Source organism: Lepisosteus oculatus, chromosome 17, assembly GCF_040954835.1.
Source record: "Lepisosteus oculatus isolate fLepOcu1 chromosome 17, fLepOcu1.hap2, whole genome shotgun sequence".
Classification (NCBI taxonomy): domain Eukaryota; kingdom Metazoa; phylum Chordata; class Actinopteri; order Semionotiformes; family Lepisosteidae; genus Lepisosteus; species Lepisosteus oculatus.
Window position 1 is genome coordinate 1,206,682 of NC_090712.1, and position 64,504 is coordinate 1,271,185.

A 64,504-nucleotide genomic window follows, 5' to 3' on the forward strand; every position below is an offset into this window, starting at 1 on the left:
TTGTCGAAGCTCCGTTTTTCTTTCATGACTAGAATAAATTTAGTGCAAGCCAGAAAGATGCTCTGCGTGCAAGTGGATTGTTTGTCTGATGTGCTATAAAGTAAAGGAATGGGACAGACAAGCAGGCACGACAGGCTGATGCCAAGTGACAGGACAAAAAGGCATTGAAAATTAGACGCCATGCATCTGCTACAGGGATACTAGAGACAACAGAAATTGTGTACAGTACAAGACTTCTGGTCTTCTGTCCCGTATTGACAAAACGCATCGTCAATTGCATTAAGTGTATTGGGGCAACCTTGTTGTGAAAGGCGCTATATAAAAATAAATTGAATTGAAAACAATACATGCCTGAAACTACACTGTCTCAACAGAACTCGAAAACAGAATGCATAGCCTACTGTATATATCCTTTCAAGGAAGAATTACTTTTTAGCCAAATGCACAACATTCCTGGTTAAGCTGGCAAAAAAGAATGCTGCTTACCATGAAAACCATTCAAGGAAAATAGAATAAGCATTTACAGAGGGTCAGTAGTCCATTAGTATCACACACTTAAGAAGCACTACATGACTTCCGATGCAGAGCCTGACCTATTCACTTGGAACAGGTCTTTGTAAAGTCATGTCACAAACCCAGTAAAGCTCAGCTCACATTCTCTCGCAAAGAGTTGATAAATGGGTAGGTTTGTGGATTTTGATTTTGTTGTAGAAGATTTAGGAAATAATTTATTAAGTACACATTTCTCAGCAAAACCAAAAGCCCCTTCAGTCACAGTGTCCATTATCCGCCTATGCACCTCAAGAGATGGGCAAAACTATTGCATGGGGACCAGTTGCTACAATCAGTTCACATCAGTAATATACTATAACTGTATATCATCCAGACCTGCTACCTTCTGTGCTTCCCTTTGACTTCCGAGAAATGGTTTACAAATGCCAGGTGATGGCGGTAGCACTGATGTGTGCCAGCAGCAGAGAAAGTCAAGAGGATTCAAGGCCAAAGGTATTTGCGAACAAAAGAAGTGAATCTGACAAGCACAGATTTTGGTATAAAGACAATGACCAAAACCATAAGCCAGAATATGTTTGCGCTCCTAGCAAAGCTTCCAACTGCAAACAGAGCAAACAGCACACACTCGCTCCCCCTGTTCAATAACGTGTAGACTGATGACTCAAATGTAGCCTAAAGTTAACCATAATGCATGTCTACGAGCTGGCGCCCACTCAGTGTTTCCAGAGCTTAAGAGAGTTTGTCGAATATAGCTAATCCCACCATCCTGCCTGCAGGGGAGGTGCTCATTCCGTAGGTGACATCTGGGCAGTGCACTGCTTGGCTCCTTTAGCAAGGGGACTGGACAGAGCATCACCACAGGCCTTAGTGTCGCAGTTGTGTAAGGTGAATAGGTCACAGGTTGTCTGCCCAGCTGGTGACTAGCTTCTTGACTGTACATCGCATCACAAGAGTTTTTGTCCCAGCTGCAGTCAGTTAATGGCTTAGACCACATTGAAACCAGTGACCTCTAATCTTCTTAGCTACAGTCCCATGATCTAATGGTCCGTCTTAAACCATCAGATCTACAGGGCCCAACCTGCACTCCAGGCACAGGTGTCCACTAGCTGGGGAATTCGGGAAGCCTGCTAACACACAACTGAATGTTTTATGATGCAGCACCAAAAACAAGAGCAGCTCTGGCAAACAGCACTTCCAGATGTTCAGGAGCTAATTTGCACTTTGTTTAAGGAAGCTTAGGCTGCATAGTGTGAAAAATCACTAAACTCTCAATTCAACAAACCTAGTTAAAAAATCAGAAATGCAACAAGTTGGTCAATATTGTTGCATAAAAACAGAAAGGCTAACAGGAACGGAGATGCAACATTCCTCACCTTAGTGAAGGATTAGCTCAGGATACAGGAAGGGAGGGCAGCGTGAACTCCCCCAAGCAGCTACACAGACAGGAGTGCTGTCTGCACACATGCAGGGCACAACAACAGTCTGCAGCTTTTTCACCTCATCATCTCATTACAATTTCTTCTGTTTTTAAAAAACAAGACAACACAGGCTCCCGGTGTGTGGAGCCAATCCCTCAGGCAATCCACAGCTTTTAGGCAACCAACAAACAGATGAAAATAAAGTCATTTTAACAGAGAGAAAAAAGAGCTCATTCCTCATGCGCAGTTACAGCTGGTGCTGCAGGAGATATGGTCAGAGGGGAGGAATTAAGATCAGAAAAGACCTTAAATGTAGTAAAATGCACACCAGCCATATCTCTGGTGTTACTCTGAAAGCAACAGCAAGAGTGAACATCTCGTGCTGCTGTCCAACACAGAAACATCTAATGCAGCAAGTGGACAAATAATACAACATGCAACAAACTAAAACAATGCAAAAACACAGTTTGGGGTTTTGAACAAAGACTTATAAAGGCAAACAGGCCAGAGCTCCTGGCTGAAGACCGGTCACCCTTGTGCCAGCTGGCCCAGTCGGCGGCTCTGCAGGTCCAGTCTTTATGAAGAGATGCTCGAGGAGCAGAACCATTTGTTTTTACTTCCAGGATACAGGCTGAAGTGTCCTCAGCCGACCTGTTCTTTAACTCGGGAACCACAGCAGTGACAGGCTATCAGGTTTCACTGCGCTGCTTCCCCTGTGCAATTATGACAAAAAAAAAACCTGCATGATTCAGAAGCTCTGTAACCTGAGACCAAGAAGAGAAGCACTTTAAAAATAATAGTAGCACATTTTCTCAGACAATTCCCCACTATCCAACATCAACACGGTTTGGACTGGAAAGAAGGTTGTGGAAAACTCTCAAGGCAGTCGAGTTCAAGAAGGGGGTCTCCTGTCAACGTCATGCAACACAGTTACATCGCAAGGCTTGGCGGCCTCTGTGCTCAGGGGTCTCCCCAGCCCACACGGACAGAGACCTCAGAAGACTGGAGCAAACCTGGGCACCGGAGCACAGAGCAGCACAGCACCATTCCGAAGACTGTGCGCTCCAGCAGCGGAAAGCCAGGCCCCTCTCGCAGGGAAAGGAGGAAGAGAGACACATTCTGAACGAGCGCTGCCGGCGAGGCCCATTCATGTCTGTGCGGCTCACAGGCAAACTGGGTTACTAGGCTGAAACTCCGGGCTTGTTTCCTCACACTAAAATGTTGCTTTCGGCCAAATACAGCTTTCCTGACAAGGGTAACAGGTCTTCACTTCAGCATTTTAGATTCCCAAACAAGCCGATTATTATATTAACATAATATTTTAACAGCAGAGGGAGGCATCAATGTGCACGCTCACAGGTTTAGCTAGCGTGCCTCTGTGAGGACTTTACCCAGGCTAACGCAAAGGAGACAGCAGAAAGTTAAGTAGCCAAATAGTGAGCAACGTCAGGGACAAGGATGAGACTCCCGCTGTGCTGCATTCCGATTCAAGATATTCCAGCTGCAGGTCCCAGGGCCACATGGACTCGCAAAGCAGTAAAGGAAATATTTCACAATCTTTCTATGCAAACATATTCAAAACAAAGCAAGCGAGCTTGCAGCAGCCAGTGCTTGGGCTCGGCCTCCTGGCCAGCCGGAAGCTCCAGAGTGGAGGCGCAGTGGAGGGACAAGAAGGGGAACCCCCCTTCCTGACCGCTGCTGGCACAATCCACGTTCCTGCCGCGTGACCCCAACACACTCCGCGCCGCACAAGCCATAGCGCAATCAAGAAGAAAAGCAAGGCAAACTCTCCTATCGAAACAAAGCGCAGCCTAAAAAAAAACTCTACAATAAATATAAGTTACAGGGAAAAGATAAGCAAGTTTAAAAATTCTCCATAGTTGCAGAGTGAGAGAGCTCTATCTCTGTGTGTGTGGGGAGCCTGGTCTTCAGTAGAGTGAGAGGGCTCTATCTCTCTGTGTGGGGAGCCTGGTCTTCAGTAGAGTGAGAGGGCTCTATCTCTCTGTGTGTGGGGAGCCTGGTCTTCAGTAGAGTGAGAGGGCTCTATTAATTCAATTCAATTCAATTCAAGGTGCTTTATTAGCATGACCGATGGGTACAATCAGTGTTGCCAAAGCAAATAAAAATAATAAAATTAACATGGAACAAAACAAAAAATAGAAGTAAAATAAAATCTACAGACATGTTACAGACATTTACAACAAAGACATATTATAAAATATTGACATATACTGTAGGCGGCTGGAGCATTATTGGGAGACAGACTCACTGTTCCTCAGGCTGTGACAGGAGATCAGATACTGGGCTGCCAGATCAACTGAGTTCCCTCCTCCCTCTCCCAGTAGGATTGGGACCCGTTGTGACTCTGGCAGGTGTGGGAACTCTGGGATTAGATTTCTGAATTTCAGGAAGAATGTTTCTCTAATCCCAGCGTATCTGTCACAGTGCAGTAGGAAGTGCACCTCTGTCTCTATTTCTCTGCGCTGGCAGTGGAAGCACAGCCTGACCTCTCTGGGCAGCCAGGTCTGCCTGTGTCGCTCAGTTTCTATGGCCAGGCTGTGGTCACTGAGCCTGTACTTCGTCAGGGTCTGTTTCTGTATGTTATTTTTTATTTTGGTCAAATATTCAGCTAGTGTGTATTGTCTGTTTAGGGTTCTGTAGCATTCCAGTTTATGTTGTGTTTGTGTTTGTGTGTGTGTGTCCCAGTGTGTGAGATATTGCTGTTTGATCTGTGCTGTGATGTGGTTGAGTCTGGGTTGTGGTGCTCTAGCAGTGCTGTCCTGAGGCTGGTTAGTGTTGGTGTGGCTCAGGTCGGTGAGCCTCAGGACCAGCTGGCTCAGGGGGCTCTGTTTTGGGCTCAGCTCTTGGCTCAGCAGGGCTTTGTGGTGGTAGGAATTTTCGTCACTGTTTTTTAGGTGTAGCCAATACTTTAATATTCTTTTCTGTATGTTTATCAATAGTGGGTACTGGCCTAATTCGGCCCTGCACCCGTTGTTAGGAGTTTTTCCATGTGCAGAGTTTCTGTGGGGTGTTTGTCCCATTGGGTGTAATCCTGGTCTGTGAGGGGACCCCACACTTCACTGCCGTATAGGGCAATGGGTTGGATTACACTTTCAAATATTTGGAGCCAGATTCTTGTTGGTGGGTTGATGTTGAAGAGCCTCCTTCTTATTGCGTAGAAAGCCCTGAGTACTTTCTTCCTCAGTGCCTTCACTGCCAGGTCAAAACTCCCGGAAGAGCTGATGGTGAGACCGAGATATGTGTAGCTGGATGTGTGCTCCAATGTGTTGTTGTTCAGTGTGAATTTGTACCTGTTTCCCTGAGGTCTGGCTTTCTTCTGGAAAACCATAACTCTGGTCTTGTTCAGATTGACTGTCAGTGCCCAGGTCTGACAGTACTGCTCCAGCAGTGCCAGGTTCTGCTGCAGCCCCTGTTCTGTGGGCGACAGCAGGACCAGGTCATCTGCGTAGAACAGGAACTTGATTTCTGTGTCATGTAGTGTGAGAGCAGGAGCTGCAGACTGCTCCAACATTCCTGCTAATTCATTGACATAGATATTGAACAGTGGTGGGCTCAAGCTGCAGCCCTGTCTCAACCCGCGGCCTTGGGTGAAGAATTTAGTCCTTTTGTTTCCAATTTTCACTGCACAAATGAAAATTGGAAACAAATTTTCATTTGTGTTTAATTTCTCTCTCTCTGTGTGGGGAGCCTGGTCTCCATCAGAGTGAGAGGGCTCTATCTCTCTGTGTGTGGGGAGCCTGGTCTCCATCAGAGTGAGAGGGCTCTATCTCTCTGTGTGTGGGGAGCCTGGTCTTCAGTAGAGTGAGGGGGTTCGATCTCTCTGTGTGTGGGGAGCCTGGTCTTCAGTAGAGTGAGGGGGTTCGATCTCTCTGTGTGTGGGGAGCCTGGTCTTCAGTAGAGTGAGGGGGTTCGATCTCTCTGTGTGTGGGGAGCCTGGTCTTCAGTAGAGTGAGGGGGTTCGATCTCTCTGTGTGTGGGGAGCCTGGTCTTCAGTAGAGTGAGGGGGTTCGATCTCTCTGTGTGTGGGGAGCCTGGTCTTCAGTAGAGTGAGGGGGTTCGATCTCTCTGTGTGTGGGGAGCCTGGTCTTCAGTAGAGTGAGGGGGTTCGATCTCTCTGTGTGTGGGGAGCCTGGTCTTCAGTAGAGTGAGGGGGTTCGATCTCTCTCTGTGTGGGGAGCCTGGTCTTCAGTAGAGTGAGGGGGTTCGATCTCTCTGTGTGTGGGGAGCCTGGTCTTCAGTAGAGTGAGGGGGTTCGATCTCTCTGTGTGTGGGGAGCCTGGTCTTCAGTAGAGTGAGAGGGCTCTATCTCTCTGTGTGTGGGGAGCCTGGTCTTCAGTAGAGTGAGGGGGTTCGATCTCTCTGTGTGTGGGGAGCCTGGTCTTCAGTAGAGTGAGGGGGTTCGATCTCTCTGTGTGTGGGGAGCCTGGTCTTCAGTAGAGTGAGGGGGTTCGATCTCTCTGTGTGTGGGGAGCCTGGTCTTCAGTAGAGTGAGGGGGTTCGATCTCTCTGTGTGTGGGGAGCCTGGTCTTCAGTAGAGTGAGGGGGTTCGATCTCTCTGTGTGTGGGGAGCCTGGTCTTCAGTAGAGTGAGGGGGTTCGATCTCTCTGTGTGTGGGGAGCCTGGTCTTCAGTAGAGTGAGGGGGTTCGATCTCTCTCTGTGTGGGGAGCCTGGTCTTCAGTAGAGTGAGGGGGTTCGATCTCTCTGTGTGTGGGGAGCCTGGTCTTCAGTAGAGTGAGAGGGCTCTGTCTCTCTGTGTGTGGAGAGAGCTCCATCTCTATCAGGAGATACTTCTTTACACCAAGTCTGGAATGAGCCTGGAACAAGCTGCCCAGCCATGTTGTTGAAGATGATGCCCTGATACCCTTTTCTTTCAGGAAACAGCTGGATAAGAGCTTGGGATGAATTTAGTACAATTAAATGGGCTAGAAGGGCAGGATGGCCTCATCTTGTTTGGAACCATCCATGTTCAGCCTGCACTGACTATGTCATGTAAGGGTTTGAGTAATCTGCAATATTGCAAATGCTTGTGTTCTTTTCCACGTTCATATGTACAATGTTTAACAACATGCTAATGTACAGGATATTTACATATTTGGAAGATACTTTTTTTTGCTTACATGTGCACCCATTTAAACAGCTGGGTATTGGACTGGAACAATTCCGGTAAATTACGTTTAGTCTCAATCTATGCTCAAATGTTTAACAGCTGTGTCCCACCTGGGATTCAAACCCACAGCCTACCACCCGGAGTACTGCTCCACACTGCTGCCCTGCACAGGTGTAGCAGTGAGTGGAGTGGGTAAATGCCTGGGCTGGTGGATCTCCACTGGCTCAACAGAGAGCAGTTGGGCCCATCCCACCCACATAAGAGGGGCAGAGGAATGCTGTAATTATCCGCCACCTGGTATAACAGAGGCTTGACACGCTCTACATATCCCATGAAGCACTGCCTGCTCTTCAGGCTTGGCAGCAAGAAGGTGCACCAATAATCCTCACCATTTTATACAGCGCCACTCATGATCAATTAAGGCACCGTACGATAAGCCAGCGAGACAAAAGAGACAGGTCACTTGTACACGAGTATAACATCCAGACGAAACCCTGAAGACCCAAACTGGTCTTCAGTCAGGAACTCTCCTGACAGACCACACCGAAGCCACTGGGAAAACGCCCGCCATCAATCAGAGAGCCCGTCTCAAGAACTCGGCTTGCGCCTCTGAAACCATGCAACCTTCACACAGCGAAGTGGGCAGAGGCACCCTGTCACACCTGGACAGCCCATCTCAGGGCATCACGGCTTCCCAGTCCCCTCACACCTGGAGCAGCCTGTCACACCTGGACAGCCCATCTCAGGGCATGATCATCACGGCTTCCCAGTCCCCTCACACCTGGAGCAGCCTGTCACACCTGGACAGCCCATCTCAGGGCATGATCATCGCACCCTCCTAGTATCTACAGCACACATTACCAGACTGCCTCCTCCAGCGATTTAAGCAGCAGCTGGAACAGCGACTTGCAGAACTCGGAAGCATCACTTTTTTCCAGTGAAGCAAGGCGGGTCCAGACAGACTAAAGTGAGAGGGACTTCGTACTTTCTTCCAGCTGTACAAGCACTACAGTTCCGACAATATACAGCCATCAGTGCAATACCTGTACAGGGCTCTCTGTAGAACGCAAACCACTCTTTCAAGAACTGTGCTCATAGTACATCTGCTCAATTTGGGGATTTTGTCCACAGGAAGAGAAGCCAGTCTGTGGCTATTCCATGCAGTAGAGGGAACAGGTTCATTCCAGGCTGAAAGGTAGAGAAACAGTCTCATCTGTGGAGCCTCCTTCAGGTGTGACAGGTGTTCCTCTTCCTTCCAGGATGGAAACGGACCAGTACCTGCTTCTTTGCAGCCTGCGCCTGCTGACACGGCTCCCTTCTCAAACCTATTCTGTTCAGCAGGTCTACAATGCTATAAATCAGACTTCCACAAAAAACAATACTCTGGGCACCCAGATGAGAGGCATCATTATCTAGAGAGGCCCAAGGATGCTGTTCTGAAAAGCACATTTTAATATATATATACGCACACACACACCATGCTTTGAGCCTACACGATGGGAAAGTGACCCCACTGGCCAGCCAGCGCGGACAGGACGGACTGTCCGTCTCTGGGGCAGCTTGAGCACACAAACGCCGACACAGGCCTGCGCAGAGACCGACGCGGCCGGGTATCAACCATCACCAACACCGCTGTCCCTCCACACTCATTATAGCCTGTCGTCTTCCCCGCATGAATTATTAAACGGCTACAGTGTCGCGAAAAACAAAGAATAATAAGCCTGTCAGCGCCGTTAGAGGCGGGCGGGAGACAGGCCTAGGCTACATGCTTCAATGTCGCCCGTTTCCACCGATCCCAAGTAAGGCTGCTCCTCGCAGGCAGGGAAATGAGACGCCGAGAAGGCAGTGGTACCTCTGCGCTGAAGAATTAGGCAACAATAACAGGCGGAGACGGCACGGTGTCTGAGAGACACCGCCGCAGAGCCGTCGGAGGCAGATTTGTTTACCATTCCGTCCTGCTCGTTTACCAACAAGCGCTAATGGCCGTGAGACAATACCGGCCGGAACGGCTCGGCCCGACAGCGCAGACCGGGCCGTGTAACAACACACGGGATAGAGACATCGACCCCGAAACCCTCCACCAGAACCACATGAAAAACACCACCGTCGCGCCAGCAGCGCAGAGCCGGGAGGAAGAGGAGGAGGAGGAGGAGGAAGGAGTCTCTGCAGCATCCATCCATCCCTCCGTCTGTCCTCGCGGACCCGCACCCCCGCGAGCCGCCGAGGAGGAAGAGCACGGTCCGCGCGGCCGGGCTGCCATAGATACCGCGAGTGCGGGAGGAGGAGGAGGAGGAGGGGGGGGGAGACACAACAACAGAATGGCCACGGCGAGCGGGGCTGTGCAAACACGCAGTAGTAGGCCAGAGCCGGAGGAACTCCTCCTCTTCCTCCTCCTCTCCCGGCTCTCCCGACCCCCGCGGCCGCAGCATCCCGGAGTCGCCGCTGCTCCCTCTCCGGCCGACGCGCTCCTCCGCGGCGGACCAGCCCCGCACTCGGGCACAGGCAGCGCTCGACCGGCGGAGCGCTGCCGCACACCCTCACCCTCCTCATCACCCTCACCGACACCGGGACCATTCATTACCTGACTGGCGGTGATGGGGAGACCTACGGGTGCAGCCCTGCGGCAGCCTCCCCTGCGCCGAGCCGCCCGTCACGCACAGTCGAGCAGAAGGAGCCGCGTCGACGCGCCGCTACCCGCCTCGGGAAGACGAGGAGACGAGCGATAGCGTGGAAATAACGGCAGGAACACGAGCGGCGGCAGCTCCTCCCAGCCCCGGGCTCTGCCGCTCCGCGTCTGCTGCTGCTGCTGCTGTTGTTGACTTTCAGGAAAACTCGTGACGTCACGCCCCGCGACGGCTCGCCGGGCGGCTTTCCTCTGCCTCTCCGCCTCTGCTCCGTCTGCAGCGCGCCCGGCTCGCTCGGGCCCCCAGCCTCTCCCCCACCCCCGCACACACACACACACGCACACGCGCGGCCCCCCCTTCCTCCCCCGTCTTACACTCGCGAGAGCCCGCCGCGGCCGGCTGCTCGGGGAGCGCGGACGCGCGAGCCCTGGGGATGCACCGGGATGCTCGGGAAGAGGCGGATAAGGGAGCGCCCTCCCGTCACGCTCCTCCTCACGCCTCCCCACCCGGGACCGGGGAGCGAGCGCTCCCGTGCCTGTCCGGTCCACGGGGCTGCAGTTCAGGACCCGGCTGAGCTACTCTGTGCCAGCGACAGTGCTGGAGCTCTGCCTGTGAAGGAGCCAGCGTGCCAACAGGTGAAACGGGAAAACAAACCCCAGAAAGCACTGCTCAGGCTGAAATGCAGCCTTGTGACGACAGCTTCAGCACTGGTGAAAGCCTTGATGTGGGGCTAAATGTAAGTCAAGATGCCCTTGGGAAAAGTGGTGTGTTTGGAAGTCGAGAGGAAGCTGTGATGATTCTAGCAGTCTCGGCAGGGTCCCAGGAGATGGCAGCCCGTGTTCAGCGGAGTGAAGAGCAGCACCCCTGCTCCAATACCTGAGCCACGCAGTGGTCCCATTTACAGACCCCCCGCCCCCGGAAGACCTACCTGAAGGAGCCGCAGAAGATGACCTCAGGTGCCAAGAGGACCGAAGAAGCCCCCCCCCCGAGTCAGGACACACAGCAGTCACAGGGCTGGAATGGCCTTTTAAGATAAGATAAGATCACTTTATTGGCCCTATACAATCTCTTGCATTAGGAATTTGTCTTTTCACAGACCCCAGCTTGCTCTCCATGAGACACACAGACAGGGAGAGAGAAGCTGGGGGTCAGAGCGCAGGGTCAGCCATTTATACAGCGCCCCTGGAGCAGCTGGGGTGAAGGGCCTTGCTCAGGGGCCCCACGGAGTAGGATTCCTCTGGCAACTGCGGGATTTGAACCGGCAACCTTCCAGCCACAGGCGCAGATCCTGAGCCACAGAGCCACAGAGCCACTGCTCTGCCCCTTTTACAGTGGAACACGCGTATTTAACTCCTCTTCACAGCGTGCTGCTTCAGAAACTAGTAGGTCAAAATCAGCAACTCCGTTTCCAGTTTGTCTAGGGGAATGGTGTCCTGTATCGATGAGGGAAATTCTGGAAACGGATGACGGGCCGGCTGCCCTGGCTCGTTCTGAATCTTGCCTGTTTGGGCAGAGAACTTACACCAGACAGAAGGACAACACCTAATCCGCACAGCTACAGTACGATTTTATTTGGTTTTATTTTGTAGCAAAACATGAGTTAGAACTGTTTGAACGTCTTTAGCACAAAAAAGAAAAGACCACTTAATTGCCAACATCAAGCATAAAAGAAGACTGAATGTAAAAGCAGTATAGGGAAAAAATAGCAGATAAAAACAGTTTACTTTAATCATGTGCATGAAGAGTGAGTGACTACAGTATGTGATTAATTTAAAAAGTACATTTCTAAGGAAACTGATTCATTTAAAAAGTGCATTTCTAATGAAATATTTAAAATAAATAACAAGCTCTGCTATTGTGTTAAGACAGCAGCTTGTGACAAATTAGCATCAACAGCCCAGTGGCTATGTTCTTTCCCTTTTAGAGAAGAGGCTTCATCCCTTATGTGAGTGATGGTTCTAAATTAAAGAATAACCTAAACAAATATTAAAATAGTAATAGCCTTACTCTTCTAATGGTGAATCTCAAGTCAATATTATGCTTCTTGTCACTCTCACAAACTTGTGCTCTCAAGCACCATGTTGTTGTTGAGGCCATAGTTCATCTCTAGCCTGTATGCATTACTCTGACGTTGAATGAACACACATGACCAATAATGATTTATTATACTCCCCTGTTTGAGTAGCAGTCAAAAGCAACAGTGGAACTTGTATTACTGAACCCTTTTCTTGAAGATGAGAAAATGATCCATCACACCCTCTCCCCTCCAACACCCTTCTTATATCATTCACAAACAGCACTTTACTGCTGATGTTTTTGGAGTTACATTTGACTAAAGACAAAATATGAAGCAGTGATTTCATCCTCGGTCCTGCTTTCTACAGGCTGCCTCACTATGACTCGACCTGAGGTTGCAGTAAGAAAAAGAAAACAAGGAAAAAGCTGATGTGGGGGATCCGAACACAGAGAATGCCTCTGATTTAATCAGTCTATTTTTATTCCTGCAAAAACCCGGCTCTAGATAATTAATGTTTCACAGCACTGTCACCGTTTAGGGGGCTGCTGTTCGTCAGAATGGCACTGAATTGCAATCCACAGCTACAGTAAACCTCAACAGCAATGGCTGATCTCCTGCACAAGACTAATCGGTTATACGTACATACAGAGAGCACAGAGTAGAACTGCAGTGTATAAATAAATCCATTTTCTAACAGCTTTTTCCGATTCATGGTCACAGGGCAGCTGGTGTCTATCCCAGCAAGCAACAAGGCAGGGTACAGCCTGGACAAGACTCCAGTCCATCGCAACACACACACACACCACGGCCAACTTTCCCAGAAGTCCATTCACCTACCAGCATGTCTTAGGAGTGTGGGAGGAAACTAGACCACCCAGAGGAAACCCATACAAACAGGAGGGGAACATGCAAGCTCCACACAGATAGATCCCCAGGAATTGAACCCAGGGCCCCAGCACTGCACCACCATTCTGTCTACAGCACAGTAATACAATAGATGAAAAATACATTTTTAGTTTTCCACAAGCTTTAAATGATTTAAAACATAATGTTTCCAACAAAGATCCTGTAACCAGAATGAAACATTCCGTTTTTGGAAAACATTCCAATTTCGAAAGAAATCACATTTCAGAAAAATGTCTGAATTTCTACAGATAGAAATAGAATGTTTCTTTCTATAAAGCTAAAGGTCCAAAAAGACCTGAGCCGGATGATTCATCATTAAAACCTCTTGTACAACATAAAACCTCTTTATTTTGCTTAAGTAGAACAAGTTGATTCACCGTAAAAAGGAACTTTGTGACTTTTCTAATTGAAATGTTATTGAATTTTTAATATAAAGATGTACTTCCAGCTTTCATTACAACACACATCCCTTACTTTGTCTTCCTGACAGTGTGGTCTTTGGCTGCACAGGAAATGCAGGAAGCAGAAGACAGACCACCCCGCTCACAGAGTGTGGAGGGTTCGGACCGCGCAGAACGCACAGCACCTGGATCTCCTGCAGGTGAAGAGCTGGGGGACACCAGGCCCGAGGACAACGGGACCTGTCACTGCCACTGTTTGCTGTGGAGTGGCTGCTGGGTTTGATGTTGCAGCTCGAGGAGAACGAGGAGGGGTGACAATCGCTGGTTGCCAGGAACCAGGCACTTCCGAGTGCACTGTCAGAGCACAACGCTCGCACCCGTGTCGAAGATGGGACTGGGCCGTACGAAGCATTCCCTGCCCGCCTCCAGATATGCCCAGATATTTCCCACTTGTGATCACTGGTCCCCAGGACAGTGCACTCGTAAGCCCGCTCATATACTGGTGTGTAATTTAACCAGAAACCCATTCAGATGAATCTCACTTTTGCAAGGGAGACCTCTGAGCGGAGATGGGCTGGAAAACCCCAGTCACGGATGGGGAATCTCGATAGTCCAGCTGTTTTAACATGGTTTTGGAGTTGGTGGTTTCCAGTGAAGTTGGGAGCTTCGGCTGTATACGTGAATGACTGTGTTTTCCACAGCTCACAGCTTCTGGGCATCGCCGTGAACTTGTGGTCCAGAGGGAGTCGTGCTGCCATTCCTCCCAGTCCAGCAGGACAGCTGGACAGCACACCTGGCTGCTTCAACCACAGCGATGCCAGGACTCTTATTACTATCACTGCATGAAATCTAAACTACTGGAGGCAAGGATCTCCAGATACCTGCAACACTTTATTTTAAGTATATAAACATTGATTTCTCATCACACTCACAAAACACTAACCCTGGTCTTTTTGTTTCTTATGGTAATGATGCTGTTGCTCTGGCAACGTTCTTAATTATTGTGACGGCCCGTTTAAGGAACTCATCTCACCAGCTAAAACCACCGCTGGCAAGCAGGGCGTGAGGCTGGCTGGCTCTGGTGGCCAGCAGTATCAATCGCTGCACAGCTGCTGAGATATTACCACTTCCTTTATCCTCAGTTCACATCGCAGGGACCGCCAGACAGCAGCTAGCCCATTACTGAGGTTTCCACATTCAGACTTTCCAAGTCAATAATCTGTGTCGCACAGTTCATAGCTCCGTTATTGGCACACATGGGGACCTCAGTAGCTCCAGACACAAGTGCCATCTATTTAAATCTAAAAATCTATATACAGCACTGTATAAAGCCTGGCTCACACAGTTAGTCTGCTGTTTATCATGATTAAATACTGTACTATGCATGTGCACCCCATTAAGTTTGGGAACTCCTTTAACTAATTAATCAAATGACAAGTGCAGGGTTCTCATAATGTATCAAGAGGGTGGTCATCAACTGGACATGACATAAAGTTTTAGCGTGTCCAGCTGCCCGTTTGACACGTTTCATTTGTCAAGTGTCTTGCAGAGAAGGTGCACAAACATTTGACCATGGAAGCAGAAGGTTTTCAAAGCACAACCCAGATAAAATCGAAACTTTGATCTACCCACGTGTCTCAGATTCCACAGCTAGAACTGAGCAGCAGCTGTCCGTTGGGAAAATGGGGTGAACAGACAGCAGAAACACAGCAGACAAGACTCGCTGCCAGGAGACGGACACGAGACCTGGAATTTAAAGGTGGAGCCCAGCTCTTGCTTTTCCATTGATTTGTCCCTAAATGAAATAACTGCACTTTTCCCGAATGTGATTTCCTTTCTCCACTTGGAACAAAGTTGTGGTGAAGAGCCTGATGCGTGCTGTGGCAGTGTTGACCACATGTCAGTTTGTCATCCCAGCACCTCTGTTATTTCAGTGCCCTTTATTTGAGGGGAAACTATTTTAAGCATGACAGCACATCACAGAACAATCTTGACCCCCGTGAAACAAAACACAAAAACCCTGCATTAATGAGCGCGCAGAAAGAACTGAAGAAATGTGAGAAAATATGAAGCACACAACGGAGCACACTCAAACATTCATCCCTGTTAGCAGCTCCGCTTTGAACTGGAGCTGATGTTTGTGCCATTAGATATGGAAAGCCAGATAATTCCAATGTTTCAATGGCTCCCAACCCTGGGCCTGGAACTCAGGTTCACCGATTTCAGTTTTCTCTTTAGTGTGTATCTGTAAATTTCCTTCAGCACATAAAATGTCAAGTGGGATTTGTAGTTGTACCAGGCCTGCCTTCATGCACTGCTGTTGCCTGAAATGTTAACAGATTAGACCACAGAGGAAAATAACGCTCGTTATGGGAAGTGATGTGGTGTCATTGCCACCTGTATCTGTTCATTAGCAATTGATCAAGCACGTTGAAAGTTGAGGAGACAGTGCTTAAACTTTTGTACAATGAAGGTGCTGGGAGCCGTACACTGGCATATTGTTGGCACTCAGGACTGAGCACAGAAACAAGTTAAATTCAATTTTATACAAGCAAGTGGATCAGATTCAGTCACCTATCGGCACTGGAGATGATGCAGAGCCAGTAGACACAGCAGTCCTCCAGGACCAGGCCACAGGTGGAGACACAGAGACTACAATCACAACCTATCAGGTAGACTTCCTTTCAGTCCCCTTGCTCAGTGTAGGACCTAAACCACTCCAGTGCATGGAGTCAGTGGACTGTGTTTCTCAGGCCAGGAGCACGACGTGGTGAAGCTCTAGATCTCACAGACGGACTGGCCGTCTGTCTACAGTCTCATCTCACACACTCTGGCTCCCAGAGGCTCTCAATTCTGCACTTAAGAGATTTTTATCAGACCAGTGCTGCAGGCCTTTCAGCATTGCTGGATCTGGAAAGGGCTTTAATACTCATTCCCAGACCTGGATGACATACAGATTAGGCAGTTAAAAAAAGCTGCTTTGCATGACAACTATATCAGTGCTTCATCCACTCTGAGCCCCGTGCTCTTCCTTGAGCTATCCATTGACAATCACAGGCCTCTGGAAGTGATAAGATCTCTGAGCACTGTGGATTTCCGGCTCATTGTAAGACATCTGGAAAGTGCCATCCTGTCCATTCTCTCACAACTGAATTAAACTGGCTGATCTTAAACTGAACAGGAAGTAATTTACAGATAACCTAAAACGAATACTAAATTATGTTAGGCAATGCCAGAATTAAATTAAGACATGTGGAGATGAACTGCAACACGTTCCTGCCAAGGCACACAATGAGCAGGAATTTGCATCATGCATCTATGTCGCTTGTTATTGATTTGCTGTTTCGTTTTTGCTTTCCCTTCTTCCTCTGTGATTCCCGGCAGGAGCTGGCGCCCGAGTGTGGCTTGTGAACCGGAACGGGCGCTTCTGTCCTGGCGCTGCCAACTGGAAAAGCTGTCCTGCACACCTCTGCGGGTCACTGCTGCGGCGCCCCGGCCTCCTCTCCTCTCCGTGTGCAGCTGTTATCTACCCAGATGCCCCCTCGGCAAACCAGAACACATGCCTCCGCGGCGTCTCTCCTGGACCGGCATGAAAGAGCTGAGCTGCAGCATGTCTGGGCCCCCCGGCCCCCCGGCCCCCCGGCTGGGACGAGACGGCCCCGCTGCCAGCCGGACATCGGAGCCGCGGAATGTTGTGGGCTGGCCGGCTGCCTGCTCGCGGGGAGCAGGGACCCCAGGCGGCACGGAACAGAGGGGGTGCGCGGACCTGGGGGGGGGGGGCTCAGTCTGCCAGCCCCCACACCCCCCCTGCCAGGAGTAGGGGGTAGAACTCGCGTTCGCGCGGCTTCTGTTCTGCACCGTCTCGGGAAAAGCGCGCGGAAAAATAAAAGCCCCGCTCGTGTCCCGATCAAACGCACGCATGAGGGGAGACGTCATTTCTAATCTTTTTTTTTCATTTTTATTCAATTATGATGCCTCGGATATTTTCATTTTCAAGCTCTGTTAAAGTGACACAATTCGAAGAAATACCGTTGGTGACAGATATTCTTACCTCGGCCTTGGGATTTCCACAGACGAGGACAGTTAATGCAGATTCGCTTTGTCTTCTCACAGAATTGTTAAACATCTGAGAGAGCATCGTTTTAAAGCCAAAACACCAACACATCATTTAGATGACATATTAGCAAAATCCAGCATTTCATTGATTCTGTGGGAGACATGCCAATGTAAAGGAGTCTCAATATACACTGAATTCCAAAGGAAGTCCAGCATCCATAGTCAGAAAGCCATTTATACTTGGTAATTAGTGGCAGAATCCCATAGAAACATGCAGACTGCACACAGACAGGTGCCACAGTGCAGAGCCGAATCCAGGACACAAAGGCTGTGAGACATCCACACTAACTGGAATGATATTCCACACATTAATAAAATAAACAGCTGGCGGTAAAGCCTTTAGTTATAGGGGCCCCATTTATTCATTCCTTTTTTTAATTGTATAATGTTAGCATGCCCAGAGCGGTTGGGCAGCCAGTTGACCTTGGACCCCTAGAGGTTTTTTTCTCCTTGCTAAGGAGTTTTTGGTGCCTTTCCACCGTTGTCCTTGGGTCTTTTCTGTTCTGTATTCAAACATGTCTGGTCACTTGCTTTGTTAAGCGCCTTGGGGCAACCCTGTTGTGAAAGACGCTATATAAAAATCAATTGAATTGAATTGACTATCCAAGCCCCAGCTAGCACTTCATTTATTCAGGTGTTTATTTTACTGATACTGATATGGATACCTTCTTTCTTCTGAAGGCGCAAATCCTGATTTAAGACAACCATACAGGCCGGTGCACATTGTCGATCTACGGGCCATCCCATTAAAAGTATGGTGTTGATCAGGAAAGGAACTGGAGACTTTGATAGAAATCCTATCAAACACACAGAAACGCGGGAAAGATGCTCTGCTAGCCTGACTCTCAGTCACTGTGGGTCTGACACTCAGCATTAAAAGATATAAAAATATTGAACAGAAGTCTTGAGGTATTCTCCTCACAGGCTGCTCTCTTCTGTGAATGACAGTGATTTGTGATGCTGCAGAGGTGAGCTGGGACAGGTCTCAGAGCAGGACGCCCAGTGTTGAGGGACGCCTGTCTGCCTGTCCGTGGGGTCCTGGTCTCCTGCCTGTGTCCAGACTCTCTGGAGTGTCATTCTTTCAGTACAGCGCTGCTGAAGACAGCAGGCCCTCGCTTGTCTGGAGTTTGTGTACTCATGTGCAGGGATGTAGTATTGACTCTCTGGACCCTGACATCCCCATCACCTCAGCCCTGCGTGTTAGCGAGCATGAATGAGCCAGCACAAAGGGCCTCGTCCTGCTGCTGAATTTATTGAGGTTCTCAGACAATTAAGTCACCCAGAGCAGAAGCAGGCATGATCAACCGTAATGACATGCCTGGAAAGAAAGGAACTCAAGTCAGCCGGTAAACACCAGTAAAACTAAGCCTGCACACCAGGAAATTATTTTTAGGCTTGCAAGTGGTGGAAGTCGCAAGGATTTCCGTTTTTTTTTCCCTCACGTTTGTGGCCGCTCATACTCGGAGTTGAGCGACTCCGGACCAGGCGCGTGCGCTGGAGAAGACCCGCCGTCCAGTCTGTGGCAGCGGCTGTGTCAGCCATGATGGCAGCCTGACCTGGGAGCTGCAAAACCATGTCAGGGTCTTCCCGATTGAACTCAAACTCGGCAGATTTCACCAGAAGCCACATTTCTTTCCATCTGAAAAGTTGCTATTATAATTTTTGTTTTCACCCATGTTGAAAAAATACAGCCCATCAGGCTCCCTGCTCTGCAAAAAGCTGTTTGGCCAATTAACTCTAAACTACAACAAGTATAGCTCTAGTGAGGTTGAAAATACAGAAAAAACGTGTTTCTGCGCGATGCTGTTTGACAACCATTTCTTTCTCTTAGTTGTCAACATTTAGTTTGTAACAACAACACCTGCTGTTTAAAAACTGCTTGATCAATTAACTCTAAACAACTGCAATCAAAGCTGGTTTGCCGTGAATGTTCCCTGCTCTCAGGTCAATGCTTGGTGCCAGCTGGCCTTTTACACACACTGTTCCTGTCCATGGAGTGTCTGCCCAGCAGTTACCCTTTCCTGCCCCTCCAGTTAACATGTGGTGAAATGGGGCTCCATTGTCAGTCACAATGGCCGCCTGGCCGCCATTTTACTACCAAAAGTTTTCAATCAAAATTGACACTTCGGTTGTCTGGCAACTTCTGTACCAGCCAACATGAACACCAAGACCTGCTTCAGAAATGTGCCTCACAGGTGGCAGAGATACGTTTATTCGCCCACACTAGGGCATCACAACCTTGGCAGACAGAACACTCTAGCACTAACTGCCTCTGTTCAACACTGCTTGGCCTGTTAACTCCAAATATGACAGTTATCGTCCTAGTAAGAACTTGACTACAGAGCAGCAAAACAGAGCTCCTGATCAGACTAGAGTGGCCTCCACACTACTATATGTTTCTCTTACTTTATGCATCCTACACTGCAAACTGTTGCTGAGCAATTATTTTTCAAACTTGGCAGGTGTGGCTCAAGTTTCCCCATATCTCACTTGCACTTCACTCAAGACTATTAAAATAAATGGTAGGCTCTTGAGTGTAAGCTTTTAAAACTGCTTTCAGTTCCCTAGCTACATGCAGCTCTTCCAATCTCTCGAAAAGCAAGGCTGCTCTTTGATTTAGAAAGGAGTGCCGCTGCCAGCAGTGAAAGAAACTAACTTTCAATTTCTCGACTGTGCAGACAAAACCCGAGATAAACACGGAGGCTGTTTACTCTCCGCACACACTCTGTAATAAAGTCGCGCCAGTAGCTGTAAGCACAGCCCCATCACCAGACACACTCGGTCTCTAAAAGAAGTCTTGGGATTTCAGGGTCTTGTCCTAACCGGAAACCTGAGCTGCTGGAGCAGAATTAGGACAATCCCCCGGGGGTGGGGGGCCGAGCGGAGCAGCTCAGGTACCGTCGGGGGGGCCGGCCGGGGGGCTCCAGGTTGTGTTGTGCAGGAGGACACTTCTGGCCCTGATCAAGCGAAGCAGAAGAGAGCCGATGAGCCCAGGTCTCCACTACAGAGGTTTTCCTTTTCAAGTCGTCCCCGGCCCCCCGGCCGGCCCTCTCCCTGTTCCAACACCGTCCCCCCAGACCCCCTCGGCCCCGGAGCTGGGGCTGTGGAGGCAGCTGCTCCAGCCCTCTCCTCTCCAGCCTTTTTTCCCCTCATTTTAAAAGCATTAAAATTACGTTACAATTTTACAGAGCGCTAAAAAATGGCAGGAGTGATTATCAGTTTTCCAAGCAGTGGAAGCCTCCAGTAGTTCTAACAGTAGGGCTTGTTTCTCATTCTTGCAGGCCGTCCTCGATGTGCAGGGCAGATGTGTTCCTGAAAGGTGACGCGAAAATGAAGAACAAAAAATGTGTTCCCAATCCGACCCCCAGCCAGAGGCCTGAACCCCCAAATACAATAATTACACAGGTACAGCACATTCATTACACAGGTACTGTACAGAATATTCATTGCACACTTACTGTATATTCAATACACAGGTACTGTACAGTATATTCATTACACAGGTACTGTACGGTATATTCATCACACACGTACTGTAGAGAATATATATTACACAGGTGTGTATATTCATCACACATGTACTGTAATACACAGGTGTATATATTCATCACACATGTACTGTAGGGAATATTCATTATACACTTACTGTATATTAATTACACAAGTACTGTACAATATATTCATTACACAGGTACGGCACAGTATTTTCATTACACAGGTACAGTATATTCAGTACAGACGTGCTGTATATTCTTGTGAGATGTTTACATAGTTATACTACACATCACTGTAACCTAGATGTGAGTTACTGCTCTCCAGCCTGATGTGACTCGTGAGGGGAAGAGTGTTGCTGGAGGAGGGAGTCGTTTGCCCACAGACAAATCTGAACTGCACAGCTCTCTTCACTATTTTTACCGTGAGACTTTAAATCACCTTTTATTTAAAAGTCCTGTAAATACACCCATAATTGTAGACTGCTTTGAGCATGCTATTTACTGAATTTCATTTCTAAATGATTTGCATTTTTTTTCACACAGTAGCTTACAGGTGTTGAGATATCTTGCATCACAGACATGATAACATTTGATTTTCTCTGTGCATCTGTGTGAAAGAGGTCGGTCCTGGACTATAGTTCATTCCTTTGACTGCGACACATGACGTTGTGGCCCCCAGCATAAAATCAAGACCAGCATACAGCATAAAATCAGATCTTGACCACACTTTTGTTTTCACACCCTGTGGTGCTTTTGTATAATGGAAGTCTCGGCTTGTACTGCCTGGCAAAGACACCAATATAGCAAAATGAATAGGTAATAGGTTTATTCCATGCTGAAAAGAGAAGAGAGAAAACTCAACATTTCGGCTGTGAAGGCTTTTCAGCTGTGAGAAAGACAGGGCAGACAGCAGAGATTAAATAGCACAGAAAAACAAAAGCTGGGAGAGGGGAGGAGGCAGGAGGGGCAGAGAGGTCACTCAGGAAGTGCAAAGTGCAGATGGGTGAAGAAAGGTCTTAAGTCAAAACCTGCATGAGAATAGAGAAGATTACATGAAAACAAGTCTGTCGTTGAGAGAAGGGGGATGGTGTGAACCTAGTTTCAGGATGAGTTTCGTTTCTGTTGTTTTTCTGCTGTGGGAGTTGAGAAACCCTTCTTTGGGAACAGAGACAGAGAGACCGGTGTGATCATGGTCATCTGAGGTGAAATGAGAAACAATGGGCTTGGAGAAATCTTTCATCTTCACAGGCCTAACATGTTCTCTGAAGAGGTCTCCTCCTAGTCTCCTTCCAGTTTCCCAAACGTAGATAGGTGAGAATTTTTTGCAGGAGATACAGTAAATGAGAATGTTGTCTGAGTGATCCGGAATTGACCTGAGGGGCCCTGAATGAGTGTGGTGTTAGATATATATTTGCAGATGATGCAGCAAAGTACCTGGTGGGGATGATTGTTGAGGGCGGTCAAGGGAGCAGTGAACCAGACGTTTACATAGACTGGGTGGTCAGCAGTAAGAGATGATTGGGCGGTTAGAAAAGGGAATCGATGGAGGGATGGAGTAGTAGAATGGAGTGGATTTTAATAACGGTCCTGGGGATAGAAAGTGTGCGAGAGTGGTAGGGAAGAACCAAAGGAATGCGGTTGTGAGACTGGGAATTCCTGGTCAAGTTGATGATCCGAGGGCTGTTTTTGCAGACTTACGTATGCTGACGCAGCTACCCACCCGAACTACTAGCAAAATGAATTAGTTCATTCCACTAGTTAAAAAGACAAGGTTCAATAAAAATACTTTGGAAAATATACCAGAAGGCAACTGCAATCTCATGATAGGCAGGAAAGACTACCGTGAAAAACTACTGCTGGAAAAACTTCATCCAACAGGAGTCAGCTCAGCTTGACAGCAGCAGGACTTTCTGCAGTGTGTTTCAGTGAGGAGGGCGTGCGAGTGCTGTGCAGGTAACCGGGGTAAACCAGGGGTGTCAGTGCTTCTGAGGCAGGGTCAGTTTCTTCGCCCAGAGCTCAGCTACGCAGCATACCAAGAGCAGAAGAGAGGTAATGCTGTGTGAATTAAACCAGCGAGGGAAATGACTTGCACGGGCTTGAAAGAAACTTTAGCCCGGCCACCTGTCTCCCAGATAATGCCATAGATTCTTCAATGAGTGTTTGGGCTATGGCCTAGAGCCACTGGTCTGGAGGGTAGAGTGCCACCTACTGGTCCATTATCTGATTCCAGCAGCAGCTGGAGTTGTGTTCTAAAAGGTGGCATGGCCTGTTTCAGCTCTAGGTAGCGACTCTGTTCTCAGACCCGCTGGAAAACAGTGCAATCGGCCAGATGACACTGAAGCAGAGTCCATCTCCCAATTTGCATTAAAATGTTTTTGTCCCTGCACATGGGGTTGAGAAAGCCAGTGGACTGGCTTTCACAAATAAGACTTTGCAAGAAAGATGCCTGCCTGCTGCAACCCCCGACTGCCAAAACTCGTCTCCGATTCTTCATAAGCACGTCCGGTGAATAGGCTCTTGATTGCTTGATGAGTGAGTGACTTCAATCACCGCCTGCAGAGGCCTGTGCTGTCCAAGGCAGCTCCTGGCAAGTCCTCGGGACTCAGGAACTTTCCTTCACTCCCTCTGGCAATTCCAGCTGCTACCTGCATGAGGCATCTGGACACAGAGGACCATGGGATGCCCACTAGGCCCTGAAGTCACTGTTGTACAGGGTCCCAGGAGCGCTGAACCACAGCTAATTGAATCCTCCTGGCAAAGCCTGGCTCCCAGCTGTTTGCAACTACCCAGCACATATCTTCAAGCAACACGAACATCTGGATTTGCCTTCAAGCAGGAATGCTTGTGGCTACAAGATATCTCAACACTGGATACAAAGGAAAACAGTCCATCTGCTCAGGTTATTCTGGGGTAATTGCTTCTATTCAGGATTTTTCTTAAATCGAAAAAAAACTTGTTTTTTTCCCGCTGTAGCAATTTTCTCCATCTTTGAAGAGAACAGCAGCTTTGAATGTTTCTTACATCTCTACAGCTGTGGCCATTTTCCTGAAGGATTGTATCCATTCCGTTCCATCTAATGCGGGAGTCGTTTCTGAAAGGAGAGCGAGTATTAAAAGATAACTGAAATTATATAGATTCATCTGTATGGTGTTGTTGTTTGTTTCACTGTGAGACAATCCTTTGCTTTTGTTTATTTGGGTTTGCCATGTTGCATGCAACAAATTTCCCTTTTTTAGCTTAACAGATAATTCATTAACAAGTATAGGCCTGCATCTTGCCCAACACATGACTCACACTCGTGCCTCTGACCAGGGCCTTTTTGACATTTATGTGCAGATTGTCCTGTTATGTGCTGAATGATATTCAAGAGGTGTACTTTTTTGTTGGGTAATTCAGTACACGATGGAATTCTAAACACAAATTTCAGTGCCCACTGAAAAAAACTTTAAATGGAGTGAAAAAAATATGATGATGTTGATGACGCACCTTCCAGAATATTGGTGGACTTATACAGATCAGTCTTTACACTGGCAGCCTGACTTCAGCTATGAGCACTTCATCCAGGGTGGCAGGGGAACCTGGGTCTGGGTCGCAAGGAGGGGTACACACTGGACGGGACACCAGTCCATCACAGGACAGACACACAGACACACACACTCACACCAGGGCTACGTTTCACCAGAAGCCAATTGACTCACCAAAATGTCATTGGACTCTGGGAGGAAACTTTCACAAACACGGGGAGAACATACAGCTTCTCACGTCTGGAATTAAGCCCAGGGCCCCAGCGCTGTGAAGCAGCATGCTGATAACTGTGCCATCGTGCTGCCCCCCTTCCAGATCTCTCCTGCCTTATTTTCTAGTTGCTTCTGCTAGTAGCACTGCTCGTACCCTAAACAGCAGTGGGCACAGGACTGCTGACATCTCCAAGAGGCTTCCTGGAGCAAAACCAAGGAAACAAGTGCTGATCCCAAGTGAGCTGAACAGCTGCCACTCTTCCGGGATGTTCACTCCAGAGGTCTGCAAAGACAGATGTGCGATGGGAAAAAGTCCCAAAAGCAGAAATGGGCAGAGTCTCCCTGAGAAATCCTGGGAAATTCTCCTCTGGGTGTTGATGGCCCTTGGGTTTTCAGATCATTTAGCAGCGCAACTGGAATATCAGACGCTCAGTGTTAACGTCCACCGATTTGTTATCATCTTTATAAATACGCTGTGTTGACTGTAACTACCTTGGGGACGGTGTCGTCACAGAGGAATACAAACTGTGTCCTTCACATCTGGGCACCCAGATTGTGTTTGATTTTTAACAACTGGAATTCTGTTTTTCTGTTCTGTTTGTTTTCTCTCCCAGCAGATAAAAAGAACCACTTCTCTAAACTGCAGGACTCCCATTCCTTTAATCCTCTAATCCATCCCATAATAACCCACCTGGTAGTGTGTTTCTCAGTGTGTCTAACAGATGCACAGCAGCTGCAGTGAGATGTCCTTTGCCAGCAGGACCCACTACTGTAAGATACAGATCCTTCTCAACCCCAGGCAGCAGCTCTTCACTGGAGTCTTTTCTTCTGTTTCAGGTCCACTTGCCATGGAGCCTCACCTGCTGGGGGTCAGCTGGCTGCCCAATGGGACACATTACTGACCACTGTAAGCATGGTGGGCGGTCAGCCCTGCTGTCTCACAGCTCCTGAGTCCTGGGTTCGATCCTGGCCAGAGGAGCCTCCTATGGGGAGTCCAGTCTGCATGTTCTCTGTGTGGCAGAGAGGGTTTTCTCCAGTTTCTTCCTGCAGTTCAGACATACTGCTGGGGTGTATAAGATGTGCGCCGTCTGGTCCCATGTGTGGCCTTCCCCGTGCAGCGTCCAGGGGGTGAGGGTCATCATGACCCTGTATCGGACAGAGCAGCCATTGAAAACCGATGGCCCTTTGTGCATCAGCATTTCTGGTGCTGTTTTAACTGTTTATGTTGCTTTTGTAAAACAAAAACTGTTGTGCTCTATTTTCCCGGCTATGAAGGATCCTATGAAGAGGGAGATGTGTGGATAATTTCAAGTCTTTTAAAAATCCGGCACATGGAAGAATTCGCAGTTAGGCCCCAGGCACGGAGCATATGTCCTGTGAAGACATTCCAGATGAGAGCCATCCCATGCCTTCACACCACAGGTGGAGTTCAGGAGCGCCGGGCACACACCTCCATATGGTAAGGGAGTGCTCTGCGGTCAGCAGCTTTCTGGGGTCTCAGGTGTGTTTGGTATGGACCCCCAGTGAGAAAGACTGTGCGCCCCACCACTCTACTGCTGAGCGCTGGCGGCTCTCTGCTTCCCCTAGGTCTGTGCTCATGGCAGGACTGCGAAACACAGACAAAATCTGCCATTACACTCCCCCTGGAAAATGTCAAAGTACTTTCATAAACCGCTTTCCATATTACAAATATTCCAAAGAGATGTGCAAGAAACATAGGATACAATGTAATACTGGGAATATCATAAATTAAGTTACAGTAAAAAAAAACAAACGTACTGTAGGACTATATGAAAATACCAGTGAAAGCAAGCAAGGTCCTAGACACGATGTTTAAACACACCCTTCTGCTCAGCCCTTCTGGTCTAAGTAGAAAGGATGAGCCATGATTTGAAAGTATACAGGAAAGGAACCTGACACTCCAATCAAGTAGTTGTAACAAGTGAAACACCAGTGTCAGAGGACAGAGGACTGGAGAGGGTCAGATGGATACAGAAGGATACAGTATGAAAGAGAGAGCTTTCAAGGACAAATGTAAAATTAAAAGAAGAATTTTAAAATTTCTCCAGAATAGAAGCTGGTACAGAAATGGCAAGACAGAATAAAGATATATTAATACCAGAATATGACCGGGAAAAGACCCCAGCTGCAGATCTATGAAGAAACAGAAGGTTGTGTAAGGCATTCTTTGATGCTTGAGCAAGACTGGCAATCCTGCAGTCCAGCTCAGAGCAGACAGGAGCAGACACTAGTTCCTCAATCCCACAGTCCAGAGCAGACAGGATCAGACAATAGTTCCTCAATCCCACAGTCCAGAGCAGACAGGAGCAGACACTAGTTCCTCAATCCCACAGTCCAGAGCAGACAGGAGCAGACACTAGTTCCTCAATCACACAGTCCAGAGCAGACACGAGCAGACACTAGTTCCTCAATCCCACAGTCCAGAGCAGACAGGAGCAGACACTAGTTCCTCAATCCCACAGTCCAGAGCAGACAGGAGCAGACACTAGTTCCTCAATCCCACAGTCCAGCACAGAGCAGACAGGAGCAGACACTAGTTCCTCAATCACATAGTCCAGAGCAGACAGGAGCAGACACTAGTTCCTCAGTCCCACAGTCCAGAGCAGACAGGAGCAGACACTAGTTCCTCAATCACACAGTCCAGAGCAGACAGGAGCAGACACTAGTTCCTCAATCCCACAGTCCAGAGCAGACAGGAGCAGACACTAGTTCCTCAATCCCACAGTCCAGAGCAGACAGGAGCAGACACTAGTTCCTCAATCCCACAGTCCAGCACAGAGCAGACAGGAGCAGACACTAGTTCCTCAATCACATAGTCCAGAGCAGACAGGAGCAGACACTAGTTCCTCAATCCCACAGTCCAGAGCAGACAGGAGCAGACACTAGTTCCTCAATCCCACAGTCCAGAGCAGACAGGAGCAGACACTAGTTCCTCAATCACACAGTCCACAGCAGACAGGAGCAGACACTAGTTCCTCAATCCCACAGTCCAGCTCAGAGCAGACAGGAGCAGACACTAGTTCCTCAATCCCACAGTCCAGTCCAGAGCAGACAGGAGCAGACACTAGTTCCTCAATCCCACTGTCCAGAGCAGACAGGAGCAGACACTAGTTCCTCAATCACACAGTCCAGAGCAGACAGGAGCAGACACTAGTTCTTCAATCCCACAGTCCACAGCAGACAGGAGCAGACACTAGTTCCTCAATCCCACAGTCCACAGCAGACAGGAGCAGACACTAGTTCCTCAATCACACAGTCCAGCCCAGAGCAGACAGGAGCAGACACTAGTTCCTCAGTCCCACAGTCCACAGCAGACAGGAGCAGACACTAGTTCCTCAATCCCACAGTCCAGAGCAGACAGGAGCAGACACTAGTTCCTCAATCCCACAGTCCAGAGCAGACAGGATCAGACAATAGTTCCTCAATCCCACAGTCCACAGCAGACAGGAGCAGACACTAGTTCCTCAATCCCACAGTCCAGAGCAGACAGGAGCAGACACTAGTTCCTCAATCCCACAGTCCAGCCCAGAGCAGACAGGAGCAGACACTAGTTCCTCAATCCCACAGTCCAGCCCAGAGCAGACAGGAGCAGACACTAGTTCCTCAATCCCACAGTCCACAGCAGACAGGAGCAGACACTAGTTCCTCAATCACACAGTCCAGAGCAGACAGGAGCAGACACTAGTTCCTCAATCCCACAGTCCACAGCAGACAGGAGCAGACACTAGTTCCTCAATCACACAGTCCAGAGCAGACAGGAGCAGACACTAGTTCCTCAATCCCACAGTCCAGAGCAGACAGGAGCAGACATTAGTTCCTCAATCACACAGTCCAGAGCAGACAGGAGCAGACACTAGTTCCTCAATCCCACAGTCCACAGCAGACAGGAGCAGACATTAGTTCCTCAATCCCACAGTCCACAGCAGACAGGAGCAGACACTAGTTCCTCAATCCCACAGTCCAGAGCAGACAGAAGCAGACACTAGTTCCTCAATCACACAGTCCAGAGCAGACAGGAGCAGACACTAGTTCCTCAATCCCACAGTCCAGAGCAGACAGGAGCAGACACTAGTTCCTCAATCACACAGTCCACAGCAGACAGGAGCAGACACTAGTTCCTCAATCCCACAGTCCAGTGCAGACAGGAGCAGACACTAGTTCCTCAATCCCACAGTCCAGAGCAGACAGGAGCAGACACTAGTTCCTCAATCACACAGTCCACAGCAGACAGGAGCAGACACTAGTTCCTCAATCCCACAGTCCAGAGCAGACAGGAGCAGACACTAGTTCCTCAATCACACAGTCCACAGCAGACAGGAGCAGACACTAGTTCCTCAGTCCCACAGTCCAGAGCAGACAGGAGCAGACACTAGTTCCTCAATCCCACAGTCCACAGCAGACAGGAGCAGACACTAGTTCCTCAGTCCCACAGTCCAGAGCAGACAGGAGCAGACACTAGTTCCTCAATCCCACAGTCCAGAGCAGACAGGAGCAGACACTAGTTCCTCAATCCCACAGTCCACAGCAAAAAGGAGCAGACACTAGTTCCTCAATCCCACAGTCCAGAGCAGACAGGAGCAGACACTAGTTCCTCAATCACACAGTCCAGAGCAGACAGGAGCAGACACTAGTTCCCCAATCCCACAGTCCACAGCAGACAGGAGCAGACACTAGTTCCTCAATCACACAGTCCAGCCCAGAGCAGAAAGAAGCAGACACTAGTTCCTCAATCCCACAGTCCAGAGCAGACAGGAGCAGACACTAGTTCCTCAATCCCACAGTCCACAGCAAAAAGGAGCAGACACTAGTTCCTCAATCCCACAGTCCAGAGCAGACAGGAGCAGACACTAGTTCCTCAATCCCACAGTCCACAGCAGACAGGAGCAGACACTAGTTCCTCAGTCCCACAGTCCAGAGCAGACAGGAGCAGACACTAGTTCCTCAATCCCACAGTCCAGAGCAGACAGGAGCAGACACTAGTTCCTCAATCCCACAGTCCACAGCAGACAGGAGCAGACACTAGTTCCTCAATCCCACAGTCCAGAGCAGACAGGAGCAGACACTAGTTCCTCAATCACACAGTCCAGAGCAGACAGGAGCAGACACTAGTTCCCCAATCCCACAGTCCACAGCAGACAGGAGCAGACACTAGTTCCTCAATCCCACAGTCCAGAGCAGACAGGAGCAGACATTAGTTCCTCAATCACACAGTCCAGAGCAGACAGGAGCAGACACTAGTTCCTCAATCCCACAGTCCAGAGCAGACAGGAGCAGACACTAGTTCCTCAATCACACAGTCCAGAGCAGACAGGAGCAGACACTAGTTCCTCAATCCCACAGTCCACAGCAGACAGGAGCAGACACTAGTTCCTCAATCCCACAGTCCAGAGCAGACAGGAGCAGACACTAGTTCCTCAATCACACAGTCCAGAGCAGACAGGAGCAGACACTAGTTCCTCAATCCCACAGTCCAGAGCAGACAGGAGCAGACACTAGTTCCTCAATCCCACAGTCCACAGCAGACAGGAGCAGACACTAGTTCCTCAATCCCACAGTCCAGAGCAGACAGGAGCAGACACTAGTTCCTCAATCACACAGTCCAGAGCAGACAGGAGCAGACACTAGTTCCTCAATCACACAGTCCAGAGCAGACAGGAGCAGACACTAGTTCCTCAATCACACAGTCCAGAGCAGACAGGAGCAGACACTAGTTCCTCAATCACACAGTCCAGAACAGAGCAGACAGGAGCAGACACTAGTTCCTCAATCCCACAGTCCAGAACAGAGCAGACAGGAGCAGACACTAGTTCCTCAATCCCACAGTCCAGAGCAGACAGGAGCAGACACTAGTTCCTCAATCCCACAGTCCAGAGCAGACAGGAGCAGACACTAGTTCCTCAATCCCACAGTCCAGAGCAGACAGGAGCAGACACTAGTTCCTCAATCACACAATCCAGCCCAGAGCAGACAGGAGCAGAAACTAGTTCCCAAAACAGACTCGCTTCTCTGCACAGTTGAGAAATATTAACAAGATAGCAGAAACTCATCTTGGAATATTCTTGACATGTAGGCTAAAGGTTAAATTTAGAATAAAAAAGACTTTAAAATTAAATGATACATGACATTATAGTTTTTCACATTATCACGAAACTCAGCCTGAACACCATCCATTGTGTCCTTAGCTTGATTTTCATAATTGACGTAGAGAACCTAGTGGCATGACTTGTGCCTCTTCTCTGTTCAGATTCAATAAAATACTTAAAATGTTTAAGTATCAGGAATAAATGTCTTGTGCACAGAAATAGGTATTTTAATAGTTTAGAACACAAAATAATCTGAGTACCAATCATAGAAAAGTAAAGGTCACAACATCACAGAATTTACCCAAGTGGGAAAAAGTCTATACTGAAAAAAACAGGTCCCAGTACAGAACCCTGAGGGACACCAGAGGAGACCAGCCTTGGAACAGACCAGAACCCACTTTTATTGAAGTCAGGACCCAAACCATGTCTAAGGACCAGAGATGCCCAAAACATCCTAACATTGGTAACCAGTGTGCTACGACTCAGTGTCAAAACCAGCATTAGGTGCCAATACAACTGGGATAGCAAGTTATTAAAAGATCATTAACATCCTTCACTACAGACGTTTAAGCGTTGTGTAGGAGTCTATATCCTGACTTGCATGTATAGGTACCCACAAGGTTATTGGGTCTACATACATTCTTATATATATGAAAGCTAACGCCATAAAGAGAGACTCACCTTGCCTTTTATTTTCAAAATGTTCTGGTTACCTGGGCTTCATTTTAGCTATTCCTGCACTACAATGATAGAAAGCATTGAGTGAGAAAGTGCTCTTCTCAGTCACTAACAAAAGAGCACTTTAATTCTTTCCTTGTCTGGAAAAGACTGAAGACAACTGTTTTATTACTTGTGTAACTTCCAGCAGAAAGGAAGATGATCTGAATACGTGACAAAAGAGCTCAAATTGTATAATTAAGTATCCTTCTTCAGTCAATTACAGCTCTGAATTTGACATCATTAGCTCCATTTGAGTCCAATGCAAATTATATGATATATTTTAATTTGGTACAGTATATTTTCAATTCATGTAATAATGGGGGAATATGTTCTTGAAAAAATGTTTTTTTTTTCAAATTATGTGAAATGCTTCACATAATTATGAGTTGAATTCATCTAGAATATGTCAACAAAACATTCAAAACCAACAGAAAACAAGGGAAACATCACAGGCTTTAAAAAGCATGACAAAATATGAATAATAATTATAAAACATATCATCACTGAAACAACAACTAAAACAGATGCTGAAATAAACACGTATGTTAACGAATGCAGTGTTGGATAAGAGCTGACACTCCCTCTGAATCAAAACAGTTAGACAATTATATTCTGATATCAATGTTGCAATTTAAAATATAATGAAAACAAAACATTGTCTCCTAGACCACAGTAACACAGTTGCATTCCATGCTTCTGCTCTGGATAAGGATACATGTCTGCATCCCTCACAAGGGGTGATCTGGAATTTGACTGGGTTTGAAAAAGGCGTCTAGTGAAAAGTCCTGGGTGTACTCTGCCTTTGAGATAATGTGGGGAAGCGATTAAAAGGGGTACACGAAACATTGTGTCTCTTCTTTTCCATTCAGCATGTAATAAATCTTTACCTGCTTCTTTGCATCCTATACATGCCGACGCAACTCCCTACCGAAGCATCATAAACGAACCAGAAAGACCTCATTTAAAATCCGTACCATTTTGGTCACTATGCTAGAAAAAGATGTTGCTGTTCTGGAATCAGTATAGAGAAAGGCATCCAGGCACACTCCAGGGAAAGCTACAGGGAAGAGCATTTAAAACTTAGAACAGGAGGCACTTCTTTACACAAAGGGTTGTGGGGGTCTGGAACAATACAGGAATCAGTATATAATTACAAGATGAGAAATACTTACATAGTCAGCATCAGATCCGCTCAGTCTAGATCCGCAGCTTCCGATCTTCCCTAGTGTACCAATGCCTTCTCATTTTCCCAACATGTCATGGATCACCACATGATAATAGCTGTTTTTTTCCACACTCTGTTATGTATAGAACAGAATAATTAATCTCCACTCACTCAACATTTGTAATGAACACACCTTAAGCTATGTGAAATTCTTATTCATTTACTCTTCAAATACACTTGTGAAGCCCAGCAGTGCCTGAGTGGAAACAGATGTAGACTGAGTGCCTTAACGAGAGGGCTAGTGCTGTTCTGCAGACTTCAAAGAACGGATGTCAGATTTAAAGTTTTAGCCTTATGTTGGACTACAAAGTCAACCCAGCGGACTTCTTTGAATGAACAGAGAAACACGAACCAGCGGGCACAAGTGGAAACCACATCGAAGTACATTTAAAACTGAGAACAGGCGGCACGTCTTTACACAAAGGGTTGTGGGAGTATGTCACGAGGCACTAATTTGAGCTGATACTCTGTTTTTTTCAAAAGACAGCTGGGTGTGAACCTGGGATCACTTAACAGGCTGTAACCAAACAGACGAGACAGGGCTGAAAGGCCCGCCTTGTGCTCTTGGACTCCCTGTCCCCTTGTTCTTTTCCTCTCCTCACAGCAGGAGCAGGGAACTTCTTGTTAAGCAGTTTTTAAGCCGAAGCAAGTAAATCTGTTTAGCCAGCATCAGATTTTGGGGGTTTCAATCAGGAAACAGTATCCACTCAAAAGTAGCGCAGGGGGCATCACGTGCTCAAAGACAAAACAAAAGAAAAAACGCGAAGAGCACGATAAGACCGTCCGTGTTTGTTCTCTGCCCCGCCGTGCCCAGACTGCACCATCTTGGCGCAGAGGCCGGAGTTCGGCTCGAGGGGTCGTCCAGTCGCCCGTTCCCATCAGGCTGTGAGGGCTGACCCACCACGGCCGCCCAGCGCCTTCAGGTTCCAGCCCGGAGGAGCTGCTCCACCCATCTGGTTCTGCAGCAGGAGCCCCAGGCCCTGTCCTGTGTACGTCACAGGTATTCACAGGGATCTCTCCCTTATAAGTATTCTTTTGGACCTCTCAGTTATTGACCTTCGTACCGGTAACCACCTTCTTCCTGCGGGGCTGCGCACAGTTTTATTCTCTGAGCCCTTCATTCCGAAAAGGGCTCCCCCCACCCCCCCCCCGACTGCCAGCCATTACACATGAAAGAAACCAGCTGAGTTATTCTGCTCACCACCCATGAAAAAAAAAAGCCACAAAGCACTTCTACCGCTGCAGCCCCAGCGCTGATGGATCGATTGTGGAGGAACAAGCCGAAAATTGTGTGCTTGTAATTCACCAGCCCAAAATAATGAGCAGAGAACTCCATTGATTTAGCCTGGGGCTTACAGCTAGAACATCTGGCACTGCTGGCATGACTGACACGGCTGGCACTCTTGGACGGCTTTCTATAGGAGGTACAGATGCAGAAATGGGAGAGCTGGTACAAATGATACAGATGGAAGTGCTGGAACAGATGATGCAGTGGGCAGGAGCTGGCGCTGTTGGCATAGGTATCTTGTCCCCAACAGCTGGCGGAGGTTAGACATTCCTGGGATCTCATTCCGCCAGGCAAATGTTCGTGCTGGCGGGGTGCGGCGGAGCACACGCGCTTCAAGACCAGCCCAGGTGTCATTAATCAGACCGGGAGAGGATGTGCGGAAACCACAGAAATGAGCTGCCTCGCAAGCAGGCTGGTTTTGTTTTCCGCTCATCGGAAACACGCTGGTGTTGGGGGGTTGGCCTGACCTGCTGGGTGCTCCACCCCAACGGGGGAGAGACTGTAGCTCACCTTTTTCTGGCGCGGCTCTCATGTGGTATGGAGGAGTATCAACTCTGAAGCATCCCGAGTGCTTCTCATAAGCCAGGCTAGTGCTGTGAAGGACAGGGCCAAGTGAGACCCGAGCTAGTCTCGCCCAATCATGTGCGGAAAACAAGCAGGTCAGGTCAGCTCGCTGCCCAGGAGTATTAAATGTGTCACTTGTCATGCTGTCTTCTCCTAAGAATGGAAAAAACAGAACCTTGGTTTTGCACAATAACACGCACAGCCCGTATTGTCCAGACACTGCCTGGTCTGTGTTTGGGAACGAGGTCTGCAGGGGTGAAAGCAGCGTAGTGCGTGTCTCTCTGCCGCGCAAGCACTCGTTCATTCTCCTTCGTGGCTCCTGTGTCCCGCCTTCTCCAGCGTCCCCTCGGATACATTTCCCCTGGAAATCATGGGAGCATTTATTGGATGCCAAGAATTTAATTTCCTCTTTCTGGAACTGATCCGTTTGTCCTGGGGGGAGACAGAGAAACACTTTCCAATGACGCCAAGGACAGTTGTAGGGGAAGACAGAGAAGCCATGGATAATTGCTTATGAAAGACTTGTCTTCTACCTGCGTAGGAGAATAGTGCTGGGGGAGGTTTTAATCAGGGTTTTTCCTGACACTCAGCTCAGGTTTGGTTTCTTATCATGTTACTGTTACCACAGACTGTCAGGAGCATCTACATTTTAGAGGAGCCTTTACCTTGGTAATTAATGTTGAGCACATTACAGGGGTTAAAGCCAATTGCATCCCAAAGGACATCTCTCAGCCTCAGTATTTTGGGTTCGTAAAGGTCACAAATGATGTGATGCAGCATAACTGTAACATTAAGAGACAAACCAGTGAAGCTGCTCTCACTGTTCTTACACTGTACACCCTCACAGCAGTGTGCCATGGCAGCACTCCTGCTCTTGAGCCGACAGCCACGTGCATCACATTCCGGAGCTCACCACAGGCAGAGGACAGTCCACACCACACAGGTAAAAGCCATCTTTCACAGTCTCTCATTTCCTCTGTTCCGTAGCTGATACTCTATTGTGTACCACAGTAACCAGGGTTACCATGCCAACCTGAGCATCCCATGTATCGCAGCTGAGCAGTGTTGCTCCTGTTCCTTCCTGTTTCTCGCTACCTTTGGCAGGTGATCATATTTCACTGTGCCTGTAGAGTGCCAGTGGCTCCAGATGGCAGAGTCAATGTGCACAGCTCGGCAGGGGTCCACACCCTGATCCGGGAGAGATGTACAGCCTTGATGATAGCCCTGAAATCTAACTCAACCTGCCCAGGTAGGACCTGCCCAGACCCCACACATCTTCACACTGACCAGCGGTAGGACCTGTCCAGACCCCACACATCTTCACACTGACCAGCGGTAGGACCTGCCCAGACCCCACACATCTTCACACTGACCAGCGGTAGGACCTGTCCAGACCCCACACATCTTCACACTGACCAGTGGAAGGACCTGCCCAGACCCAACACATCTTCACACTGGCCAGCGGTAGGACCTGCCCAGACCCAACACATCTTCACACTGGCCAGCGGTAGGCCTATCCAGACCCAACACAGCTCTAAAACATGAACAAGAAGGATCTTAAAGCACATAAGGAAAGTGAGGTGTAAGCAGTGATTTTTTTAAAACTCTAAGGTAGTGAGGAGAACAGATGGGAGGTAGCTTTACAGAGCTCAGGCGCAATAGTTATCTGTAACTGCAGATCGAGGGAAAGCACCAACAGTTTCTTTGTAGAAACCTTTTCTAGTTTTAAGCACATGCAGAATAATCATATAATGATCTTACATCCGTGGCAGTAGGTTCCTGTTAAAAAGAGTAGGCAGCCTTTGCAATTATGCTCTTTTTATTTCCACAGGTCCAGCAAACACATGTAAAAAAAGATTAGCCAGATACACAGACACATGAGTACATTCATGTCTAACTCACAGAACAGTAGGGAACACACACAAGTACTCACAAATAATCACAGCAATACCCCAGTATTTTATAATTAAAAGAAAGTGTGTCTGTCCAGGACAATTTATCTTATATTGCCCCTGGGGGGGTGAATAAAGTCTTTTGAATTAAATTGAATTCATAAATAAAATTAATGCATGCTCATACTGTTAAAGCGAATGTGGTTTTTAATGACAAATAACGCACATATGCGCATAGATCAATAGATTTATGCAAAAGTAATCCATGAAACTGGAATATAGATGCTGGATTGAGTCCTGTTACCTGGCTCTTCCCCACGAGCACAAACAGCAGCATGCGATCCCATCGCAGGCAGCCAGTGACTGGGCTGAGAGGGAGCTGTGTGCCCAGATGTAGGAGGCTGAGATTTGGCTGCTTGAAAGCTGTGTTGCTGGACTCTGTGAGCAGATGGACATCTAGAAGATAAATTGGTTAATGGTGCCTTGAAGCCGAAAACGTATTCAGCCATTTACTCTTTCAGAAACAAGAACACCGCAGCTTCTGTATCTCGCCTAGCTTTCTAAATTTCCACACCCAGGACCATAAATCTAAAGTAAGCAATTCAACATCTGCTCCAAAGTGTTTGCTTTAAAGCATTGTGTTTTCTTACGGACATAGAAAACCTTCATTATTTAAAAGAGTGGACATGACTGCATCCCTCTGAGTTAACAGAATATTTCCTGTGATGACAGAGAACACAACACTGATGGCAATATTCAAGAATTCAAGCATCAGAGTTGGAGACTGTGAGAGCGAGGGGTTAGAATCAAGAATAAAGTCTTTTGCTTCATTAGAAAGCCCTTATGAAGCAGGACTGTCAGATATGCTCTGGCTGGACATTAGCTACACAAATTGTCTGTGACTCACAAGGACAGAGTTCCAGAGAATTAGCATCCGGATAAACAAACTGCTCTTGATGAAAGAATGCTCATTAAGTCAGGACCCAGGATGACGAACAGCTGGAAGCTGTATATTGTCAGTACACGTTAAAGGGTATTAATGGCACTGGTAGGCTGTCAGGGCCTAGAGGGGGCGTTTCTGGCACAGGTCAGTGCTGTGTGTCCAGATGTCTAAATTAGACAACAGCTGTGTTAGTCAATTGCCATACTAACTTAGAGGCTAATATTAGTCACACCTCTGTTCTGGGGACAGGACTACAAGAAGCCAAATTGTTGATTTTATAAATTAACAGTGCCTTTCATGTCCAGACACTATGAAATGGTAAATGAATTGCAATATATGGATATCTGCATAAAATGACTGTCTTAATCTCCTGTGTGCCACTGATTTGAATAAAAAAGACCTGCAGTCCCCAAATTCCACTCTGGTTCCCATGAATAACCATTCTTCTTGTTTTTCTTAGTTGTTGTTTCAGTAATAGTAGCCGGAGCAGTAATAGAAAAAGGCGAAGTTGTAACAGACTACAGTAATGGGAGATATTCTGTTAAGAGCTACAGAATATCAGGTAGATTCTTCCATTTGCAAGTCAAAGCAATAAAAATCTCATCTGTCTTCCAAAACTTACACACTTTAATCACGGCTTCTGTGGATAAACAGCTTAAACAAACAACTGCTTGGCAGACGCGTGCTGCTCTTCTGCAGCCTGAAAGGCTCCCATGATGCCTTTACCCAGGAGGCCCTCAGGAGGCAGATGCTGTTTCTCAAGAGGCTTCTCTCTGTCATCCAGGAACCTGCCAGCTGTTCGACTGCTACATGAAAAGAGATCGACTCAAAAGGGATATTCTTCATGAATTATTTAAATAGCACAATATAGCTGTTTTAGAGTTATTAATCAAGTGCGTGTTCCAGGCTGAATCGGAGTCCTTGAATTATCTCTAAGGAGCTGTGAAGCAGACCTACAGCAACCTGCGCGTGTCACACTGCATTTGGTGCAAATGAAGACCCATTTCAGGGACACGATGAAAAAGAGTGCAGGATATGTGAGTGTGTAAGCCCATGAGAGGGGTCGGAATGAGAGGGGGTCTTTGGCTTTCCCTGGCTTGTTCGCGGCTCTTTGAAAAACCCTTGTGTGACATTTTCGCACAACACAGAGCCGACCGGCAAAACGCACCTGGCAACTTTGTGGATTCAGCAACACTAGTCAGCGATGATTTCTCTGCAGTGGGTTTCTTATTAAAGTAAAACGAGAAATTACCCATGAATTGTTTCTTTTAGTCCTCCTACTCACACACCAGCCCGATTGTGGATCCCCAGTCGGCTCAGCGCCCCAGTACCGGACAGCAGGCAGCCTGAGCCGGTCAGCCCGAGCACAGACAGCGCACGCAGACCAAGGCGTCGCTGCGTCTGACCCGCCCCCACTCGGACCTCGGACCGCGCTGTGCCTCGGTCAGCTCTGCGGTACGGGGCCCGGAAGCTGCCCCTGTCTGACAGCAGGGTAAACTGTGTTTCTCAATGAGAGATAGCCGGCAGATGATGTGTTGTTGTTGTTTCCAGTGAAAACATTAAGAGCTTCAAACTATAACCCTTAATTCCTATATATATACCTGTTTGCCAGACGCCTGAGCTTTCCATATGGCTTACCTTTTAATTAAGTGCTAATTGTTCTGTACTATATTAATTGTTTGAGTGTCTCATGGAGACGAGGCGCTCGGGGTCCCCCGAGACAGCTGATAATGAGAGTTATGACTTCACCTCCCCGTAAACAAACAAACGTGCCCCCCCTGCGCGCCCGGTGAGAGGAAAGCAGCCTCGTCTTTCCGATAGCCGGCCCCGCGCCTTGTTTATTTCTGTTCGCGTCTTTCGCTTTTGTTGGTGTTTTTCTCCCAGAACCCTGTTAACAAAACCCCCCTTTACTCATTCAAATATTCATTAGCTGTTTCCGGGCTGATGTTTTCGTTTTTACATCCTGCCAATTTGAGAGAAGGAAATAAAAGGCGCTGCTTTTGGGTGGTGGGTTTGACTCTAGACTGGGGATGGGGGGTCTATGTGGAGTTTGGATGTGATGGCTTGGCTCTCTCAGTGGGCTCTGTGTGTGTCCTGCAGTGGACTACCATCCTGTCCAGCCTGCAGTCGTGCCTGGCACCCCCCACCCCCTCAGCTTCTGGAACAGGACCGATCGGTTAGCTCTGAATAATTATCAGGTGTAAACAACTTTCCGTCAGCGGCGAGGTAAACTACTAAACCCAAGCCACACGTGAATGTGTGACAGGACTGTCTGGGCTCTGTGGAGCAGCGAGAGGTGGTGGTCAAGAGGGGAATTCGGACGCGTGGCCTGTCAACCCCAGTGACAGACAGCTGCCCAGGCCGTGTGGGGGTCAGGGCATCATCGTGGGCTGCTGGATCGAAGAGGGGCACTTTCCTGGGGCAGCAGCTCCTGAGCCTGCAGGCTGGCTTCTGCACCCACATGCGCAATCACGAGCCACCGAGCGTGACGGACAACAGCCTCCTTCACCACTGCAGCACACCTGCAAGCTGCTGCCCCGATAGCCATTGCGTTGGTGCTCAATAACTTCTAAGTCTCAAGGCAACAAACATTCCTGGCATAGTTTCCCGACAGCTGCAGCGAGGCTCAATAATGCACGGCACCGTGCTCATCCAGGTTCCCCGCTGCCTGCTGTTAGCTGGGCGCACAACCTCTGAAAATAAAAGACAAAATCTTGGGAAGCCCACAAGCTTGACCTCTCTCGTCAGGAGGAAACCAGATGATTTCTCTGCATAGATTTTTTAATTCAACCAGAATGGTTTTGTGCTACTGGACTGCAGCATAAAGCATTGGTTTTACTGAGATTCGACAATAAGAGCAAAGATGAGCACAGAAAATCATTTATTTATATTTATATGCTATATATATATATCCCTATATATTTTCTTATTTATTTGACAAGGGCAATATGAGCTCTTGTATCTCCCTGATGATCAGTTGTTTGCCTTGTGTAGAGATCACATGCTCTATGTGGTTGCTTGTAGACTGCAGTGCAGATTCTGGTGCAAGTTTCTCATGAGATGATACTTTGATGGAGGTCAAACCTGACTGTTTCTCAAATAATACAATGACTGGCACTGGAGCAGTGGTCAGGGCTCTGCAAGGTTGTACAGTACGTTCAAATTGCAGGTTTTAAGACAGGTGTCTCACCTGAATTGCTTCAGTAAAATGCCAGTTGTACAAACTTAAGTAGCATTGAATAAAAGCTCCAGTTAGATAAGTTTTACAGTAACCCAGGCAACACGATTTTAATTTAATCACACAAAACTTTGTCAAGCACGGAATAAGGATCAGGGATCAGGAAAGTGACACATTTCAGTCACACGTGTTGTGTGAAATAATGTGCCAATATCTTTCATTCCTATGTTTTGCTCTTTACAATGAAGATGAATGAATCCAATTTGTGATGGACTGGCAACCCATCCAGGGCCCAGACAGTCTCCAACTCCCCCACGACCCTGAATTAAATGGAATCCACGCTCCTGGTCTGGGAGTGTGACCATGGTCTGAGGAATCTTCCGTACAGTTCCTGCACAGTTTTTTGACACATCAAGACGCCTAGCTCACACTACCCGATGGTATTAAAGGCAAACTGTGAGTTAATTACTCTCCTTCCCCACCTAACCTTTGTAGCTCATGCCTCAACACACTTAGTTTGATCACTATTAAGTTACAGGTTTAGGCGTATGTTAAACAGAGGGTTTTGTAATATAATTCTGCTTTTGCTTTGTCCTGTTTTATTCAGTTTGCAGAGCCCTTAAGATTATTTAAGTTTTGATGCGAGGTCATGAGAGGTTTGATGGCTTCACAGCTCTCATCCCGCAGATCATGTTTTGTTTGGGGAAAGGCCCATATTCTGGTCAGCGCCCAGGCTCTCCGTCCGGAGCTGGAGTCTAGCGTGTGAGCAGAAGAGCTGTGCCCAGACTGTCTCCATCTTTCAGGAGAAAGTGGGCAGCTGTGCTGGGGAAGAGAGACCCTCTGAGCTCTGGAGTGGAATTAATCCCATCCAAGAGGGCGGTGTATCAACATCTGCCTAATCCTTGCTAATGGCAGACGCCACCCATGAAATTCTTACCTCCAGCTACATTTATTAGCATAATTATGATGAGCATTTGCAGCAAAGGGATCTGTAGTTAAAGTACTGAACCAAGCTGTCTCCATATTCCAGAACAACTTGTGCTCTCTGCACAGGTTGTCCTCTCCTTGTTTTAAAAACCCAAGGAGGATCACTGTAACAAGAGTGATACATTTGTGGGGAAAATACAGATGGAGAAGGATTTTTTCTGGTGCTCCTTAGAGGCAGGATAGTACGAAATTTGTTTTGGGAGGGGAGATTAACGATTAATAAAACTGTTTCTGAGCAGCAGGGTTATTTTTATACCTCTGCCAAAAATAATGCTAATAATAAAACTCAATTCCTTCATGCGGGTCAGGTTCAGGCTGTGGAAGCGCGCAGGTTCTTCACTGTTTTTAGCCAAACAACACTCAGGACATCAGGCCCACTGGCCCTAGCAAAGCGACCTTCTGCTGCAAACTCCCAGGGATGCCTAGTGCCAGAAGAGCAGCTTTCTGAGATGTGCAGGGCAGTGGCTTCTGTTGCACTTACTGATAGGGGCAGCATGGCACAATACAGGGCTCAGGAAGGGATCATTACAACACTTAATCAGCCTAAGTGCAACGAATAGTTCAGCAACTTTTTAGAGACAGACACGAATGAAACATCAGCCTTGTACCTTTACTGTTCCCAATGGTCTTCTTCTTACTACTTGCTTTAACGCTGCAATTAATAATATTAACTCTACTTCCAGTTCTCTATTACACTGTCACTAGGACAAGGACACAGTGACAAAGCCAGTTAAGGTATTCTATTGTCATTCGGTTTCCTTTCCCTGTGTGAATGATTTGGCAACTACAGGACGTTCAGTAAAACCTGCCGTCCCTCTGCGCCAGATCTGAGTGCAGACAAGTTTCCAAAAGAGCAACATTAGACGACAGAGGAGCTGACAGCAGAGGTACATTTCTTGTTACGGGGGATCTGACAAGGATAGTGGCGATGGGTCATTCTCTTCCCTGGAAACAGGAGCACTCCCTTTAGAGGTGTGCAATTTACATCACTGCCAGAAGCCTGTGCTGACGAAGCCTGATGAGCACATTGTGGAGAGAAAATAGACAAGCAGGACTATGTTCACGTCTTGTGCTGTTCCATGAAACACATATTGATAAATTGATCAAATAACTTTAATTAACAAACACATACTGAATTCATGTAAGGGGACTTAATGAGATATTTTGCATGAAAGGGGTGCTGTTTGAAATAAGATCAGCGATGTTAAAGGTGTCCATTAGTGCTGAGTGCTGACAAAGTTCTCTTTGCCTTTTTCCCCCGAGACTCAGTGAAGATGGGCTCATGAGCGCACTCCTTTGAGTGAAGTGTGAAAACAGACTAAAAAGGGCCAATACATGCAGCACTGACGGAAATGAGAAAACCTTTCATCACACTCTGTAATTCATGCTTTAGTGCCCTCAAAAATGTCTCCTGATACTCAACTCAGTTCAACACCTTTCCGTCTGAGGGACAGTGGACAGAGTGGGACCGTCGTGATTCCACATGGACTTGTGTTCTCGCCTCTCCACACCGCCGGTTCGTCCCACAACACCTGGGAGCGAACCCGGGTCTCCGGCGTGACGGCACAGGGAACCAGCCGAGTGAGCTAAAGGAGACCTCCCCCGGCCCGGGCGGCTGAGGTCCCTGCTGCACCCAGGGAGGGTGATGACGTCACCGTTACAAGATCCCAGATAGATCATCCCAGTGGACTGAGACACACCCTCCCCCTCTGGCACTAATGCTAACAGAGCACACACAACCTCTCTCAGCATGGCTCACACATAGACTGTGCTGTCACTCAAACCCAACCTCGTTACACACAGCTCATGCCTGGTGGAAGACACTCCATCTTGGACCCCCAGAGATTTATCTTTCGCCTTACAGAGATTTTCATTCTCGCCTCCATACTTGATTATATTGTCCTATCCTGTCCAGTTATTTGTTCCTGGCAAAATATAAATGACAGGTTCATTTCAGGGCATTAATTTCTCTTATTTATTCCAGTGTATTGCAGGTGACCATGCCTTTATTTATTAGACAATTGTTGCTGTTTATATATCTGACATTAAATTTAATCTTTATACAGAGAAGCAATAAATATTGTTACAGCTTTAGGTGACTGAGAAGTGTCTCTTAGATTCTTCATCCATGATAACTGAATTATTCCACATCCACTTATACAGATTTCCCTTTGGTTTACTGTACGATACAGCCCATGTAAATAACTATGAATGCACTCTGTGGCAACTGGCTGTGCTACACAAAAACAAACGGACAAATGAAAAGTGGTTTCTTCTGATTCTCTTGGTTGTTTTTATGGGTCGATAGAGAGACTTGATGGATACTGTGGGCATCGGGGGGATTTCTGGAATACGCAATGTTTGTAGTTCAAGTTACATTACTGTTACATCTATGGCTACTACACAATTTTACCAGTATCCAGTGAACAAAAAACACAAAGAAACCCTTCAGCTTTCTAAATTACGAAACAGCTGAGAGAAAGCAGAGCCACATCAGTTTACACATTCATACTGACTTCTTGCCACAGTCTGACTTGTGAGGGGAGACAGCATGATGTTCTGAAGTCCCTTTCTTCTCACTGAAACACGCTCAGAATACAGCAGAGGATGGGCTTTCAGGCTCAGTGTGAAGCTTTCGTTCAAACTTCTGATGAATTAGAAATTAGACACAGGACTCTGTGTCACGAGTTGAATAAAAATTCAAGACAGAAGAGATTTGCAGCAGAGGATATGGATTTTCTGCCATCCTGCTGGGACTGGGGAGTGTAGACTACTGCAGTGGATACGCCCTGAAAATCTCGCCTGTAAGAGACATAAACTCCTTTTATCCTCATTTACAAGATGACCTCCCGATGCCGAAACACTGGTCAAACCCTTGCAGTCATCAGAGTTAACAGAAAAAAGCACAGCGATAACAGGTCTTGAAGACCAAAGTACATCATGTACATGCAGAAACTGCTGCATTAACTTGTGGCCTCTGGTTTGTGTTTCACAGATGATTCGGAGGTGAGTGAGCTGACCGAGGTGATTTTGCCACTGGAATCTCCCCTGACAGCAAACTTGCCTTGTGCCAAAGGGAACACAATGCCCCCTGTACACCTGTTCTTGTTCTTCACCCACCCACTTCTTGTTCACCCACCACTCGGGTAGTGGGACTGCTCAAACAGTTTTCTGCTGGCATTTCAGGTACACGGTGGAGGTCTGGACTGCAGTGGTGCTCTGTGGGTAATGGGGACTCTGGGATGCAGAGCAACAGCTTCCTGTGTGAGGGGGTGGGAGCAGAATGTGCCTGAGAGACAGCCCAGTCTCAGACTCTAGGACATGTGAGGCTGCAGAGATAAAGACCTTCCCTTCTTCTGACGGCATCATCAATAGGAGCTCTAAACCCCGTGATTTAGAGGTTTGCTGGATCTCCTGATGAATTCTTGAGGCCCCCCTGAAGAGCACTTCAGCAAAGGTTGAATTCCACAGTGACCTCAAGAGGAAGGAATGCACAGCACAGCTGCACTGAGCACGCAGTTTCACAATGAAGTGATTATTCTTACTTCTCTTGTAATGCAACGCTACTTCTCTGTTGTACTTAATGGAACGTGCTGCTGTACCTTTCCCATGCCTGAAGGCAGGGAAACAGAGAGAACTCTCTTCTCACTGACATGATATGGCAGCAGCTACAAACTACAGGTGTTACGAGCATATTTCTAGCTCCGCTGAGCATGTAAAGTGTTTTTTTTCGTAGATTTTTTTATGCAACTTTAATCGGCTTGTGCTTTAATCGGCTTGTGAGAATAGTTGGGTTTTTTTCCATGGGAGTGCATGTAAAATATCTACCGAGCACCGTACATTTCAGGCTGAAATCAAGTCAAACTGTCAATGTAGTTCAGCCCAGCACCCGGCAGTGCTATTGTCTTCCCTCACGCCTCTGCTGTCAGTCCTGCCTGTCCCTCGACTGCAAACGGCCCCTTAAGAAAAGGCTCCCGATACACTAGGAAACTTAGCTGAGTATTTCAAATGAGCTTTAGAAAAAGAAAAGTCCAGTTGCATCTAACTTATAATTGCAATTTCAGGTCTGTCTTGAAATACCACAAACTATTTAGACAGTTTAAAACTGAGGTCCTGACTCTTTGTCATTAAAGATCCGAAGGCAGTGTTCCAAGAGCAGGGTCCCAGTGTCCTGGCTGAATTCCACCCTGGATGTATACCATCAGGCCTCCCCTGCCTTCCCTAGATTAAACTAGTGATGTCATTCCCCATTCCTCACCCTGGTCTAGTGTGCCGTGGGGCTGCTGGTGCAGAGTTACTGTCATGTGTCGCCACGACACAGGGGAAGCTGAGCTTCAGTGGAGGATGAAGTTGTTCCCCTCTTATTTTCACACATTTAGCATTTTGAAACCATTTGGGATGAAAATGGCTTTTAAATGCACAGAATTATTAAATTGCCATTGTTATCACAACCACACAAAACTGTGGTATTTCATCACATATGCCGACAGCTTTGTCCAAAAATCAGCAGTTTTCTTTATTCTGCGTTTTTGCACACTGTGCCAGTATGAAAGAGCACATATTTCAAAACAGCTGCAACATATTGAAAGCCGGCATGCAATAGTAAAAAATGTGCCTGCTTTGCTGACTGAAAAAGCTTGCCATATGAAGGTATATGGATTAGCCACTTAAATTTCAATTGCATATGGCTTCTGGCAGAGTTCTGCAAGTTCTGCTTAAAGCTGTTTAAAAGCCATGCAAGGTATGCAAATCTCGACGAACTTTGAAATTGGACAGGCTTTTTCACAGCAACCCCTTTATAATCGATCGATCCGTCAGGGGCGCACTAATGTAACGCAACGTGTACACAAGCAACCCCAAGAAATGGGCTGGATATCTTCGGATTTTAAAGCAAGGAGAGATATAGGGGATGAATGTAAATTGCACTACTATCAGGGCATCACAGAAACAAATACCAATTTTTTAAAAAATCGGATGGAGAAAGCTGACCTCTGGAAACGTGGTTGCTTATTGTGTGCTGTCTGTACCCTATTTTGGATCCATAAAACGAGACGTGACACTTAAACAAAAGCTCTGGGGATTCACGTTGTCATTAGGAATTGCAAGTCACCATGATGCCTCATGTGAAAGCCCTGAAAACACCTGCACACCTGTCTGGGCGTCTATTTATAGACCAGTTTTCTCCCCACAGACACGCGCCGCACTGTCGCGCCCAGGTGAGTTTAGGGACGAAGTGCGGTTCTGTTCGGGGCTCTGCTGGGCACAGCTGTGGGTCGGGGCTGGAATGAATTCAGTCAGCTGTACCCAGGTAGCCAGCGGCCAGGGCGCACCTGCTGGCTCGCTGCCCATGTCGCGGAAAACAAGACGCTTCTCTGGAAAAGGCAGCCGCGGAAGTCGGCATCACGCGGAGGAACGCGCTGCTGTCCCGCAGCCGCGAGGTGTGAGCTCGCCGCAGAAAGCGGACCCGGGTTCACTTAACGGGTTGTGAGATACAATCCGGCTGAAATTTCAGCACAGTTGAGTGAGCAGCATTGAGCCGGGCCTTCTGTGGGTTGTGGTGTGTATAGAACAGATAAAGACCACGAGGAAACAAGCCCCCTCCATGTTTGGCTGAATTATTGATATCCTCTGGGCCACCCTACCCTTCTGCTGTAGCTCAGTCTCGGGGCCGTGTAATAACGCACTGGACTCCGAAAGACACGGCCTACACAGGCTCCTGCTTTTCGCGTTGGTTAGCTTCCTGTTTGTACATTTAATGTGTTTTAGAGATTCTATTCAAATTTCACCTGGAAACCGAAAGCCTGCCAGATTCCGAGCAGATTGTCAGACACAGGACCTTCAGTAAAATGGAAAGACATCTCGCAGCGTTTGTATTAAAGAGAAAACACAGCACCACCCCGTACCAGCAATGCAAGAATTAAAAATATTTTATTTCTAATTTTCCCCGTGCTTCAAAGATATAGACATTTTGTTCCATGAAAGACCAGACATCTTTGACACACTGGACAGCTGCAGGAGAGATGGGGGACGACGGAAATGAGTGAATAATTTTTTTTCCTAAGCTCCGTTTGAAATAACTGGTACAGGAAATGCAGAGGAGGTTTCTGGAAGACTTGCTCCGAGTCTCTGTGAAGAAATGAAGAGATTTGATTTCAACAGCCACGGCTCTCCTGTATCTGCGCTGGAACAGATGGAACACTCCTCTCGGAGTGCCATGTCCAACATCAGACACATGCAGCCTCGCCATCGCCGTGACCGTACAGGTGACTCAGCTGTAACCTCAGGTGGGGGCTCAGAACGCTCCTCGGCCGCACAAAAATTCAGACAAGACGTTAATCACTTGGGATTCTGGGACAAAGTGAAAAACTTGCACTGCTGATGCCAACACCTGGTAGCATTGATTGTGTGTTGACATTGTGGTACTGTACCAACACTTTCTGAAGGTCTGGTTGTTTAACAGTACTGCCTGTGAAACAGGGCGTTTCTGAAATCTTCACATCGACCTTTTATCATCAGCAGACAGCTGTCAGGGGTTCAAGAAGCCAGACTCTGACGGAAAACTGTACCTGTTTCCGGCAGATATCTGATACGCACACATAACAGAATTCACTAGGAAGTGTAAAAAAGTGATTACTTTCTTACACAATGAACACGTGGAATTCCCCGTGCTAATATAAATGGTTCTTCAAATGAAACAAAAAATGAAGCTAGTATGTATAACATAGCAAGATTTCTAAAAGGACCAAGGAAATTCTAAGCAGTTCTAAAACAGACAACAGTAACCCACACTGGAGATCTGGGATGGGCCTGCAGCCCATACATGGCAAAGAGCTGAAACAAAAACATGATGAGACTTGTTTCTATTATACTTCCTATTAAGACAATAACATAGAAACACAACATGTCAAATAGAAACAAAAAAGATATTTAATTCACACACACATATCTGGAACATGACCACCTTCACATACGGGATATGCAGCGATCCGTGACACAGTGGTCTATCACACAAAACTACGGGAAAGGAGCGGACGTTTGCCCAGGATCTTGGCAGGAAAATCTCATTTCAGGCCGGGGCCCGGGTGAGGCGCACACACGGCACAGAGCGGCTATTTTCCAGGTCCTCCCAGCAGATCGGCGCCTCGGCTCACTTGAAGATGCCATTCCGCTGAGCTGGGCTCGTTCACAGGGAGGGCTCCCAGCTCTGCTGGCTCCGGTCCCAGTGTCCTAGTTCTCCCGTCCTGCCTCTGTGATCACTGGCATTTACTGAACAACACAACTTTGTACATTCTGCTGTGCAAATGAAACTGCAATTAATTAAACAGTTGGAGGAATGTTTTCCAGATACTCCTGGGCTAATTTGACTGTGCTCCACGCTTTTTTTTTTCCTTACCCTGGATTAGACATGGGAGTATTCTCCCAGTGCCGTTTCAAAAGCACACAACCAGAATGTGTTTTTTTCAGGTATTTTGTTTAACTGGAAGACCTTACCATTAGCATTAAGCAGAGCAATTCACCAATTTTGAAGAGTACACTTGAGCTTTCCCTTAGTCTTAAACTCATCCGGTTTAAGTCTGAATAAAGCTCTACTGTAAATACACCCCTGCCTCTGCTGCCAAGATGTTTTAGGAACTCGAAAGGCTAAGTTATCACCCCAAAAATATCAGCCAGAGAAGAAAACGTGACTCTGTATCTCCCGAAAAAGGGATGTCTCTTTTGAATTCTGCTGTATTTCTGTAATATACATAAGAACATAAGAACAATTCCAAAGGAGAGGAGGGCATTCAGCCTATCTGACCCTTGTGCTAGTTAGGAGTTAAACTGATCCCAGGATCATATTCAGATGTTAAGAAAAAAACAGGGTATCGGTTTCAACTTAGCTGGGCAGCTTTATCCAGACCCCCACCACCCTTTGTGTAAAGGAGCGCCTCCTGATCTTGGTTTTTAATGAACCGTATATGCTGAACGATGTCAGTAAGAGCTACAGCTTGTGAACAAGTGTATCCCAGGCTTTCTGCCCAAACTTCACACCCCCTGCGTCGCCTCTGTTCTTGTTGTCACAGCGCCTGGGCTACGAAGAGCACCCGAAACCCTGTCCATGCGCATTCTTACACTTTCAAACATGTCGTTAAAGTTTATACGTTGTCTTCAGCCGGCGCGCTACTTGAAAAAAAAATATGTGAGCGTAGTAGATAACACTATCAAGGCCATTTTAACACACAGATAAACCGTTTACAGATGCCTTCCATTTCAGGTCTTTCACAATCAGCAGTTTATTATTTTTGAATTCGACACGGTTTTGTTCTGCTCTAACCTCTGCTCTGCCGGGGTTGGGGTGCAGGACTGTTTGCAATCTGTCGCGACGCTACCGAGACAATCGCGCCTGTGTGTCAGAAACGGGAACCTCGTTTCTGCGCTCAGCTCCGAGTCTCTACCGGGATTTCAGAAAACTGCTGAAAACGCTAGACTAGTATTTAAAGCTATCAGTCAGTCAATATTTTTAAAATATTTTTTTTTCTCTGCGGGTCGTCGGAGGTGTTGTGAGATTACCTGTAAACAGCAGTTTACAGCAAATCGGAAACTAAATGTAAATTTCGTCTGACATTTTAAGCGCACAAAAAAACCGGGGTGACGTTTAACAGTCACTTAACTGTATTCCTAATCATTTTACTACCTGTATCGATCATAGGTTATCGAATGCTTACATTTATCATTAAAAGCATGCAAAGACAAAATGCCTTAGAAATAAGCAGTCTTTTCAAATAAATCCACAAAATTGTTTTAATAAAAATATTAAGCTTCCTTCTGTAAGAACCAATTCATGCTCAATTTTTACGTTCTTATGCTTTGATTTATAAACAATTTGTTATGTTTTTTTTCCTCCTGTTAAGCCCAGTTCAGCTGAAAAAAAAAAACAATATTCGCTATTCTGCTTTCCGGTGCAATTCTGGTGAAGTGTATTACTTCTCAGTTGGTTTCGCGTTACCAAAGCTTTCCTGTGAGGAGTGAACGTGAAATTTTACGATTTTTATCGCGCAGGCTTTAACAAAAATAATTACCCGGGAATAAAAAAAAACACACACGTGTAACTAAGCGTCAATCCCTCGAAACATATTACAGCTACCGTTAAAAGACTGGATGAGGAAGTTCAATTTGAAGAGCGAAAGCGGAAAATACAGAACTGAATCTCTCAGCAGCGTCTCTGTAACACATTCCCGCAGTTCCAGTGAAGGAGTACGGACTGCGTTTGACAAGCGCGTCACTCATTAAAAAACATTTAAAACGCAGTTTTAAAAAGACCTTTAAACATTTGGTTTAAAACATTAAATCGTTGAGATGTCAATTTAATCACATTTCATCCGTTTTTCTCATGCCGTACTTGAGACTCCAGTTGCCCCTTTGGTCAATGTCATTGTATTTAAATCTAAACTGTGGAATAATTTCCGATCATGAAATAAAACGATCTTACTGTCGTTCCGCACTCTCTATTTCAGTGGCTACCTGCTGCAGGACACATTGACTTCAAACAAACGTTACAAATCGCGCCTCGCAGTTCATGACGAGTAGCGTATCCTTTTAATCTGTATTAAAGAAAAGCAAGACATTGGGGAAGCAGACGGCGATACTGATGAGTCGTCACGGCAAGAGACTGTTCCTAGAAAGAGAGGCTACAGTATTTTAATTAACAAAGTCGTATTTGTGTAACTTCAACACAATTTCCGTCTCTTTTCAGATTTGAAATTGACATCTTCGTGAATTCGCGTACGTTATGATACAGTAAATGCTTTATTATATCTGTCTGGGATACAGCTGTCAAACACAAACAGCTATTTTAAGGATAATGATTCACAGCTGCTCTCTGACTCGAAGAGTGCGTTTCACCGCGGTCAGTGAGTAAATACAGGCTGTAGCGAAATTACAAGTCAATTAACCGATTTTAAGACAATTCCGACACGCGGCTTAAACCTACGCGCACATAAATGCTGAAAATAACCTCGACAGCATGCAGACACTGGGAGTCATTTTTTTGCACATTTCGGTACAGTTCGTGGATGGTGTTACACTCGGTCAGGGTGGGGAAACGCGCACACACACACACACATATGCAAACGCACACACACACAACCTGCGCTCATGCATGACCGGCACAGCGGACACGGGCTTTCCCTCCGTCGGTCTTTACCTACGAACACATCCAGCACACCCTGCACAGCAGAAACAGCACAAGGCGGCGGCCTGGCGGCTCCGCTCTCCCCCGGCCGCGGCACCTGTTCCCTGCGGCCCCGCCAGGACTACAACACCCAGGCGCCACCGCGCTCCGGCTGCCCGTCTCGCTCCCTGCGCTCTGCGCCAGTCCGCTTGAGGAAACCAGCTCGCTTTGGCCTTTTTTTTCTGCCTTCTCACTGTTGCCTGGTGTCAACCTACGCCGAACAAACAGACGTCCCTCCCACTCCCCCCTCCCTCTCCCCCCTCCCCCTCCGAGCGGCCGCCTCCGATTGGCTGGCGCGCCGCGGCCCGCCGCCGCCATTGGCCGCCGCGGCCGCCCGTCACGGCGCGTCCCCCTCCGCCGGAGAGTTGAGTAGCAACAGCTCGGAAACATCTGGCTGCCGCAGCTCGTCGGGTCCCCGCTCTGTCTTTTCTGCCTCTGCAGGTTGTTATGGGGAGCAGCGGAAAGTCGCGGTAGCTCTTTTTGTTGTGGTCGGTTTTTTCCTCGGCGAGCAGGGAGGGGAGGGCGACGCGGGGCACCGCTGCCTGTGAGTACGCCGAGCCGCCGGGGTGTTTCGGGCCGGGAGGGGGGCGAGGGGAGCCGAGCGAGGAAGCGGCGAGCGAGCGGGCGGGCGGCGGGGGGGGCAGGCTGCAAGGAGACGGAAAAGTAGTGATCTTCCTGGGGCGCCGCTGCCGGGGCAGCCCGGGGAGTTGCGGGGCTCGCCGCTGCGGGAGACAGCGCTGGCGGGGCCTGCAGCCCGGCGGGCAGCGGTCGGGCAGCGCCGGTGCCTCGGCTACCGGTCGTGGCGTGGCGTGGCGTGACCGTGTGCGCCAGTGGGCTGGCTGTGGCTCCTGGGTCCCCCCACGCTGCTGCCTCCGCGCCCGGGGCGCCGCTCAGCGCGGGGCTGGAGCTGGGGGACAGAGCGCCCTGCCCAGGGCGTCCCGGGAAGTTTGGAGAGAAGTTCGCTGTGAAACTGTTGCTTCTTGTGCGGGTTTCCCTTTTGTTGTTGCTGCTGCTGCTGCTGCTGCAAGGGTCGGTCATCTGTCACGCGTGAGAGGAGGCTTCTGCTCTGATCAAGGAGCAAAGAAAGCCTCGATCCCGGGGAGGAAAGTGACACTCAGGGGCCACAAGGACACACGTGTTTCCTTGTTTGCCCCGGCGCTCTCTCGTCGCCCCTCCGCGAGAGCCGGGAGCCCCGCAGGCGGTGTCGCCGGGGGCCGCCGCCGCTGTGCCGGGCGGTGAGGTCGCCTGCAGCCCGGGCAGGGGAGCTCCGTGACCTCCGGCGGGCTTGTAGGAGCCGGCCGCGGCTCTTGGCGATGTCCTGAGGAATTGCCGAGCCCTCACCCCCACACCCGGGCCAGAAGCTCCGAATTTACCCCCCTGTTTTCGGCAAATGTGCCCACACGGGACCCCGGGGTGGAGCGGGTTTACAGGTGATTCAGCGGTGCAACTTCTGACTGCTCGGATGTGAAGAGAAATGAGAGGAATGTGGGCGATATTGGCCATTAGTCTGTGCTCGGTGGCGGCCGGCGACAGGTGCCGAGTCGCGTGTGGTGTTGGTGTCGTGCGGTGTTACCGGACCGGACGGGTCGGGTCGGGCCACACGCACCGGTCTGAGGTTCCGCCGCAGAACACAGACCCCCCTCCCGTCGCCCCGGCTCCGGTGAGCTCCCGTGTGGGGTTTGCGCCGAGTGAAACTCGAGGTGTCGGCGGCCGCAGCCGAACAGGAACCGAACCGCGAGATCGTCACCCGCGAGGGGGAGCCGGATACTTTCAGGCGCGCCGCTGCAGCAGGGCAGCCTTAACACAACAACAACAAAACGAAACTTGGTCAAAACTCTTCTGGCTTGCGTATTTTATTTTATTTTATTATTTTTTTTTGGGGGGGACAGTCTTTCCCTGTCTTCTTTTTCTTATTTTTTTTAAATCAGTTATCCAGTGAATGGCGGCTCTGGCGAGGGCACTGAACCGTAAAGAAGTCGAAAACAATATCAGCTGCAGAACTGTCAGTTGCAAATCTGCGGAGTGGGGCTCTGTGGAGGGTTACTGGCCGGGGGGGGGCGGTTGTGTGTGTGTGTGTGTGGGGGGGGGGGGGGGGGGGTTGGGGAGAGGAATGCACACTCCAAAAAACTGGAAGGATTTTAAATGCATCCCTCCAGTAATGCAGTAAACCAGGCTAGAAAAAAAAAGTGTCAGACCTGTTTGGTAAAGTTGTCTTTCCGTGCAGATTGGAGGGGTGTGTGTGTGTGTTTTGAAGTGTATTTGTAATGGGGGGGGGGTTGACCAGTTCTCCCCAAACAATTCGATGTACAATTTCTTTTAAAGAAAGGGAGGAAAAAAAAGTTGTGTAAAGAAGAGGCTGGTGGCAAGAGTGTAGAGGAGTAACATATGGCATTAAAAGGAGCACAGCTGGAGGTAGCATTTCCATCTGAACATGATGTCAGAGCAGCTGACAGACTGCCATCCCCCCGCCTTTTATTCTAGCACACAGGCAGGGAGTTAGTGTGTGCGGCTCTGCGTGCGGAGAAGGTATCTCGTTCGCTTCCAGCGTCCTCTCCACTCGGCATCTGTCTCTCGGCTCGGCGGAGGAGCTGCGGCCGGGGCTCGGTCCGGTTGGTGCTGCCTGCAGCAGGTACGGTAGGGAGGGCTGTCAGGGCTGATGTCCGCGGGCACGCTGGCTCTGTGATTGTTCCAGCGTGCTCGATTGTTTGCTTTTCGGGACTCAACTTGGTAGGGAGGTGGAGATGAATGGGAAACTTTTTTTTTTTTTCCGCTTTTCGCATAGTGCATCCGGAATTCAATTCCTGACGGCAGTTGTGGTATTTGAGTGCCCACAGTGCCTTTACCTTCCTTTTGTTGTAAAACAGGCTGTTGATGTTTGTGTCTTGTACACAAGAGATTTTTGTTTTATTGCAGCTGATGTATTCGTTGATGCCACTGTGTGTTTTAGGGGAGAGAAAAAATCGGCAGGAAGAATTCCAGCTAGGGAACGAAAGAACTTTATTCTCTTTTTTTTTTCTACAAAAATAACGATAGCCCTCAAAAGGGGGAGAGTATGTAAAGCACAGAGGAAAAAGTCGTGACTTCAAAAGAAACCATGCCAGGCTGTGTAGACAGGTTTTTTTTTCCTTTTCATTTTACCCATCTAAAATAGCAGGGTAATTATTTGAAAGCATTTCTTTCCTTTTTTTGTCATAGTGACTAATTTAGGACTTGCAGATTTGAGCTGCCTGAATTGGCCAGACAGCTGTAATCGCACTCCTCCTAGTCCTAATCTCTTTATCTGGGCAGCAGCTGCCATATGGCCACAGTCAGCTGGATCAGATGTTTATAAGCTTCCTTCTTCGTCCCTCTCTGTCCTTTCAGCCTCCTAATTTGATCGCTGCTACCTTGTGAGCTGTCCTGCAATCTTTATTTTTAGCCATCTTAAGGATTAGGATTGATGTAGACTACAGGGCACTTAAAGTGATTGTATTGTAAATCTTCTGGGTTTCCTCTTTGAGGAAAGATGTGCAGTTTCTCGAAAGAGGTGGGGAAAAAAAATCAAATTGCAGGCTTTTCTTACAAAGTGGAAGAAATGCCTTGCTCCATAAAATGAGGTGATATATAGTTAAATGACCAAACCTGGAATAAGAATAAATACTAATTTGGTTTTTATTTTTCTGTTTCACTGAGAAGAGTCCATATAGTTAACAGGTGGTGTTGTTTTCTAAGAGTGCTTTCTGCTGGGGCACAGATATGAGCAAGCTTTTGGAAAATTATTTGAAATTGGACTTTTGATTCTGTGATTTACCCAGTGTGAGTCTTTTTTTTTTTCCTTAAATTTGGAAAAGGATATAAAAAGAAAATGTTTTTCATGGTCAGGTGCATGTAAAGTATGTTCTGATTCAAATTTGCATCTTTTGAACAACTGCATACTTTCTGTATTAAGTGTTGCACAAAGACAGGGTTTGCTTGGTTTGTGTAGCTAAAAGCCTCTTACCTAAAACCCAGAGCAGGTTAGAATAATAATAAACCCAGTCCTTGCCCAGAGAGAAATCAGGGGAACTGTATCCGAGCTGCACGGTCCTGTAGTTACGCATCTGTCTGTGTGACTGAACTACAGAAGCTTTGTGTTTTAGGCTTGGAATCAGTCACTGGTCATGTAGTCATTTTTAAAGTCTGTGTAATATATTTGTAATACTGAAAAACAAAATCTTAAGGGCAACTTCATTTTCTGACGGTTTAACTCCATCTTTAAAAATTACAGTTGAATATTGTAGAAGAGCTACAGTACAAATCTGAAATGACCTCCTTAAAGCTGGTTAAATAACAGAATTGCACCAGTCGTTTTTTTCTTCTTGTTGTTAAGGGAACCAACCTGGTTTGGCAGGACCGACTTTAAAATAATATAATGAAATGGTTTGTGAAATGTTGGATTCCTCATTCGTACGGAAAAGAAAGGCTCTCGCACTTTTTGCGTTACATGGCAGTTTCGCCACAATAAAACATCCACTTGTTTCCTAGGGGGCAAAGAAAATCGAAAACCTGGTATTCGTCCGCTGTTTCTTCGCGTCCGTTGACACTGTGGGGGAAAAGAGCTGAGCGATTGTGGGAAAGAGGAAAGTTACGTAAAGGCTCGAACAAAACAATTGTTGTTCTAAGGGGGCACTAACATCTGCTGTTTGTTCCAGGTTATGAAGACAACATGGAGTTTCCAGACCACAGCAGACATTTACTACAGTGTCTGAGTGAGCAGAGACATCAGGGCTTCCTTTGTGATTCGACAGTGCTGGTCGGCGATGCCCAGTTTCGAGCCCATCGCGCCGTGCTGGCCTCGTGCAGCATGTACTTCCACCTCTTTTACAAGGACCAGCTGGACAAAAGGGACATTGTTCATCTGAACAGCGACATTGTTACAGCCCCTGCTTTCGCTCTCCTGCTCGAGTTCATGTACGAGGGGAAGCTCCAGTTCAAAGCCCTCCCCATCGAGGACGTGCTGGCCGCCGCCAGCTACCTGCACATGTACGACATCGTCAAGGTGTGCAAGAAGAAGCTGAAGGAGAAGGCCACGGCCGAGGCGGACAGCACCAAGCGGGAGGAGGACGCGTCCAGCTGCTCCGACAAGGTGGAGAGCTTCTCCGAGGGCAGCACGGGCCACCCGGCCAGCGGCGACCTGCTGCCCAGCGACGACGAGGACTCGGAGGGCAACAAGAGGGACTCGCCGCCCGAGCCGGGCAACATGTGGATGAGGCTGCCCTCCGACCCGGCCGGCGCCCCCACGGCGGGCGGCGAGGCGGCGGCGGCGGCGGCCGGCAAGAGGGAGACGGCGGGCAGCCCCTGCAGCTCCTCGGGGTCCCTCTCCCGGAGGTCGGCCCCCTCCAGGAGGGTGTCGGCCGACGCGGACTGCGTGCTGGACCTGTCCGTGAAGTCCGGCCTGGCGGGGGGCGCCGGCGAGGCCGTCCCCGGGGGCAACCCCTACTTCTGCGGCGCGGTGGCCCCCGACAGCCTGCAGGGCAGCCTGGCGCAGGTGCAGGTGAAGGTGGAGAAGGAGGCGGCGTCCGACGAGGACGACCTGGCCAGCGGCGACTACGACATGGAGCACGGCGGCGGCGGCGGCCCCAAGGAGGCCCCCAGCGCCAACGGCGGGGTCGCCACCCACGGCCACAACCCCCACGGCCGGCTGGCGTACGACGCTCACCTCTCCGCCCTGCCCGGCGAGCTGGACCGCGACGACAAGGCCAGCGAGGACGACGAGATGCTGAGCCCCGAGAGCGAGCGCGCGCCGGCCGAGGCGGCCAGCATCGACAGCACGCTGCTGCCCTACGTCTCCAACATGCTCGGCGGGCCCCACAGCCAGATCTTCATGTGCCCGCTGTGCAACAAGGTCTTCCCCAGCCCCCACATCCTGCAGATCCACCTCAGCACGCACTTCCGCGAGCAGGAGGGCGTCCGCGCCAAGCCGGCCAGCGACGTCAACGTGCCCACCTGCTCCATCTGCGGCAAGACTTTCTCCTGCATGTACACGCTGAAGCGCCACGAGCGGACTCACTCCGGGGAGAAGCCCTACACCTGCGCCCAGTGCGGCAAGAGCTTCCAGTACTCGCACAACCTGAGCCGGCACGCGGTGGTGCACACCCGCGAGAAGCCGCACGCCTGCAAGTGGTGCGAGCGGCGCTTCACGCAGTCGGGGGACCTGTACCGGCACATCCGCAAGTTCCACTGCGAGCTGGTCAACTCGCTCTCCGTCAAGAGCGAGGCCCTCAGCCTGCCCAACGTCAGGGACTGGGCCTTGGAGGACAGCTCTCAGGAACTCTGGAAGTGAGCCCTGGAGCACTGGGAGCACTGGGAGTTAGAGCGCTGTGGGGCAGAGGTAAGGGATGGGGCGGGGGGGGAGGGGGGGTCTCAAATCAGTCACGTTTCTTGTACTTCAGTTGCAACCTTGCTAAACTGCACTTTAGTAGCAAATAAAAATGTTACTGCTGAATTTATTAAAACTATTATTTATTCCCTCCACGTGGCAGGGTATACTCTCAGAAGTTTATTTGACAAGCAACGTTTTTTTTTTATCTTTCAGTGCGTATCGGTGTGAACGCAAACATTTACATGGTCTTTAAGTTCCCGATTCTTTGCCGTCTCCTCTCGAGGCTCGCTCGACTGCACGCAGATCCCGAGCCCTTGCCGGGGTGGGGAGTGCCCACAAGGCATTTTATTTGCAAGCTGCAAATGTATACACCTCATGAAGCTGGTGGTAAAAATAGTGAAGAAAACAGTGACGATACACTAAACAGGTACTGTGAACATTCTGTATATATATATACACGCGTGTGTACACACGTGTAGTGCACTACTGGATTTTAATAAGAGAAACTTAATTCTACTGTATTTTACATGTTAAGCCCTCGAAGGAAACATGTTATTATAAATTACAAGCTTTCAGAACTTCAGCTTTTGTACATTTTTTACTTGTGATGGGAAACCTGACTGATGATGGACAAAAGGAAACTTTCATGCAATGGGTGGTATCCTTTTTCAAATGACCTGAAAGCCTTTTTTTAATTCGTACCATTACAGTTATACATTTTTATACAAATGGGTAGACGCACACTTATTAAACATATCCCTCTTCAAATGACCATAATCTTAAGTTGGCTTTGTAGAAGTGAGTGACGACATCTGTCTGAAAATGGGATCTGTCATTGCATGAAGTTCAAATTGTATATTTAAAATGTGAATTGCTGTTACTGTACACTGTAATTGATCAAATAACAGACTGTGCTAAAACTTTTAGCTCAGTCTGTTGGAAAAAAGTAAATATTACAGTTATGGAAAATGCATGATTTTTTTTAGAGGTCTTTTTTCGTTGTTTTACATTATTACCTTGGAGAGTGTGTTTTAAATTTACCGCTTCAATCATTTAATTCCTAAATTTCGGGGGTTTTTTTTCTTTTTACAATGTAATTAGAAGCTCCTTTGACATTTTGTGCGGGGCTGTGAAGAACATGTATAAGTGCACTGATTTGATATTTCGGTCTGTATAAAGTGTACCGGTTCTAGCTTCTGTTGGACAGAAAGCAAACGCAGGAATCCACCGTCATTATTGTCCTGGCCTCCGGAGGGCGTGCTGGGCCGTAGCGGTGCACCGCAGGGCCCTCCTGCACTGAGCTGCATGTCTGTGATGTGTTTGGGCTTGCAGCTGCTGTCTCTCTATCACGATAACGGGTTGAAAATGTTTTTGTTATTATTTTTTTTTTCCTCCTTAAATTGCCTGCCAGCTTTTGTCAGTTCCAATTATCAACTAAAATATGCAGATGAGGTCGGAGTTTGAACGACGAATTGATCGGGTGGCAGCCGCTTTGCATTTTTTTTTTATTTGAAGTAATTTATTTATTATTTTTCTTTTGGCACTTGCAACAAACTTGAAACTCTGAGGGTCTGGAGGATTTTCTTTTTTGTCCTGCTAGTACCTGAACAGTCTGGAGAATTAGCACTACCTTCCCAGCCTGGCCAGACTCCGACAGACTGCTTTTATAGAGCATGAGTCTGTCAGTCCTTCCTTTACCTGTGTGTACAGACACACAGGGACCTGTAAGAATTGGGTGAAATACCTTAACAGTTAAAGGTATGCTTCCTGGACAGTGTTTGGTTTAATTCATGCCATTAAAGCCCAGCTACAGTAATCAGTAAGGAGAGACACGATTAGCACTCAGCTACAGAAGACAAAAACTGTTTGTTATCAGCCCTGCAGAAGAAGAATCTTTAACATTTAGAAAATATGAAATGGAATTGCCCATTGACAGAAATGTTGTTTTTACTTGAAGGAGTATTCTCCTCCTTTTTGAAGAAGGAGTACCAGTAACACTTGGGAGTGTTATGCTCTGTGCATGTAGCCTTCAGTGTTCTCATTGTTCCCCTTATGGAATCCTTTAACTGTTGCTGAGCTGGGACATCATCACAGTGCCCCTACCTAACGCGCCGGTTGGCTTTTAGTTTCTCTTCTTCTGCCCTCCCGCTGTTCTGAGAGTGTGTTCCAGCGCGAGAGAGGGGGCGCAGGGCGCGTTCCCCCAGCAGCACGAGCTGCATTGCCGACTCGGGGCGATGGGTGTTTTGCACAGTGCTTGTCATTCTCCTTTTTTGCACTCACAAATACATGTTCCGGGAATATTACTGCAAATACTTGCTGTGGTTGTTTTTTTTATTTTTATTTTATTGTATTTTTTTTTACGTTATTTTTCAGATGTATTTGACCGCCTTAAACTACTGTAAAAACCGCTTATTTTCGTGCAGAAAGTTATTATTGGAAAGCCGAAATTGTGTGTTGCTGGACTGTATCAGTTTGGTTTTTTTTTTAAGAAAACAACAAAAAAAAAGCTGTGAAAAGATGACCTGTTAAACATCTCCATTTATCTTTGGTTACTTGAAAACTGGAAATAACCTGCTAAGAACCTGGGGTCTGGGTAAGGACAGGAGAGGAATTAAACTGGAAGGAAAGAAATCTGTTGAAAAGGACAATCGCTGTCTGAGGAAGAAACAGATTTAAAAAAAATATTTGCTTTTAATTGGTAATCCCTGTGAAAGTAAGTTTCTTTTTGACTTTTTTATTTAGACTGACATTTAGCTTTGACAATCATAGTATGTTTTATTTTCTCAAGGGGAGTAAATTATAAGGCTGTTTAGTTTTGTACTTTTTTGGTGTGCTGTTGGTGAAATTTTTAAATTGTGTGCTAATTGCAATAAATTATATGAACCTTAAGAGCCTGTTGTTTAAAGTCCAGTTGATTTTCATTTCTGTTCATTGAAAATGCAGTTGGAATATTGACTAATCACTGATTAGTCTATTGAATTTTGTTTAGCAATATGGCAGCTAAGGTCAAAGTTCCCAAAAGTTCTGTTGCCTCATCTTTTGTGGATGTTCATATAGTCACAGGTGAGAAGGCTGGGTTTTGATCTGTCCTGGTATTGGTGTCATTTGTAGCATGGACAGAATTAATCATGTTAAACGTACGCTGTTTTCTTCAAAAAGGTGAATACCATCTGTCAATGTAGTGGAATTTTCAAATGCTTCAATCCCCAAAATTATCCCTGTACTTCACCTCCTCATGTCTGTTTTCACTTTTATCTGCAAGCAGAAATGACTTTCTGCACTCGAGTAGAAATATTTTCTTTAAATCGGGTGTAGGGTCCTTTTGTTGTCATCTGTGGTGTCGGTAGTCTTGCACGGGCCTCTCCTGCTGCTAATCCGCGAGTCTGGGGAAGGCTTGGAACAGGAGCACACGATGAAATACACTGCAGGGCTCCAGAAACACTCTGGACTAGTGCCTTCAGTGTGGCAATTATTGCATTAGAAGGATTTCGCAAGTTGCTGATAACCTGTTGGGATATTTTTAAGATCGCTCATCTTAATCACAGAGACGCTGTAGATGTGGCACGAAAAAACCATCTGGTTTGCAAAACCTAGTTACAGCACTTTAATTGCCTGTGCACCCATCTCAAATAGCAATGCTTTAAGATGCTCCATTTTCCCTACTGTGGGGATCTCCCTCCACTGTTTACAGGTTCGTTCTCTAGCACGGCCTGTCTCGCCTTTATACACCTCTGCGCTGTAGGGGTCTTTAACTCGGATCTTTCATGATTTATTCATGAATGTGGATGTTTGCATTTGCACCCACTTTGTGCGGCTGGGTGTGTTTATGGGAACAGTCTTGAGTGCCATACCTGCCTCAAGAGTACAGCACCGTTTCCTGTGCTTCCGCAAGCCTTTAACAAAAAAAAGGTTTTACTTTGCTTTCCTGATCCAATTAACGTTTTACTATGCAGGTGCAGCAGCAGCAGACCTTTACCGCTTGCCTGGAAGGACATTCTTCAGTAATGTCGGTCCTGAGTGCCTCCGGACAGTGGAGCACTCACATCCCGGCTCTGGGTGACGCCAGCCCGGCGTGTAGACCGCTCCGCTCCGCGGGCCTGAGCTCACGGTCCGGCAGTGTCTCCTTAGCCGTGTTGTTGACGTCTAAAAGTAACAAATCACTGCCCGTGCCTCTCATAAGCTGGTTCACACAAATGCACAACTTAAAACAGTAAAACCAGACGGTACACCCGTACTGAAAGCGCAGCTCTGGGGGGACAATCTTTCTGCCTCTGGGAGGTCTGGCCGGCGGAAGGGGCCCCACGGCTCGCAGAGGGCTGGCCTCCGGGGAAGGTGATGTCAAACTTCTCCTGTAGCTGGGCCCAGGTCTCGCTGCTGTCCGCACCTCTCGCCTAGGAGAAGCCGGCCGCCTCGAAGTGGGCGAGTCTTCCTTTGTAACTGCAAGGTCTTCGCACCGCAAAATAAAAAAAAAAGAAAACGAAAAGCGCATCCGCCACCCCACTTCACCAACTCTACTGGCGCTGGCCTTCCCCGCGCCAGTAGCCGGGGGCCGCTGCGGGCAGTGCGCGCGCCGGGGCTCGGGGCGCAGCCGAGGCGCGAGCCGGCCCCTCGCGCGGAGCCGCCGCGCGGTTGGGTGAGGAAGACTCCGGGCCGCAGGCTTCGGGAAGAGCCGATACCGTCACTTTTAGTCATCACAACATCCGTGGAGCAGTTCTAAAATAATTCTAATAACGGGGCCTTTCCATATAAAAAATGTTTTTAGAATATATTAGAAATATGAGTTTAAAAGAAAATAAAGTTGTTTTCCCCTGTTATATAGGTTTTCCTTGTAGTGTGTTTTTTCTTACTGGTTAGACTCCTGGAGCCCACTTCATACTGTTTGAATATCGGGAAATTGTGTGGCGCAATTGCGTTTTAAGACCTCTGAGTTGTCATTAACGGGAGCGCTCAAGAGGTAGCACCTACTTAACATCCGAGACAAGAGCTCAGCCCGGCGGCCGGTGTGAGAAAAGTCGCACGGGTTCTCGGCTCGCTAGGAGCTGGAACAGTATAATTATCTTTTAATGTACTCCGGTATTGTTCGCATAGCTATGTCACTTAACATCTGCTCCGAGGAGACAATTTGCTCTCAGATGGCTGTGGGTTTTGCTGTAAATTTAGGTCATTAATTTGTATCTATCCTTTGTTTACTTAAGGAGGGGGGACAAAAGGGCAGCTGCAGAAACATTTGGCCGAGCCGAGGGGTAGTGGGCTGAGCGCTGCAGTCTGCGGACTCCCCTGCCAAGCGGGGCTGTCACAGCCGCGACGCTCAGAGCCCACAGACGGAGGGCTGTTCATGCGCGATGACTGAGCGAAGGCGGCACACAGTGACTCCTCTTGCAGGGGCAGTGGGGCCAGTGGTGTCCCCTTAATAAAGCGTGCGGGGTGCTGAGGATGCCCCAGTTCTCAGCTCGGGCCCGCAGGTTCGTGTTTCGCTCCCCGTCCCGGTGTGGCGTGGCCCACGAGGCTCACAGCCAGTTCTGGAGAGCAGGGCGCCCGTGTGAACGAGCTCCTCTTGCACCCAGCAGAGGCTCCGTTTCTCAGAGTCACAGTCGGTGCACGAAGTCCGGAGACGAGTGCGGAAGGAGCGCGCGTGCGTCGCCGGTCTCGGGGGGCGCCCGGGAGCGCGCGCGCGGCGGCGGCGGCCGGCCGGGAGGCGGCGGGCAGCGCCGCCTCGCGAGAGACGAGGGGTTTGCGCGCGCGCGCGTGGGGGGGGGCTGACCGGGGTGGGAAGGCGGCTGTCCACCAGACACTGCGTCCCCCTGAACAAAAGGAGACGCCACTAAAAAAAAAACAATGTCTGTGTCGCTGTGGGAGGCGCTGCGTGTCTGCAGCACAGGAGAAAAGCGCCCAGGAACGGCGTGGAGCGCTGTGCACGGGGTGGGGGACTTTCTTCACACACGTGGGTCGCCTTTATGGCAGCGAGACTGAAAAACGATTCCAGGGAAGGTAAATCAGATTGTCCTCGCTGACTCTGCAGCGCTTATGGAAATTCCCCCAATTTCCAGGATGAACTGCTGCAGCCAAGTCAGGCACTGGGAAGGGGGATTCGCCGACAGATCCGGTTTGAAGCTTTTAAAACAGCATATTTCACCGGCAGTCTTATGTTGTTAACTGCCGCTGTTGTCACACACGGGCTGTAATCTCTGAGGTCTGCCAGCACTTTTCTGTCCCAGGACTTTCACAGGGCACTGTACATACAGTACAGAGTCCTCGCTGGGTTCGCTGCTGCATCACAACAGCTGGTCAGAGTAACCGCTGCACACGATCACAGAAATTAGAAAACACTTTCATGGTTTCACACCGAACTAAAATTCTACTTTAAAAAAACACAGAGGAATTCATCCTTTAGGACATAAATACCACCAGTGTCCTCTAAGTGCTTCCATCTTTGAGTGTCGCACGGGAAATTATACTTGAATGCTGCTCTCATGTGACCTTGCAGAGCTGAATTCCTCTAGTTTAAAAGACGAGTTGAACAAAAGAAGTTCTGTACCAATGCAAACGAGCACACACCAGTTCTTATTCTGGTCATTTCGGCGGCCCCCTACGCGTGTCTCCTGCTCTTGCTGGGTGTCTGGCTGTTAAAGGCTGCAGGACACCGGTTCTGTTCCTGGCTCAGCCTTAACATGAGCAGGTCAGCAGTTTCTGTTGTGATA

At 48.1% G+C, this 64,504-nt stretch overlaps 2 protein-coding genes and 2 long non-coding RNA genes across 11 annotated transcripts in view; 2 read left to right on the forward strand and 2 right to left on the reverse strand.

Moving 5' to 3' along the window:
* Window positions 1–10,248, reverse strand: part of LOC102690433 (RAC-gamma serine/threonine-protein kinase) — a 110,030-nt gene extending 99,782 nt beyond the window's left edge. The window contains exon 1 of one of the 3 annotated variants that reach the window (XM_069179844.1): window positions 9,642–9,943. The gene's annotated coding sequence lies outside the window, so the exon portion shown is untranslated. Of the gene's footprint in view, window positions 1–9,641; window positions 9,951–10,058 lie in introns of those variants that run through there. The other 2 variants (XM_069179845.1, XM_069179843.1) reach the window with 2 other exon arrangements.
* LOC107079314 (uncharacterized) lies at window positions 10,248–17,685 on the forward strand. Of its 2 annotated transcripts, none has more exons than XR_001480273.2 (3): window positions 10,248–11,244; window positions 13,098–15,680; window positions 16,393–17,685. It is a non-coding gene; the product is annotated as an uncharacterized lncRNA (long non-coding RNA). The 2 variants fall into 2 exon arrangements; XR_001480272.2 differs by having other exon boundaries at window positions 13,098–14,767.
* Window positions 17,686–48,165: 30,480 nt separating this feature from the next.
* LOC138223881 (uncharacterized) lies at window positions 48,166–51,568 on the reverse strand. Of its 2 annotated transcripts, none has more exons than XR_011182271.1 (2): window positions 51,440–51,568; window positions 48,166–48,546 (listed from the first exon to the last, which is right to left on the reverse strand). It is a non-coding gene; the product is annotated as an uncharacterized lncRNA (long non-coding RNA). The 2 variants fall into 2 exon arrangements; XR_011182270.1 differs by having other exon boundaries at window positions 48,166–48,549.
* zbtb18 (zinc finger and BTB domain containing 18) lies at window positions 51,188–60,695 on the forward strand. 4 transcript variants are annotated; one of them, XM_015362438.2, is made up of 3 exons: window positions 51,188–51,907; window positions 56,137–57,815; window positions 58,020–60,695. In XM_015362438.2, the coding sequence occupies exons 1-2, from the start codon at window positions 51,391–51,393 to the stop codon at window positions 57,765–57,767; spliced, it is 2,148 nt and encodes a 715-aa protein (XP_015217924.2). In that variant the 5' UTR covers window positions 51,188–51,390; the 3' UTR covers window positions 57,768–57,815; window positions 58,020–60,695. The 4 variants fall into 4 exon arrangements, with proteins under 4 accessions (XP_015217924.2, XP_006638459.1, XP_069035960.1 ...); XM_006638396.3 differs by having other exon boundaries at window positions 51,822–52,010; XM_069179859.1 differs by lacking the exon at window positions 51,188–51,907 and adding an exon at window positions 53,596–54,095.
* Window positions 60,696–64,504: the final 3,809 nt, after the last annotated feature.

Coding starts and splice junctions, on each gene's coding strand:
- zbtb18 (XM_015362438.2), top strand. CDS start 51,391: ATGCATGACCGGCACAGCGGACACGGGCTTTCCCTCCGTCGGTCTTTA. Junction 51,908..56,136: donor TGTCTTTTCTGCCTCTGCAG/GTTGTTATGGGG, acceptor TGTTTGTTCCAG/GTTATGAAGACAACATGGAG.